General features: G+C 35.1%; 1 long non-coding RNA gene across 1 annotated transcript; it reads left to right on the top strand.

The window, feature by feature from the left end:
- The first annotated feature begins 38,761 nt into the window (after nucleotides 1-38,761).
- Nucleotides 38,762-44,360, top strand: LOC147841984 (uncharacterized). The gene is made up of 3 exons (XR_015500866.1): nucleotides 38,762-40,576; nucleotides 41,682-43,350; nucleotides 44,096-44,360. It is a non-coding gene; the product is annotated as an uncharacterized LOC147841984 (long non-coding RNA).
- The last annotated feature ends 27,729 nt before the right edge of the window (nucleotides 44,361-72,089 follow it).

The raw sequence follows: 72,089 nt of genomic DNA, 5'->3' as shown, positions 1-72,089 counted from the left end.
CTTATCTCAGCCAGCAGAGAGGTCAAATCACAGTAATGCAAACTCAGTCAGAGACATAGATTTTCACTTGCAACTTGCTTTAACATGTTTAACAGTGCATGAAATGTTGTCTAAAACAAAAAAGAATGATGCATTTTATAGCTGGATCAGGTTTTATTACATTCTGAATTGGACGTTGAAAATGAGCTTATCTCAGCCAGCAGAGAGGTCAAATCACAGTAATGCAAACTCAGTCAGAGACATAGATTTTCACTTGCAACTTGCTTTAACATGTTTAACAGTGCATGAATTGTTGTCTAAAACAAAAAAAGAATGATGCATTTTATGGCTGGATCACTTTCTGAATTGGACGTTGAAAATGAGCTTATCTCAGCCAGCAGAGAGGTCAAATCACAGTAATGCAAACTCAGTCAGAGACATAGATTTTCACTTGCAACTTGCTTTAACATGTTTAACAGTGCATGAAATGTTGTCTAAAACAAAAAAGAATGATGCATTTTATGGCTGGATCTGTTTTTATCACTTTCTGAATTGGACGTTGAAAATGAGCTTATCTCAGCCAGCAGAGAGGTCAAATCACAGTAATGCAAACTCAGTCAGAGACATAGATTTTCACTTGCAACTTGCTTTAACATGTTTAACAGTGCATGAAATGTTGTCTAAAACAAAAAAGAATGATGCATTTTATAGCTGGATCAGGTTTTATTACATTCTGAATTGGACGTTGAAAATGAGCTTATCTCAGCCAGCAGAGAGGTCAAATCACAGTAATGCAAACTCAGTCAGAGACATAGATTTTCACTTGCAACTTGCTTTAACATGTTTAACAGTGCATGAAATGTTGTCTAAAACAAAAAAGAATGATGCATTTTATAGCTGGATCAGGTTTTATTATATTCTGAATTGGACGTTGAAAATGAGCTTATCTCAGCCAGCAGAGAGGTCAAATCACAGTAATGCAAACTCAGTCAGAGACATAGATTTTCACTTGCATCTTGCTTTAACATGTTTAACAGTGCATGAAATGTTGTCTAAAACAAAAAAGAATGATGCATTTTATGGCTGGATCTGGTTTTATTACATTCTGAATTGGACGTTGAAAATGAGCTTATCTCAGCCAGCAGAGAGGTCAAATCACAGTAATGCAAACTCAGTCAGAGACATAGATTTTCACTTGCAACTTGCTTTAACATGTTTAACAGTGCATGAAATGTTGTCTAAAACAAAAAAGAATGATGCATTTTATAGCTGGATCAAGTTTTATTACATTCTGAATTGGACGTTGAAAATGAGCTTATCTCAGCCAGCAGAGAGGTCAAATCACAGTAATGCAAACTCAGTCAGAGACATAGATTTTCACTTGCAACTTGCTTTAACATGTTTAACAGTGCATGAAATGTTGTCTAAAACAAAAAAGAATGATGCATTTTATAGCTGGATCAGGTTTTATTACATTCTGAATTGGACGTTGAAAATGAGCTTATCTCAGCCAGCAGAGAGGTCAAATCACAGTAATGCAAACTCAGTCAGAGACATAGATTTTCACTTGCAACTTGCTTTAACATGTTTAACAGTGCATGAATTGTGTCTAAAACAAAAAAGAATGATGCATTTTATGGCTGGATCTGGTTTTATTACATTCTGAATTGGACGTTGAAAATGAGCTTATCTCAGCCAGCAGAGAGGTCAAATCACAGTAATGCAAACTCAGTCAGAGACATAGATTTTCACTTGCAACTTGCTTTAACATGTTTAACAGTGCATGAAATGTTGTCTAAAACAAAAAAGAATGATGCATTTTATGGCTGGATCTGGTTTTATTACATTCTGAATTGGACGTTGAAAATGAGCTTATCTCAGCCAGCAGAGAGGTCAAATCACAGTAATGCAAACTCAGTCAGAGACATAGATTTTCACTTGCAACTTGCTTTAACATGTTTAACAGTGCATGAAATGTTGTCTAAAACAAAAAAGAATGATGCATTTTATGGCTGGATCTGGTTTTATTACATTCTGAATTGGACGTTGAAAATGAGCTTATCTCAGCCAGCAGAGAGGTCAAATCACAGTAATGCAAACTCAGTCAGAGACATAGATTTTCACTTGCAACTTGCTTTAACATGTTTAACAGTGCATGAAATGTTGTCTAAAACAAAAAAGAATGATGCATTTTATGGCTGGATCTGTTTTTATCACTTTCTGAATTGGACGTTGAAAATGAGCTTATCTCAGCCAGCAGAGAGGTCAAATCACAGTAATGCAAACTCAGTCAGAGACATAGATTTTCACTTGCAACTTGCTTTAACATGTTTAACAGTGCATGAAATGTTGTCTAAAACAAAAAAGAATGATGCATTTTATGGCTGGATCTGGTTTTATTACATTCTGAATTGGACGTTGAAAATGAGCTTATCTCAGCCAGCAAAGAGGTCAAATCACAGTAATGCAAACTCAGTCAGAGACATAGATTTTCACTTGCAACTTGCTTTAACATGTTTAACAGTGCATGAAATGTTGTCTAAAACAAAAAAGAATGATGCATTTTATGGCTGGATCTGGTTTTATTACATTCTGAATTGGACGTTGAAAATGAGCTTATCTCAGCCAGCAAAGAGGTCAAATCACAGTAATGCAAACTCAGTCAGAGACATAGATTTTCACTTGCAACTTGCTTTAACATGTTTAACAGTGCATGAAATGTTGTCTAAAACAAAAAAGAATGATGCATTTTATGGCTGGATCTGGTTTTATTACATTCTGAATTGGACGTTGAAAATGAGCTTATCTCAGCCAGCAGAGAGGTCAAATCACAGTAATGCAAACTCAGTCAGAGACATAGATTTTCACTTGCAACTTGCTTTAACATGTTTAACAGTGCATGAATTGTGTCTAAAACAAAAAAGAATGATGCATTTTATGGCTGGATCTGGTTTTATTACATTCTGAATTGGACGTTGAAAATGAGCTTATCTCAGCCAGCAGAGAGGTCAAATCACAGTAATGCAAACTCAGTCAGAGACATAGATTTTCACTTGCAACTTGCTTTAACATGTTTAACAGTGCATGAAATGTTGTCTAAAACAAAAAAGAATGATGCATTTTATGGCTGGATCTGGTTTTATTACATTCTGAATTGGACGTTGAAAATGAGCTTATCTCAGCCAGCAGAGAGGTCAAATCACAGTAATGCAAACTCAGTCAGAGACATAGATTTTCACTTGCAACTTGCTTTAACATGTTTAACAGTGCATGAAATGTTGTCTAAAACAAAAAAAAATGATGCATTTTATAGCTGGATCAGGTTTTATTATATTCTGAATTGGACGTTGAAAATGAGCTTATCTCAGCCAGCAGAGAGGTCAAATCACAGTAATGCAAACTCAGTCAGAGACATAGATTTTCACTTGCAACTTGCTTTAACATGTTTAACAGTGCATGAAATGTTGTCTAAAACAAAAAAGAATGATGCATTTTATGGCTGGATCTGGTTTTATTACATTCTGAATTGGACGTTGAAAATGAGCTTATCTCAGCCAGCAGAGAGGTCAAATCACAGTAATGCAAACTCAGTCAGAGACATAGATTTTCACTTGCAACTTGCTTTAACATGTTTAACAGTGCATGAAATGTTGTCTAAAACAAAAAAGAATGATGCATTTTATGGCTGGATCTGTTTTTATCACTTTCTGAATTGGACGTTGAAAATGAGCTTATCTCAGCCAGCAGAGAGGTCAAATCACAGTAATGCAAACTCAGTCAGAGACATAGATTTTCACTTGCAACTTGCTTTAACATGTTTAACAGTGCATGAAATGTTGTCTAAAACAAAAAAGAATGATGCATTTTATGGCTGGATCTGGTTTTATTACATTCTGAATTGGACGTTGAAAATGAGCTTATCTCAGCCAGCAAAGAGGTCAAATCACAGTAATGCAAACTCAGTCAGAGACATAGATTTTCACTTGCAACTTGCTTTAACATGTTTAACAGTGCATGAAATGTTGTCTAAAACAAAAAAGAATGATGCATTTTATGGCTGGATCTGGTTTTATTACATTCTGAATTGGACGTTGAAAATGAGCTTATCTCAGCCAGCAAAGAGGTCAAATCACAGTAATGCAAACTCAGTCAGAGACATAGATTTTCACTTGCAACTTGCTTTAACATGTTTAACAGTGCATGAAATGTTGTCTAAAACAAAAAAGAATGATGCATTTTATGGCTGGATCTGGTTTTATTACATTCTGAATTGGACGTTGAAAATGAGCTTATCTCAGCCAGCAGAGAGGTCAAATCACAGTAATGCAAACTCAGTCAGAGACATAGATTTTCACTTGCAACTTGCTTTAACATGTTTAACAGTGCAAGAAATGTTGTCTAAAAAAAAAAGAATGATGCATTTGATGGCTGGATCTGGTTTTATTACATTCTGAATTGGACGTTGAAAATAAGCTTATCTCAGCCAGCAGAGAGGTCAAATCACAGTAATGCAACCTCAGTCAGAGACATAGATTTTCACTTGCAACTTGCTTTAACATGTTTAACAGTGCATGAAATGTTGTCTAAAACAAAAAAGAATAATGCATTTTATGGCTGGATCTGTTTTTATCACTTTCTGAATTGGACGTTGAAAATGAGCTTATCTCAGCCAGCAGATAGGTCAAATCACAGTAATGCAAACTCAGTCAGAGACATAGATTTTCACTTGCAACTTGCTTTAACATGTTTAACAGTGCATGAAATGTTGTCTAAAACAAAAAAGAATGATGCATTTTATGGCTGGATCTGGTTTTATTACATTCTGAATTGGACGTTGAAAATGAGCTTATCTCAGCCAGCAGAGAGGTCAAATCACAGTAATGCAAACTCAGTCAGAGACATAGATTTTCACTTGCAACTTGCTTTAACATGTTTAACAGTGCATGAAATGTTGTCTAAAACAAAAAAGAATGATGCATTTTATGGCTGGATCTGGTTTTATTACATTCTGAATTGGACGTTAAAAATGAGCTTATCTCAGCCAGCAGAGAGGTCAAATCACAGTAATGCAAACTCAGTCAGAGACATAGATTTTCACTTGCAACTTGCTTTAACATGTTTAACAGTGCATGAAATGTTGTCTAAAACAAAAAAGAATGATGCATTTTATAGCTGGATCAGGTTTTATTACATTCTGAATTGGACGTTGAAAATGAGCTTATCTCAGCCAGCAGAGAGGTCAAATCACAGTAATGCAAACTCAGTCAGAGACATAGATTTTCACTTGCAACTTGCTTTAACATGTTTAACAGTGCATGAAATGTTGTCTAAAACAAAAAAGAATGATGCATTTTATAGCTGGATCAGGTTTTATTACATTCTGAATTGGACGTTGAAAATGAGCTTATCTCAGCCAGCAGAGAGGTCAAATCACAGTAATGCAAACTCAGTCAGAGACATAGATTTTCACTTGCAACTTGCTTTAACATGTTTAACAGTGCATAAAATGTTGTCTGAAACAAAAAAGAATGATGCATTTTATAGCTGGATCTGGTTTTATTACATTCTGAATTGGACGTTGAAAATGAGCTTATCTCAGCCAGCAGAAATGTCAAATCACAGTAATGCAAACTCAGTCAGAGACATAGATTTTCACTTGCAACTTGCTTTAACATGTTTAACAGTGCATGAATTGTTGTCTAAAACAAAAAAGAATGATGCATTTTATGGCTGGATCACTTTCTGAATTGGACGTTGAAAAAGAGCTTATCTCAGCCAGCAGAGAGGTCAAATCACAGTAATGCAAACTCAGTCAGAGACATAGATTTTCACTTGCAACTTGCTTTAACATGTTTAACAGTGCATGAAATGTTGTCTAAAACAAAAAAAATGATGCATTTTATAGCTGGATCAGGTTTTATTATATTCTGAATTGGACGTTGAAAATGAGCTTATCTCAGCCAGCAGAGAGGTCAAATCACAGTAATGCAAACTCAGTCAGAGACATAGATTTTCACTTGCAACTTGCTTTAACATGTTTAACAGTGCATGAAATGTTGTCTAAAACAAAAAAGAATGATGCATTTTATGGCTGGATCTGGTTTTATTACATTCTGAATTGGACGTTGAAAATGAGCTTATCTCAGCCAGCAGAGAGGTCAAATCACAGTAATGCAAACTCAGTCAGAGACATAGATTTTCACTTGCAACTTGCTTTAACATGTTTAACAGTGCATGAAATGTTGTCTAAAACAAAAAAGAATGATGCATTTTATGGCTGGATCTGGTTTTATTACATTCTGAATTGGACGTTAAAAATGAGCTTATCTCAGCCAGCAGAGAGGTCAAATCACAGTAATGCAAACTCAGTCAGAGACATAGATTTTCACTTGCAACTTGCTTTAACATGTTTAACAGTGCATGAAATGTTGTCTAAAACAAAAAAGAATGATGCATTTTATAGCTGGATCAGGTTTTATTACATTCTGAATTGGACGTTGAAAATGAGCTTATCTCAGCCAGCAGAGAGGTCAAATCACAGTAATGCAAACTCAGTCAGAGACATAGATTTTCACTTGCAACTTGCTTTAACATGTTTAACAGTGCATGAAATGTTGTCTAAAACAAAAAAAAATGATGCATTTTATAGCTGGATCAGGTTTTATTATATTCTGAATTGGACGTTGAAAATGAGCTTATCTCAGCCAGCAGAGAGGTCAAATCACAGTAATGCAAACTCAGTCAGAGACATAGATTTTCACTTGCAACTTGCTTTAACATGTTTAACAGTGCATGAAATGTTGTCTAAAACAAAAAAGAATGATGCATTTTATAGCTGGATCTGGTTTTATTACATTCTGAATTGGACATTGAAAATGAGCTTATCTCAGCCAGCAGAGAGGTCAAATCACAGTAATGCAAACTCAGTCAGAGACATAGATTTTCACTTGCAACTTGCTTTAACATGTTTAACAGTGCATGAAATGTTGTCTAAAACAAAAAAGAATGATGCATTTTATGGCTGGATCTGGTTTTATTACATTCTGAATTGGACGTTGAAAATGAGCTTATCTCAGCCAGCAGAGAGGTCAAATCACAGTAATGCAAACTCAGTCAGAGACATAGATTTTCACTTGCAACTTGCTTTAACATGTTTAACAGTGCATGAAATGTTGTCTAAAACAAAAAAGAATGATGCATTTTATGGCTGGATCTGGTTTTATTACATTCTGAATTGGACGTTAAAAATGAGCTTATCTCAGCCAGCAGAGAGGTCAAATCACAGTAATGCAAACTCAGTCAGAGACATAGATTTTCACTTGCAACTTGCTTTAACATGTTTAACAGTGCATGAAATGTTGTCTAAAACAAAAAAGAATGATGCATTTTATAGCTGGATCAGGTTTTATTACATTCTGAATTGGACGTTGAAAATGAGCTTATCTCAGCCAGCAGAGAGGTCAAATCACAGTAATGCAAACTCAGTCAGAGACATAGATTTTCACTTGCAACTTGCTTTAACATGATTAACAGTGCATGAAATGTTGTCTAAAACAAAAAAAAATGATGCATTTTATAGCTGGATCAGGTTTTATTATATTCTGAATTGGACGTTGAAAATGAGCTTATCTCAGCCAGCAGAGAGGTCAAATCACAGTAATGCAAACTCAGTCAGAGACATAGATTTTCACTTGCAACTTGCTTTAACATGTTTAACAGTGCATGAAATGTTGTCTAAAACAAAAAAGAATGATGCATTTTATGGCTGGATCTGGTTTTATTACATTCTGAATTGGACGTTGAAAATGAGCTTATCTCAGCCAGCAGAGAGGTCAAATCACAGTAATGCAAACTCAGTCAGAGACATAGATTTTCACTTGCAACTTGCTTTAACATGTTTAACAGTGCATGAAATGTTGTCTAAAACAAAAAAGAATGATGCATTTTATGGCTGGATCTGTTTTTATCACTTTCTGAATTGGATGTTGAAAATGAGCTTATCTCAGCCAGCAGAGAGGTCAAATCACAGTAATGCAAACTCAGTCAGAGAAATAGATTTTCACTTGCAACTTGCTTTAACATGTTTAACAGTGCATGAAATGTTGTCTAAAACAAAAAAGAATGATGCATTTTATGGCTGGATCTGGTTTTATTACATTCTGAATTGGACGTTGAAAATGAGCTTATCTCAGCCAGCAGAGAGGTCAAATCACAGTAATGCAAACTCAGTCAGAGACATAGATTTTCACTTGCAACTTGCTTTAACATGTTTAACAGTGCATGAAATGTTGTCTAAAACAAAAAAGAATGATGCATTTTATGGCTGGATCTGGTTTTATTACATTCTGAATTGGACGTTAAAAATGAGCTTATCTCAGCCAGCAGAGAGGTCAAATCACAGTAATGCAAACTCAGTCAGAGACATAGATTTTCACTTGCAACTTGCTTTAACATGTTTAACAGTGCATGAAATGTTGTCTAAAACAAAAAAGAATGATGCATTTTATAGCTGGATCAGGTTTTATTACATTCTGAATTGGACGTTGAAAATGAGCTTATCTCAGCCAGCAGAGAGGTCAAATCACAGTAATGCAAACTCAGTCAGAGACATAGATTTTCACTTGCAACTTGCTTTAACATGTTTAACAGTGCATGAAATGTTGTCTAAAACAAAAAAAATGATGCATTTTATAGCTGGATCAGGTTTTATTATATTCTGAATTGGACGTTGAAAATGAGCTTATCTCAGCCAGCAGAGAGGTCAAATCACAGTAATGCAAACTCAGTCAGAGACATAGATTTTCACTTGCAACTTGCTTTAACATGTTTAACAGTGCATGAAATGTTGTCTAAAACAAAAAAGAATGATGCATTTTATGGCTGGATCTGGTTTTATTACATTCTGAATTGGACGTTGAAAATGAGCTTATCTCAGCCAGCAGAGAGGTCAAATCACAGTAATGCAAACTCAGTCAGAGACATAGATTTTCACTTGCAACTTGCTTTAACATGTTTAACAGTGCATGAAATGTTGTCTAAAACAAAAAAGAATGATGCATTTTATGGCTGGATCTGTTTTTATCACTTTCTGAATTGGACGTTGAAAATGAGCTTATCTCAGCCAGCAGAGAGGTCAAATCACAGTAATGCAAACTCAGTCAGAGACATAGATTTTCACTTGCAACTTGCTTTAACATGTTTAACAGTGCATGAAATGTTGTCTAAAACAAAAAAGAATGATGCATTTTATGGCTGGATCTGGTTTTATTACATTCTGAATTGGACGTTGAAAATGAGCTTATCTCAGCCAGCAAAGAGGTCAAATCACAGTAATGCAAACTCAGTCAGAGACATAGATTTTCACTTGCAACTTGCTTTAACATGTTTAACAGTGCATGAAATGTTGTCTAAAACAAAAAAGAATGATGCATTTTATGGCTGGATCTGGTTTTATTACATTCTGAATTGGACGTTGAAAATGAGCTTATCTCAGCCAGCAAAGAGGTCAAATCACAGTAATGCAAACTCAGTCAGAGACATAGATTTTCACTTGCAACTTGCTTTAACATGTTTAACAGTGCATGAAATGTTGTCTAAAACAAAAAAGAATGATGCATTTTATGGCTGGATCTGGTTTTATTACATTCTGAAATGGACGTTGAAAATGAGCTTATCTCAGCCAGCAGAGAGGTCAAATCACAGTAATGCAAACTCAGTCAGAGACATAGATTTTCACTTGCAACTTGCTTTAACATGTTTAACAGTGCAAGAAATGTTGTCTAAAAAAAAAAGAATGATGCATTTTATAGCTGGATCTGGTTTTATTACATTCTGAATTGGACGTTGAAAATAAGCTTATCTCAGCCAGCAGAGAGGTCAAATCACAGTAATGCAACCTCAGTCAGAGACATAGATTTTCACTTGCAACTTGCTTTAACATGTTTAACAGTGCATGAAATGTTGTCTAAAACAAAAAAGAATAATGCAATTTATGGCTGGATCTGTTTTTATCACTTTCTGAATTGGACGTTGAAAATGAGCTTATCTCAGCCAGCAGATAGGTCAAATCACAGTAATGCAAACTCAGTCAGAGACATAGATTTTCACTTGCAACTTGCTTTAACATGTTTAACAGTGCATGAAATGTTGTCTAAAACAAAAAAGAATGATGCATTTTATGGCTGGATCTGGTTTTATTACATTCTGAATTGGACGTTGAAAATGAGCTTATCTCAGCCAGCAGAGAGGTCAAATCACAGTAATGCAAACTCAGTCAGAGACATAGATTTTCACTTGCAACTTGCTTTAACATGTTTAACAGTGCATGAAATGTTGTCTAAAACAAAATAGAATGATGCATTTTATGGCTGGATCTGGTTTTATTACATTCTGAATTGGACGTTGAAAATGAGCTTATCTCAGCCAGCAGAGAGGTCAAATCACAGTAATGCAAACTCAGTCAGAGACATAGATTTTCACTTGCAACTTGCTTTAACATGTTTAACAGTGCATAAAATGTTGTCTGAAACAAAAAAGAATGATGCATTTTATAGCTGGATCTGGTTTTATTACATTCTGAATTGGACGTTGAAAATGAGCTTATCTCAGCCAGCAGAGAGGTCAAATCACAGTAATGCAAACTCAGTCAGAGACATAGATTTTCACTTGCAACTTGCTTTAACATGTTTAACAGTGCATGAAATGTTGTCTAAAACAAAAAAGAATGATGCATTTTATAGCTGGATCAGGTTTTATTACATTCTGAATTGGACGTTGAAAATGAGCTTATCTCAGCCAGCAGAGAGGTCAAATCACAGTAATGCAAACTCAGTCAGAGACATAGATTTTCACTTGCAACTTGCTTTAACATGTTTAACAGTGCATAAAATGTTGTCTGAAACAAAAAAGAATGATGCATTTTATAGCTGGATCTGGTTTTATTACATTCTGAATTGGACGTTGAAAATGAGCTTATCTCAGCCAGCAGAAATGTCAAATCACAGTAATGCAAACTCAGTCAGAGACATAGATTTTCACTTGCAACTTGCTTTAACATGTTTAACAGTGCATGAATTGTTGTCTAAAACAAAAAAGAATGACGCATTTTATGGCTGGATCACTTTCTGAATTGGACGTTGAAAATGAGCTTATCTCAGCCAGCAGAGAGGTCAAATCACAGTAATGCAAACTCAGTCAGAGACATAAATTTTCACTTGCAACTTGCTTTAACATGTTTAACAGTGCATGAAATGTTGTCTAAAACAAAAAAGAATGATGCATTTTATGGCTGGATCTGGTTATATTACATTCTGAATTGGACGTTGAAAATGAGCTTATCTCAGCCAGCAGAGAGGTCAAATCACAGTAATGCAACCTCAGTCAGAGACATAGATTTTCACTTGCAACTTGCTTTAACATGTTTAACAGTGCATGAAATGTTGTCTAAAACAAAAAAGAATAATGCATTTTATGGCTGGATCTGTTTTTATCACTTTCTGAATTGGACGTTGAAAATGAGCTTATCTCAGCCAGCAGATAGGTCAAATCACAGTAATGCAAACTCAGTCAGAGACATAGATTTTCACTTGCAACTTGCTTTAACATGTTTAACAGTGCATGAAATGTTGTCTAAAACAAAAAAGAATGATGCATTTTATGGCTGGATCTGGTTTTATTACATTCTGAATTGGACGTTGAAAATGAGCTTATCTCAGCCAGCAGAGAGGTCAAATCACAGTAATGCAAACTCAGTCAGAGACATAGATTTTCACTTGCAACTTGCTTTAACATGTTTAACAGTGCATGAAATGTTGTCTAAAACAAAAAAGAATGATGCATTTTATGGCTGGATCTGGTTTTATTACATTCTGAATTGGACGTTAAAAATGAGCTTATCTCAGCCAGCAGAGAGGTCAAATCACAGTAATGCAAACTCAGTCAGAGACATAGATTTTCACTTGCAACTTGCTTTAACATGTTTAACAGTGCATGAAATGTTGTCTAAAACAAAAAAGAATGATGCATTTTATAGCTGGATCAGGTTTTATTACATTCTGAATTGGACGTTGAAAATGAGCTTATCTCAGCCAGCAGAGAGGTCAAATCACAGTAATGCAAACTCAGTCAGAGACATAGATTTTCACTTGCAACTTGCTTTAACATGTTTAACAGTGCATGAAATGTTGTCTAAAACAAAAAAGAATGATGCATTTTATAGCTGGATCAGGTTTTATTACATTCTGAATTAGACGTTGAAAATGAGCTTATCTCAGCCAGCAGAGAGGTCAAATCACAGTAATGCAAACTCAGTCAGAGACATAGATTTTCACTTGCAACTTGCTTTAACATGTTTAACAGTGCATAAAATGTTGTCTGAAACAAAAAAGAATGATGCATTTTATAGCTGGATCTGGTTTTATTACATTCTGAATTGGACGTTGAAAATGAGCTTATCTCAGCCAGCAGAAATGTCAAATCACAGTAATGCAAACTCAGTCAGAGACATAGATTTTCACTTGCAACTTGCTTTAACATGTTTAACAGTGCATGAATTGTTGTCTAAAACAAAAAAGAATGATGCATTTTATGGCTGGATCACTTTCTGAATTGGACGTTGAAAATGAGCTTATCTCAGCCAGCAGAGAGGTCAAATCACAGTAATGCAAACTCAGTCAGAGACATAGATTTTCACTTGCAACTTGCTTTAACATGTTTAACAGTGCATGAAATGTTGTCTAAAACAAAAAAAATGATGCATTTTATAGCTGGATCAGGTTTTATTATATTCTGAATTGGACGTTGAAAATGAGCTTATCTCAGCCAGCAGAGAGGTCAAATCACAGTAATGCAAACTCAGTCAGAGACATAGATTTTCACTTGCAACTTGCTTTAACATGTTTAACAGTGCATGAAATGTTGTCTAAAACAAAAAAGAATGATGCATTTTATGGCTGGATCTGTTTTTATCACTTTCTGAATTAGATGTTGAAAATGAGCTTATCTCAGCCAGCAGAGAGGTCAAATCACAGTAATGCAAACTCAGTCAGAGACATAGATTTTCACTTGCAACTTGCTTTAACATGTTTAACAGTGCATGAAATGTTGTCTAAAACAAAAAAGAATGATGCATTTTATGGCTGGATCTGGTTTTATTACATTCTGAATTGGACGTTGAAAATGAGCTTATCTCAGCCAGCAAAGAGGTCAAATCACAGTAATGCAAACTCAGTCAGAGACATAGATTTTCACTTGCAACTTGCTTTAACATGTTTAACAGTGCATGAAATGTTGTCTAAAACAAAAAAGAATGATGCATTTTATGGCTGGATCTGGTTTTATTACATTCTGAATTGGACGTTGAAAATGAGCTTATCTCAGCCAGCAGAGAGGTCAAATCACAGTAATGCAAACTCAGTCAGAGACATAGATTTTCACTTGCAACTTGCTTTAACATGTTTAACAGTGCATGAAATGTTGTCTAAAACAAAAAAGAATGATGCATTTTATGGCTGGATCTGGTTTTATTACATTCTGAATTGGACGTTAAAAATGAGCTTATCTCAGCCAGCAGAGAGGTCAAATCACAGTAATGCAAACTCAGTCAGAGACATAGATTTTCACTTGCAACTTGCTTTAACATGTTTAACAGTGCATGAAATGTTGTCTAAAACAAAAAAGAATGATGCATTTTATAGCTGGATCAGGTTTTATTACATTCTGAATTGGACGTTGAAAATGAGCTTATCTCAGCCAGCAGAGAGGTCAAATCACAGTAATGCAAACTCAGTCAGAGACATAGATTTTCACTTGCAACTTGCTTTAACATGTTTAACAGTGCATGAAATGTTGTCTAAAACAAAAAAGAATGATGCATTTTATGGCTGGATCTGTTTTTATCACTTTCTGAATTGGACGTTGAAAATGAGCTTATCTCAGCCAGCAGAGAGGTCAAATCACAGTAATGCAAACTCAGTCAGAGAAATAGATTTTCACTTGCAACTTGCTTTAACATGTTTAACAGTGCATGAAATGTTGTCTAAAACAAAAAAGAATGATGCATTTTATGGCTGGATCTGGTTTTATTACATTCTGAATTGGACGTTGAAAATGAGCTTATCTCAGCCAGCAGAGAGGTCAAATCACAGTAATGCAAACTCAGTCAGAGACATAGATTTTCACTTGCAACTTGCTTTAACATGTTTAACAGTGCATGAAATGTTGTCTAAAACAAAATAGAATGATGCATTTTATGGCTGGATCTGGTTTTATTACATTCTGAATTGGACGTTGAAAATGAGCTTATCTCAGCCAGCAGAGAGGTCAAATCACAGTAATGCAAACTCAGTCAGAGACATAGATTTTCACTTGCAACTTGCTTTAACATGTTTAACAGTGCATAAAATGTTGTCTGAAACAAAAAAGAATGATGCATTTTATAGCTGGATCTGGTTTTATTACATTCTGAATTGGACGTTGAAAATGAGCTTATCTCAGCCAGCAGAGAGGTCAAATCACAGTAATGCAAACTCAGTCAGAGACATAGATTTTCACTTGCAACTTGCTTTAACATGTTTAACAGTGCATGAAATGTTGTCTAAAACAAAAAAGAATGATGCATTTTATAGCTGGATCAGGTTTTATTACATTCTGAATTGGACGTTGAAAATGAGCTTATCTCAGCCAGCAGAGAGGTCAAATCACAGTAATGCAAACTCAGTCAGAGACATAGATTTTCACTTGCAACTTGCTTTAACATGTTTAACAGTGCATAAAATGTTGTCTGAAACAAAAAAGAATGATGCATTTTATAGCTGGATCTGGTTTTATTACATTCTGAATTGGACGTTGAAAATGAGCTTATCTCAGCCAGCAGAAATGTCAAATCACAGTAATGCAAACTCAGTCAGAGACATAGATTTTCACTTGCAACTTGCTTTAACATGTTTAACAGTGCATGAATTGTTGTCTAAAACAAAAAAGAATGACGCATTTTATGGCTGGATCACTTTCTGAATTGGACGTTGAAAATGAGCTTATCTCAGCCAGCAGAGAGGTCAAATCACAGTAATGCAAACTCAGTCAGAGACATAGATTTTCACTTGCAACTTGCTTTAACATGTTTAACAGTGCATGAAATGTTGTCTAAAACAAAAAAGAATGATGCATTTTATAGCTGGATCTGTTTTTATCACTTTCTGAATTGGACGTTGAAAATGAGCTTATCTCAGCCAGCAGAGAGGTCAAATCACAGTAATGCAAACTCAGTCAGAGACATAGAGTTTCACTTGCAACTTGCTTTAACATGTTTAACAGTGCATGAAATGTTGTCTAAAACAAAAAAGAATGATGCATTTTATAGCTGGATCAGGTTTTATTACATTCTGAATTGGACGTTGAAAATGAGCTTATCTCAGCCAGCAGAGAGGTCAAATCACAGTAATGCAAACTCAGTCAGAGACATAGATTTTCACTTGCAACTTGCTTTAACATGTTTAACAGTGCATGAAATGTTGTCTAAAACAAAAAAGAATGATGCATTTTATAGCTGGATCAGGTTTTATTACATTCTGAATTGGACGTTGAAAATGAGCTTATCTCAGCCAGCAGAGAGGTCAAATCACAGTAATGCAAACTCAGTCAGAGACATAGATTTTCAGTTGCAACTTGCTTTAACATGTTTAACAGTGCATAAAATGTTGTCTGAAACAAAAAAGAATGATGCATTTTATAGCTGGATCTGGTTTTATTACATTCTGAATTGGACGTTGAAAATGAGCTTATCTCAGCCAGCAGAGAGGTCAAATCACAGTAATGCAAACTCAGTCAGAGACATAAATTTTCACTTGCAACTTGCTTTAACATGTTTAACAGTGCATGAAATGTTGTCTAAAACAAAAAAGAATGATGCATTTTATGGCTGGATCTGGTTATATTACATTCTGAATTGGACGTTGAAAATGAGCTTATCTCAGCCAGCAGAGAGGTCAAATCACAGTAATGCAACCTCAGTCAGAGACATAGATTTTCACTTGCAACTTGCTTTAACATGTTTAACAGTGCATGAAATGTTGTCTAAAACAAAAAAGAATAATGCATTTTATGGCTGGATCTGTTTTTATCACTTTCTGAATTGGACGTTGAAAATGAGCTTATCTCAGCCAGCAGATAGGTCAAATCACAGTAATGCAAACTCAGTCAGAGACATAGATTTTCACTTGCAACTTGCTTTAACATGTTTAACAGTGCATGAAATGTTGTCTAAAACAAAAAAGAATGATGCATTTTATGGCTGGATCTGGTTTTATTACATTCTGAATTGGACGTTGAAAATGAGCTTATCTCAGCCAGCAGAGAGGTCAAATCACAGTAATGCAAACTCAGTCAGAGACATAGATTTTCACTTGCAACTTGCTTTAACATGTTTAACAGTGCATGAAATGTTGTCTAAAACAAAAAAGAATGATGCATTTTATGGCTGGATCTGGTTTTATTACATTCTGAATTGGACGTTAAAAATGAGCTTATCTCAGCCAGCAGAGAGGTCAAATCACAGTAATGCAAACTCAGTCAGAGACATAGATTTTCACTTGCAACTTGCTTTAACATGTTTAACAGTGCATGAAATGTTGTCTAAAACAAAAAAGAATGATGCATTTTATAGCTGGATCAGGTTTTATTACATTCTGAATTGGACGTTGAAAATGAGCTTATCTCAGCCAGCAGAGAGGTCAAATCACAGTAATGCAAACTCAGTCAGAGACATAGATTTTCACTTGCAACTTGCTTTAACATGTTTAACAGTGCATGAAATGTTGTCTAAAACAAAAAAGAATGATGCATTTTATAGCTGGATCAGGTTTTATTACATTCTGAATTAGACGTTGAAAATGAGCTTATCTCAGCCAGCAGAGAGGTCAAATCACAGTAATGCAAACTCAGTCAGAGACATAGATTTTCACTTGCAACTTGCTTTAACATGTTTAACAGTGCATAAAATGTTGTCTGAAACAAAAAAGAATGATGCATTTTATAGCTGGATCTGGTTTTATTACATTCTGAATTGGACGTTGAAAATGAGCTTATCTCAGCCAGCAGAAATGTCAAATCACAGTAATGCAAACTCAGTCAGAGACATAGATTTTCACTTGCAACTTGCTTTAACATGTTTAACAGTGCATGAATTGTTGTCTAAAACAAAAAAGAATGATGCATTTTATGGCTGGATCACTTTCTGAATTGGACGTTGAAAATGAGCTTATCTCAGCCAGCAGAGAGGTCAAATCACAGTAATGCAAACTCAGTCAGAGACATAGATTTTCACTTGCAACTTGCTTTAACATGTTTAACAGTGCATGAAATGTTGTCTAAAACAAAAAAAATGATGCATTTTATAGCTGGATCAGGTTTTATTATATTCTGAATTGGACGTTGAAAATGAGCTTATCTCAGCCAGCAGAGAGGTCAAATCACAGTAATGCAAACTCAGTCAGAGACATAGATTTTCACTTGCAACTTGCTTTAACATGTTTAACAGTGCATGAAATGTTGTCTAAAACAAAAAAGAATGATGCATTTTATGGCTGGATCTGTTTTTATCACTTTCTGAATTAGATGTTGAAAATGAGCTTATCTCAGCCAGCAGAGAGGTCAAATCACAGTAATGCAAACTCAGTCAGAGACATAGATTTTCACTTGCAACTTGCTTTAACATGTTTAACAGTGCATGAAATGTTGTCTAAAACAAAAAAGAATGATGCATTTTATGGCTGGATCTGGTTTTATTACATTCTGAATTGGACGTTGAAAATGAGCTTATCTCAGCCAGCAAAGAGGTCAAATCACAGTAATGCAAACTCAGTCAGAGACATAGATTTTCACTTGCAACTTGCTTTAACATGTTTAACAGTGCATGAAATGTTGTCTAAAACAAAAAAGAATGATGCATTTTATGGCTGGATCTGGTTTTATTACATTCTGAATTGGACGTTGAAAATGAGCTTATCTCAGCCAGCAGAGAGGTCAAATCACAGTAATGCAAACTCAGTCAGAGACATAGATTTTCACTTGCAACTTGCTTTAACATGTTTAACAGTGCATGAAATGTTGTCTAAAACAAAAAAGAATGATGCATTTTATGGCTGGATCTGGTTTTATTACATTCTGAATTGGACGTTAAAAATGAGCTTATCTCAGCCAGCAGAGAGGTCAAATCACAGTAATGCAAACTCAGTCAGAGACATAGATTTTCACTTGCAACTTGCTTTAACATGTTTAACAGTGCATGAAATGTTGTCTAAAACAAAAAAGAATGATGCATTTTATAGCTGGATCAGGTTTTATTACATTCTGAATTGGACGTTGAAAATGAGCTTATCTCAGCCAGCAGAGAGGTCAAATCACAGTAATGCAAACTCAGTCAGAGACATAGATTTTCACTTGCAACTTGCTTTAACATGTTTAACAGTGCATGAAATGTTGTCTAAAACAAAAAAGAATGATGCATTTTATGGCTGGATCTGTTTTTATCACTTTCTGAATTGGACGTTGAAAATGAGCTTATCTCAGCCAGCAGAGAGGTCAAATCACAGTAATGCAAACTCAGTCAGAGAAATAGATTTTCACTTGCAACTTGCTTTAACATGTTTAACAGTGCATGAAATGTTGTCTAAAACAAAAAAGAATGATGCATTTTATGGCTGGATCTGGTTTTATTACATTCTGAATTGGACGTTGAAAATGAGCTTATCTCAGCCAGCAGAGAGGTCAAATCACAGTAATGCAAACTCAGTCAGAGACATAGATTTTCACTTGCAACTTGCTTTAACATGTTTAACAGTGCATGAAATGTTGTCTAAAACAAAAAAGAATGATGCATTTTATGGCTGGATCTGGTTTTATTACATTCTGAATTGGACGTTAAAAATGAGCTTATCTCAGCCAGCAGAGAGGTCAAATCACAGTAATGCAAACTCAGTCAGAGACATAGATTTTCACTTGCAACTTGCTTTAACATGTTTAACAGTGCATGAAATGTTGTCTAAAACAAAAAAGAATGATGCATTTTATAGCTGGATCAGGTTTTATTACATTCTGAATTGGACGTTGAAAATGAGCTTATCTCAGCCAGCAGAGAGGTCAAATCACAGTAATGCAAACTCAGTCAGAGACATAGATTTTCACTTGCAACTTGCTTTAACATGTTTAACAGTGCATGAAATGTTGTCTAAAACAAAAAAAATGATGCATTTTATAGCTGGATCAGGTTTTATTATATTCTGAATTGGACGTTGAAAATGAGCTTATCTCAGCCAGCAGAGAGGTCAAATCACAGTAATGCAAACTCAGTCAGAGACATAGATTTTCACTTGCAACTTGCTTTAACATGTTTAACAGTGCATGAAATGTTGTCTAAAACAAAAAAGAATGATGCATTTTATGGCTGGATCTGGTTTTATTACATTCTGAATTGGACGTTGAAAATGAGCTTATCTCAGCCAGCAGAGAGGTCAAATCACAGTAATGCAAACTCAGTCAGAGACATAGATTTTCACTTGCAACTTGCTTTAACATGTTTAACAGTGCATGAAATGTTGTCTAAAACAAAAAAGAATGATGCATTTTATGGCTGGATCTGTTTTTATCACTTTCTGAATTGGACGTTGAAAATGAGCTTATCTCAGCCAGCAGAGAGGTCAAATCACAGTAATGCAAACTCAGTCAGAGACATAGATTTTCACTTGCAACTTGCTTTAACATGTTTAACAGTGCATGAAATGTTGTCTAAAACAAAAAAGAATGATGCATTTTATGGCTGGATCTGGTTTTATTACATTCTGAATTGGACGTTGAAAATGAGCTTATCTCAGCCAGCAAAGAGGTCAAATCACAGTAATGCAAACTCAGTCAGAGACATAGATTTTCACTTGCAACTTGCTTTAACATGTTTAACAGTGCATGAAATGTTGTCTAAAACAAAAAAGAATGATGCATTTTATGGCTGGATCTGGTTTTATTACATTCTGAATTGGACGTTGAAAATGAGCTTATCTCAGCCAGCAAAGAGGTCAAATCACAGCAATGCAAACTCAGTCAGAGACATAGATTTTCACTTGCAACTTGCTTTAACATGTTTAACAGTGCATGAAATGTTGTCTAAAACAAAAAAGAATGATGCATTTTATGGCTGGATCTGGTTTTATTACATTCTGAAATGGACGTTGAAAATGAGCTTATCTCAGCCAGCAGAGAGGTCAAATCACAGTAATGCAAACTCAGTCAGAGACATAGATTTTCACTTGCAACTTGCTTTAACATGTTTAACAGTGCAAGAAATGTTGTCTAAAAAAAAAAGAATGATGCATTTTATAGCTGGATCTGGTTTTATTACATTCTGAATTGGACGTTGAAAATAAGCTTATCTCAGCCAGCAGAGAGGTCAAATCACAGTAATGCAACCTCAGTCAGAGACATAGATTTTCACTTGCAACTTGCTTTAACATGTTTAACAGTGCATGAAATGTTGTCTAAAACAAAAAAGAATAATGCATTTTATGGCTGGATCTGTTTTTATCACTTTCTGAATTGGACGTTGAAAATGAGCTTATCTCAGCCAGCAGATAGGTCAAATCACAGTAATGCAAACTCAGTCAGAGACATAGATTTTCACTTGCAACTTGCTTTAACATGTTTAACAGTGCATGAAATGTTGTCTAAAACAAAAAAGAATGATGCATTTTATGGCTGGATCTGGTTTTATTACATTCTGAATTGGACGTTGAAAATGAGCTTATCTCAGCCAGCAGAGAGGTCAAATCACAGTAATGCAAACTCAGTCAGAGACATAGATTTTCACTTGCAACTTGCTTTAACATGTTTAACAGTGCATGAAATGTTGTCTAAAACAAAATAGAATGATGCATTTTATGGCTGGATCTGGTTTTATTACATTCTGAATTGGACGTTAAAAATGAGCTTATCTCAGCCAGCAGAGAGGTCAAATCACAGTAATGCAAACTCAGTCAGAGACATAGATTTTCACTTGCAACTTGCTTTAACATGTTTAACAGTGCATGAAATGTTGTCTAAAACAAAAAAGAATGATGCATTTTATAGCTGGATCAGGTTTTATTACATTCTGAATTGGACGTTTAAAATGAGCTTATCTCAGCCAGCAGAGAGGTCAAATCACAGTAATGCAAACTCAGTCAGAGACATAGATTTTCACTTGCAACTTGCTTTAACATGTTTAACAGTGCATGAAATGTTGTCTAAAACAAAAAAGAATGATGCATTTTATAGCTGGATCAGGTTTTATTACATTCTGAATTGGACGTTGAAAATGAGCTTATCTCAGCCAGCAGAGAGGTCAAATCACAGTAATGCAAACTCAGTCAGAGACATAGATTTTCACTTGCAACTTGCTTTAACATGTTTAACAGTGCATAAAATGTTGTCTGAAACAAAAAAGAATGATGCATTTTATAGCTGGATCTGGTTTTATTACATTCTGAATTGGACGTTGAAAATGAGCTTATCTCAGCCAGCAGAAATGTCAAATCACAGTAATGCAAACTCAGTCAGAGACATAGATTTTCACTTGCAACTTGCTTTAACATGTTTAACAGTGCATGAATTGTTGTCTAAAACAAAAAAGAATGATGCATTTTATGGCTGGATCACTTTCTGAATTGGACGTTGAAAATGAGCTTATCTCAGCCAGCAGAGAGGTCAAATCACAGTAATGCAAACTCAGTCAGAGACATAGATTTTCACTTGCAACTTGCTTTAACATGTTTAACAGTGCATGAAATGTTGTCTAAAACAAAAAAGAATGATGCATTTTATGGCTGGATCTGTTTTTATCACTTTCTGAATTGGACGTTGAAAATGAGCTTATCTCAGCCAGCAGAGAGGTCAAATCACAGTAATGCAAACTCAGTCAGAGACATAGATTTTCACTTGCAACTTGCTTTAACATGTTTAACAGTGCATGAAATGTTGTCTAAAACAAAAAAGAATGATGCATTTTATGGCTGGATCTGTTTTTATCACTTTCTGAATTGGACGTTGAAAATGAGCTTATCTCAGCCAGCAGAGAGGTCAAATCACAGTAATGCAAACTCAGTCAGAGACATAAATTTTCACTTGCAACTTGCTTTAACATGTTTAACAGTGCATGAAATGTTGTCTAAAACAAAAAAGAATGATGCATTTTATGGCTGGATCTGGTTTTATTACATTCTGAATTGGACGTTGAAAATGAGCTTATCTCAGCCAGCAGAGAGGTCAAATCACAGTAATGCAAACTCAGTCAGAGACATAGATTTTCACTTGCAACTTGCTTTAACATGTTTAACAGTGCATGAAATGTTGTCTAAAACAAAAAAGAATGATGCATTTTATAGCTGGATCAGATTTTATTACATTCTGAATTGGACGTTGAAAATGAGCTTATCTCAGCCAGCAGAAATGTCAAATCACAGTAATGCAAACTCAGTCAGAGACATAGATTTTCACTTGCAACTTGCTTTAACATGTTTAACAGTGCATGAATTGTTGTCTAAAACAAAAAAGAATGATGCATTTTATGGCTGGATCACTTTCTGAATTGGACGTTGAAAATGAGCTTATCTCAGCCAGCAGAGAGGTCAAATCACAGTAATGCAAACTCAGTCAGAGACATAGATTTTCACTTGCAACTTGCTTTAACATGTTTAACAGTGCATGAAATGTTGTCTAAAACAAAAAAAATGATGCATTTTATAGCTGGATCAGGTTTTATTATATTCTGAATTGGACGTTGAAAATGAGCTTATCTCAGCCAGCAGAGAGGTCAAATCACAGTAATGCAAACTCAGTCAGAGACATAGATTTTCACTTGCAACTTGCTTTAACATGTTTAACAGTGCATGAAATGTTGTCTAAAACAAAAAAGAATGATGCATTTTATGGCTGGATCTGTTTTTATCACTTTCTGAATTAGATGTTGAAAATGAGCTTATCTCAGCCAGCAGAGAGGTCAAATCACAGTAATGCAAACTCAGTCAGAGACATAGATTTTCACTTGCAACTTGCTTTAACATGTTTAACAGTGCATGAAATGTTGTCTAAAACAAAAAAGAATGATGCATTTTATGGCTGGATCTGGTTTTATTACATTCTGAATTGGACGTTGAAAATGAGCTTATCTCAGCCAGCAAAGAGGTCAAATCACAGTAATGCAAACTCAGTCAGAGACATAGATTTTCACTTGCAACTTGCTTTAACATGTTTAACAGTGCATGAAATGTTGTCTAAAACAAAAAAGAATGATGCATTTTATGGCTGGATCTGGTTTTATTACATTCTGAATTGGACGTTGAAAATGAGCTTATCTCAGCCAGCAGAGAGGTCAAATCACAGTAATGCAAACTCAGTCAGAGACATAGATTTTCACTTGCAACTTGCTTTAACATGTTTAACAGTGCATGAAATGTTGTCTAAAACAAAAAAGAATGATGCATTTTATGGCTGGATCTGGTTTTATTACATTCTGAATTGGACGTTAAAAATGAGCTTATCTCAGCCAGCAGAGAGGTCAAATCACAGTAATGCAAACTCAGTCAGAGACATAGATTTTCACTTGCAACTTGCTTTAACATGTTTAACAGTGCATGAAATGTTGTCTAAAACAAAAAAGAATGATGCATTTTATAGCTGGATCAGGTTTTATTACATTCTGAATTGGACGTTGAAAATGAGCTTATCTCAGCCAGCAGAGAGGTCAAATCACAGTAATGCAAACTCAGTCAGAGACATAGATTTTCACTTGCAACTTGCTTTAACATGTTTAACAGTGCATGAAATGTTGTCTAAAACAAAAAAGAATGATGCATTTTATGGCTGGATCTGTTTTTATCACTTTCTGAATTGGACGTTGAAAATGAGCTTATCTCAGCCAGCAGAGAGGTCAAATCACAGTAATGCAAACTCAGTCAGAGAAATAGATTTTCACTTGCAACTTGCTTTAACATGTTTAACAGTGCATGAAATGTTGTCTAAAACAAAAAAGAATGATGCATTTTATGGCTGGATCTGGTTTTATTACATTCTGAATTGGACGTTGAAAATGAGCTTATCTCAGCCAGCAGAGAGGTCAAATCACAGTAATGCAAACTCAGTCAGAGACATAGATTTTCACTTGCAACTTGCTTTAACATGTTTAACAGTGCATGAAATGTTGTCTAAAACAAAAAAGAATGATGCATTTTATGGCTGGATCTGGTTTTATTACATTCTGAATTGGACGTTAAAAATGAGCTTATCTCAGCCAGCAGAGAGGTCAAATCACAGTAATGCAAACTCAGTCAGAGACATAGATTTTCACTTGCAACTTGCTTTAACATGTTTAACAGTGCATGAAATGTTGTCTAAAACAAAAAAGAATGATGCATTTTATAGCTGGATCAGGTTTTATTACATTCTGAATTGGACGTTGAAAATGAGCTTATCTCAGCCAGCAGAGAGGTCAAATCACAGTAATGCAAACTCAGTCAGAGACATAGATTTTCACTTGCAACTTGCTTTAACATGTTTAACAGTGCATGAAATGTTGTCTAAAACAAAAAAAATGATGCATTTTATAGCTGGATCAGGTTTTATTATATTCTGAATTGGACGTTGAAAATGAGCTTATCTCAGCCAGCAGAGAGGTCAAATCACAGTAATGCAAACTCAGTCAGAGACATAGATTTTCACTTGCAACTTGCTTTAACATGTTTAACAGTGCATGAAATGTTGTCTAAAACAAAAAAGAATGATGCATTTTATGGCTGGATCTGGTTTTATTACATTCTGAATTGGACGTTGAAAATGAGCTTATCTCAGCCAGCAGAGAGGTCAAATCACAGTAATGCAAACTCAGTCAGAGACATAGATTTTCACTTGCAACTTGCTTTAACATGTTTAACAGTGCATGAAATGTTGTCTAAAACAAAAAAGAATGATGCATTTTATGGCTGGATCTGTTTTTATCACTTTCTGAATTGGACGTTGAAAATGAGCTTATCTCAGCCAGCAGAGAGGTCAAATCACAGTAATGCAAACTCAGTCAGAGACATAGATTTTCACTTGCAACTTGCTTTAACATGTTTAACAGTGCATGAAATGTTGTCTAAAACAAAAAAGAATGATGCATTTTATGGCTGGATCTGGTTTTATTACATTCTGAATTGGACGTTGAAAATGAGCTTATCTCAGCCAGCAAAGAGGTCAAATCACAGTAATGCAAACTCAGTCAGAGACATAGATTTTCACTTGCAACTTGCTTTAACATGTTTAACAGTGCATGAAATGTTGTCTAAAACAAAAAAGAATGATGCATTTTATGGCTGGATCTGGTTTTATTACATTCTGAATTGGACGTTGAAAATGAGCTTATCTCAGCCAGCAAAGAGGTCAAATCACAGCAATGCAAACTCAGTCAGAGACATAGATTTTCACTTGCAACTTGCTTTAACATGTTTAACAGTGCATGAAATGTTGTCTAAAACAAAAAAGAATGATGCATTTTATGGCTGGATCTGGTTTTATTACATTCTGAAATGGACGTTGAAAATGAGCTTATCTCAGCCAGCAGAGAGGTCAAATCACAGTAATGCAAACTCAGTCAGAGACATAGATTTTCACTTGCAACTTGCTTTAACATGTTTAACAGTGCAAGAAATGTTGTCTAAAAAAAAAAGAATGATGCATTTTATAGCTGGATCTGGTTTTATTACATTCTGAATTGGACGTTGAAAATAAGCTTATCTCAGCCAGCAGAGAGGTCAAATCACAGTAATGCAACCTCAGTCAGAGACATAGATTTTCACTTGCAACTTGCTTTAACATGTTTAACAGTGCATGAAATGTTGTCTAAAACAAAAAAGAATAATGCATTTTATGGCTGGATCTGTTTTTATCACTTTCTGAATTGGACGTTGAAAATGAGCTTATCTCAGCCAGCAGATAGGTCAAATCACAGTAATGCAAACTCAGTCAGAGACATAGATTTTCACTTGCAACTTGCTTTAACATGTTTAACAGTGCATGAAATGTTGTCTAAAACAAAAAAGAATGATGCATTTTATGGCTGGATCTGGTTTTATTACATTCTGAATTGGACGTTGAAAATGAGCTTATCTCAGCCAGCAGAGAGGTCAAATCACAGTAATGCAAACTCAGTCAGAGACATAGATTTTCACTTGCAACTTGCTTTAACATGTTTAACAGTGCATGAAATGTTGTCTAAAACAAAATAGAATGATGCATTTTATGGCTGGATCTGGTTTTATTACATTCTGAATTGGACGTTAAAAATGAGCTTATCTCAGCCAGCAGAGAGGTCAAATCACAGTAATGCAAACTCAGTCAGAGACATAGATTTTCACTTGCAACTTGCTTTAACATGTTTAACAGTGCATGAAATGTTGTCTAAAACAAAAAAGAATGATGCATTTTATAGCTGGATCAGGTTTTATTACATTCTGAATTGGACGTTTAAAATGAGCTTATCTCAGCCAGCAGAGAGGTCAAATCACAGTAATGCAAACTCAGTCAGAGACATAGATTTTCACTTGCAACTTGCTTTAACATGTTTAACAGTGCATGAAATGTTGTCTAAAACAAAAAAGAATGATGCATTTTATAGCTGGATCAGGTTTTATTACATTCTGAATTGGACGTTGAAAATGAGCTTATCTCAGCCAGCAGAGAGGTCAAATCACAGTAATGCAAACTCAGTCAGAGACATAGATTTTCACTTGCAACTTGCTTTAACATGTTTAACAGTGCATAAAATGTTGTCTGAAACAAAAAAGAATGATGCATTTTATAGCTGGATCTGGTTTTATTACATTCTGAATTGGACGTTGAAAATGAGCTTATCTCAGCCAGCAGAAATGTCAAATCACAGTAATGCAAACTCAGTCAGAGACATAGATTTTCACTTGCAACTTGCTTTAACATGTTTAACAGTGCATGAATTGTTGTCTAAAACAAAAAAGAATGATGCATTTTATGGCTGGATCACTTTCTGAATTGGACGTTGAAAATGAGCTTATCTCAGCCAGCAGAGAGGTCAAATCACAGTAATGCAAACTCAGTCAGAGACATAGATTTTCACTTGCAACTTGCTTTAACATGTTTAACAGTGCATGAAATGTTGTCTAAAACAAAAAAGAATGATGCATTTTATGGCTGGATCTGTTTTTATCACTTTCTGAATTGGACGTTGAAAATGAGCTTATCTCAGCCAGCAGAGAGGTCAAATCACAGTAATGCAAACTCAGTCAGAGACATAGATTTTCACTTGCAACTTGCTTTAACATGTTTAACAGTGCATGAAATGTTGTCTAAAACAAAAAAGAATGATGCATTTTATGGCTGGATCTGTTTTTATCACTTTCTGAATTGGACGTTGAAAATGAGCTTATCTCAGCCAGCAGAGAGGTCAAATCACAGTAATGCAAACTCAGTCAGAGACATAAATTTTCACTTGCAACTTGCTTTAACATGTTTAACAGTGCATGAAATGTTGTCTAAAACAAAAAAGAATGATGCATTTTATGGCTGGATCTGGTTTTATTACATTCTGAATTGGACGTTGAAAATGAGCTTATCTCAGCCAGCAGAGAGGTCAAATCACAGTAATGCAAACTCAGTCAGAGACATAGATTTTCACTTGCAACTTGCTTTAACATGTTTAACAGTGCATGAAATGTTGTCTAAAACAAAAAAGAATGATGCATTTTATAGCTGGATCAGATTTTATTACATTCTGAATTGGACGTTGAAAATGAGCTTATCTCAGCCAGCAGAGAGGTCAAATCACAGTAATGCAAACTCAGTCAGAGACATAGATTTTCACTTGCAACTTGCTTTAACATGTTTAACAGTGCATGAAATGTTGTCTAAAACAAAAAAGAATGATGCATTTTATGGCTGGATCTGGTTTTATTACATTCTGAATTGGACGTTGAAAATGAGCTTATCTCAGCCAGCAGAGAGGTCAAATCACAGTAATGCAAACTCAGTCAGAGACTTAGATTTTCACTTGCAACTTGCTTTAACATGTTTAACAGTGCATGAAATGTTGTCTAAAACAAAAAAGAATGATGCATTTTATGGCTGGATCTGGTTTTATTACATTCTGAATTGGACGTTGAAAATGAGCTTATCTCAGCCAGCAGAGAGGTCAAATCACAGTAATGCAAACTCAGTCAGAGACATAGATTTTCACTTGCAACTTGCTTTAACATGTTTAACAGTGCAAGAATTGTTGTCTAAAACAAAAAAGAATGATGCATTTTATAGCTGGATCTGGTTTTATTACATTCTGAATTGGACGTTGAAAATGAGCTTATCTCAGCCAGCAGAGAGGTCAAATCACAGTAATGCAAACTCAGTCAAAGACATAGATTTTCACTTGCAACTTGCTTTAACATGTTTACAGTGCATGAAATGTTGTCTAAAACAAAAAAGAATGATGCATTTTATGGCTGGATCTGTTTTTATCACTTTCTGAATTGGACGTTGAAAATGAGCTTATCTCAGCCAGCAGATAGGTCAAATCACAGTAATGCAAACTCAGTCAGAGACATAGATTTTCACTTGCAACTTGCTTTACATGTTTAACAGTGCATGAAATGTTGTCTAAAACAAAAAAGAATGATGCATTTTATGGCTGGATCTGGTTTTATTACATTCTGAATTGGACGTTGAAAATGAGCTTATCTCAGCCAGCAGAGAGGTCAAATCACAGTAATGCAAACTCAGTCAGAGACATAGATTTTCTCTTGCAACTTGCTTTAACATGTTTAACAGTGCATGAAATGTTGTCTAAAACAAAAAAGAATGATGCATTTTATGGCTGGATCTGGTTTTATTACATTCTGAATTGGACGTTAAAAATGAGCTTATCTCAGCCAGCAGAGAGGTCAAATCACAGTAATGCAAACTCAGTCAGATACATAGATTTTCACTTGCAACTTGCTTTAACATGTTTAACAGTGCATGAAATGTTGTCTAAAACAAAAAAGAATGATGCATTTTATAGCTGGATCAGGTTTTATTACATTCTGAATTGGACGTTGAAAATGAGCTTATCTCAGCCAGCAGAGAGGTCAAATCACAGTAATGCAAACTCAGTCAGAGACATAGATTTTTTACTTGCAACTTGCTTTAACATGTTTAACAGTGCATGAAATGTTGTCTAAAACAAAAAAGAATGATGCATTTTATAGCTGGATCAGGTTTTATTACATTCTGAATTGGACGTTGAAAATGAGCTTATCTCAGCCAGCAGAGAGGTCAAATCACAGTAATGCAACCTCAGTCAGAGACATAGATTTTCACTTGCAACTTGCTTTAACATGTTTAACAGTGCATGAAATGTTGTCTAAAACAAAAAAGAATAATGCATTTTATGGCTGGATCTGTTTTTATCACTTTCTGAATTGGACGTTGAAAATGAGCTTATCTCAGCCAGCAGATAGGTCAAATCACAGTAATGCAAACTCAGTCAGAGACATAGATTTTCACTTGCAACTTGCTTTAACATGTTTAACAGTGCATGAAATGTTGTCTAAAACAAAAAAGAATGATGCATTTTATGGCTGGATCTGGTTTTATTACATTCTGAATTGGACGTTGAAAATGAGCTTATCTCAGCCAGCAGAGAGGTCAAATCACAGTAATGCAAACTCAGTCAGAGACATAGATTTTCACTTGCAACTTGCTTTAACATGTTTAACAGTGCATGAAATGTTGTCTAAAACAAAAAAGAATGATGCATTTTATGGCTGGATCTGGTTTTATTACATTCTGAATTGGACGTTAAAAATGAGCTTATCTCAGCCAGCAGAGAGGTCAAATCACAGTAATGCAAACTCAGTCAGAGACATAGATTTTCACTTGCAACTTGCTTTAACATGTTTAACAGTGCATGAAATGTTGTCTAAAACAAAAAAGAATGATGCATTTTATAGCTGGATCAGGTTTTATTACATTCTGAATTGGACGTTGAAAATGAGCTTATCTCAGCCAGCAGAGAGGTCAAATCACAGTAATGCAAACTCAGTCAGAGACATAGATTTTCACTTGCAACTTGCTTTAACATGTTTAACAGTGCATAAAATGTTGTCTGAAACAAAAAAGAATGATGCATTTTATAGCTGGATCTGGTTTTATTACATTCTGAATTGGACGTTGAAAATGAGCTTATCTCAGCCAGCAGAAATGTCAAATCACAGTAATGCAAACTCAGTCAGAGACATAGATTTTCACTTGCAACTTGCTTTAACATGTTTAACAGTGCATGAATTGTTGTCTAAAACAAAAAAGAATGATGCATTTTATGGCTGGATCACTTTCTGAATTGGACGTTGAAAATGAGCTTATCTCAGCCAGCAGAGAGGTCAAATCACAGTAATGCAAACTCAGTCAGAGACATAGATTTTCACTTGCAACTTGCTTTAACATGTTTAACAGTGCATGAATTGTTGTCTAAAACAAAAAAGAATGATGCATTTTATGGCTGGATCACTTTCTGAATTGGACGTTGAAAATGAGCTTATCTCAGCCAGCAGAGAGGTCAAATCACAGTAATGCAAACTCAGTCAGAGACATAGATTTTCACCTGCAACTTGCTTTAACATGTTTACAAGTGCATGAAATGTTGTCTAAAACAAAAAAGAATGATGCATTGTATGGCTGGATCTGTTTTATCACTTTCTGAATTGGACGTTGAAAATGAGCTTATCTCAGCCAGCATAGAGGTCAAATCACAGTAATGCAAACTCAGTCAGAGACATATATTTTCACTTGCAACTTGCTTTAACATGTTTAACAGTGCATGAATTGTTGTCTATAACAAAAAAGAATGATGCATTTTATGGCTGGATCCTTTTTTTCACTTTCTGAATTGGACGTTGAAAATGAGCTCATCTCAGCCAGCAGAGAGGTCAAATCACAGTAATGCAAACTCAGTCAGAGACATAGATATTCACTTGCAACTTGCTTTAACATGTTTACCAGTGCATGAATTGTTGTCTAAAACAAAAAAGAATGATGCATTTTATGGCTGGATCACTTTCTGAATTGGACGTTGAAAATGAGCTTATCTCAGCCAGCAGAGAGGTCAAATCACAGTAATGCAAACTCAGTCAGAGACATAGATTTTCACTTGCAACTTGCTTTAACATGTTTAACAGTGCATGAAATGTTGTCTAAAACAAAAAAGAATGATGCATTTTATGGCTGGATCTGGTTTTATTACATTCTGAATTGGACGTTGAAAATGAGCTTATCTCAGCCAGCAGAGAGGTCAAATCACAGTAATGCAAACTCAGTCAGAGACATAGATTTTCACTTGCAACTTGCTTTAACATGTTTAACAGTGCATGAAATGTTGTCTAAAACAAAAAAGAATGATGCATTTTATGGCTGGATCTGTTTTTATCACTTTCTGAATTGGACGTTGAAAATGAGCTTATCTCAGCCAGCAGAGAGGTCAAATCACAGTAATGCAAACTCAGTCAGAGACATAAATTTTCACTTGCAACTTGCTTTAACATGTTTAACAGTGCATGAAATGTTGTCTAAAACAAAAAAGAATGATGCATTTTATGGCTGGATATGGTTTTATTACATTCTGAATTGGACGTTGAAAATGAGCTTATCTCAGCCAGCAGAGAGGTCAAATCACAGTAATGCAAACTCAGTCAGAGACATAGATTTTCACTTGCAACTTGCTTTAACATGTTTAACAGTGCATGAAATGTTGTCTAAAACAAAAAAGAATGATGCATTTTATAGCTGGATCAGATTTTATTACATTCTGAATTGGACGTTGAAAATGAGCTTATCTCAGCCAGCAGAGAGGTCAAATCACAGTAATGCAAACTCAGTCAGAGACATAGATTTTCACTTGCAACTTGCTTTAACATGTTTAACAGTGCATGAAATGTTGTCTAAAACAAAAAAGAATGATGCATTTTATGGCTGGATCTGGTTTTATTACATTCTGAATTGGACGTTGAAAATGAGCTTATCTCAGCCAGCAGAGAGGTCAAATCACAGTAATGCAAACTCAGTCAGAGACTTAGATTTTCACTTGCAACTTGCTTTAACATGTTTAACAGTGCATGAAATGTTGTCAAAAAAAAAAAAATGATGCATTTTATAGCTGGATCAGGTTTTATTACATTCTGAATTGGACGTTGAAAATGAGCTTATCTCAGCCAGCAGAGAGGTCAAATCACAGTAATGCAAACTCAGTCAGAGACATAGATTTTCACTTGCAACTTGCTTTAACATGTTTAACAGTGCATGAAATGTTGTCTAAAACAAAAAAGAATGATGCATTTTATGGCTGGATCTGGTTTTATTACATTCTGAATTGGACGTTGAAGATGAGCTTATCTCAGCCAGCAGAGAGGTCAAATCACAGTAATGCAAACTCAGTCAGAGACATAGATTTTCACTTGCAACTTGCTTTAACATGTTTAACAGTGCATGAAATGTTGTCTAAAACAAAAAAGAATGATGCATTTTATAGCTGGATCAAGTTTTATTACATTCTGAATTGGACGTTGAAAATGAGCTTATCTCAGCCAGCAGAGAGGTCAAATCACCGTAATGCAAACTCAGTCAGAGACATAGATTTTCACTTGCAACTTGCTTTAACATGTTTAACAGTGCATGAAATGTTGTCTAAAACAAAAAAAAATGATGCATTTTATAGCTGGATCAGGTTTTATTATATTCTGAATTGGACGTTGAAAATGAGCTTATCTCAGCCAGCAGAGAGGTCAAATCACAGTAATGCAAACTCAGTCAGAGACATAGATTTTCACTTGCAACTTGCTTTAACATGTTTAACAGTGCATGAAATGTTGTCTAAAACAAAAAAGAATGATGCATTTTATGGCTGGATCTGGTTTTATTACATTCTGAATTGGACGTTGAAAATGAGCTTATCTCAGCCAGCAGAGAGGTCAAATCACAGTAATGCAAACTCAGTCAGAGACATAGATTTTCACTTGCAACTTGCTTTAACATGTTTAACAGTGCATGAAATGTTGTCTAAAACAAAAAAGAATGATGCATTTTATGGCTGGATCTGTTTTTATCACTTTTTGAATTGGACGTTGAAAATGAGCTTATCTCAGCCAGCAGAGAGGTCAAATCACAGTAATGCAAACTCAGTCAGAGACATAGATTTTCACTTGCAACTTGCTTTAACATGTTTAACAGTGCATGAAATGTTGTCTAAAACAAAAAAGAATGATGCATTTTATGGCTGGATCTGGTTTTATTACATTCTGAATTGGACGTTGAAAAAGAGCTTATCTCAGCCAGCAGAGAGGTCAAATCACAGTAATGCAAACTCAGTCAGAGACATAGATTTTCACTTGCAACTTGCTTTAACATGTTTAACAGTGCATGAAATGTTGTCTAAAACAAAAAGGAATGATGCATTTTATGGCTGGTTCTGGTTTTATTACATTCTGTATTGGACGTTGAAAATGAGCTTATCTCAGCCAGCAGAGAGGTCAAATCACAGTAATGCAAACTCAGTCAGAGACATAGATTTTCACTTGCAACTTGCTTTAACATGTTTAACAGTGCATGAAATGTTGTCTAAAACAAAAAAGAATTATGCATTTTATAGCTGGATCAAGTTTTATTACATTCTGAATTGGACGTTGAAAATGAGCTTATCTCAGCCAGCAGAGAGGTCAAATCACAGTAATGCAAACTCAGTCAGAGACATAGATTTTCACTTGCAACTTGCTTTAACATGTTTAACAGTGCATGAAATGTTGTCTAAAACAAAAAAGAATGATGCATTTTATGGCTGGATCTGTTTTTATCACTTTCTGAATTGGACGTTGAAAATGAGCTTATCTCAGCCAGCAGAGAGGTCAAATCACAGTAATGCAAACTCAGTCAGAGACATAGATTTTCACTTGCATCTTGCTTTAACATGTTTAACATTGCATGAAATGTTGTCTAAAACAAAAAAGAATGATGCATTTTATGGCTGGATCTGGTTTTATTACATTCTGAATTGGACGTTGAAAATGAGCTTATCTCAGCCAGCAGAGAGGTCAAATCACAGTAATGCAAACTCAGTCAGAGACATAGATTTTCACTTGCAACTTGCTTTAACATGTTTAACAGTGCATGAAATGTTGTCTAAAACAAAAAAGAATGATGCATTTTATAGCTGGATCAAGTTTTATTACATTCTGAATTGGACGTTGAAAATGAGCTTATCTCAGCCAGCAGAGAGGTCAAATCACAGTAATGCAAACTCAGTCAGAGACATAGATTTTCACTTGCAACTTGCTTTAACATGTTTAACAGTGCATGAAATGTTGTCTAAAACAAAAAAGAATGATGCATTTTATAGCTGGATCAGGTTTTATTACATTCTGAATTGGACGTTGAAAATGAGCTTATCTCAGCCAGCAGAGAGGTCAAATCACAGTAATGCAAACTCAGTCAGAGACATAGATTTTCACTTGCAACTTGCTTTAACATGTTTAACAGTGCATGAAATGTTGTCTAAAACAAAAAAGAATGATGCATTTTATGGCTGGATCTGGTTTTATTACATTCTGAATTGGACGTTGAAAATGAGCTTATCTCAGCCAGCAGAGAGGTCAAATCACAGTAATGCAAACTCAGTCAGAGACATAGATTTTCACTTGCAACTTGCTTTAACATGTTTAACAGTGCATGAAATGTTGTCTAAAACAAAAAAAAATGATGCATTTTATAGCTGGATCAGGTTTTATTATATTCTGAATTGGACGTTGAAAATGAGCTTATCTCAGCCAGCAGAGAGGTCAAATCACAGTAATGCAAACTCAGTCAGAGACATAGATTTTCACTTGCCTCTTGCTTTAACATGTTTAACAGTGCATGAAATGTTGTCTAAAACAAAAAAGAATGATGCATTTTATGGCTGGATCTGGTTTTATTACATTCTGAATTGGACGTTGAAAATGAGCTTATCTCAGCCAGCAGAGAGGTCAAATCACAGTAATGCAAACTCAGTCAGAGACATAGATTTTCACTTGCAACTTGCTTTAACATGTTTAACAGTGCATGAAATGTTGTCTAAAACAAAAAAGAATGATGCATTTTATAGCTGGATCAAGTTTTATTACATTCTGAATTGGACGTTGAAAATGAGCTTATCTCAGCCAGCAGAGAGGTCAAATCACAGTAATGCAAACTCAGTCAGAGACATAGATTTTCACTTGCAACTTGCTTTAACATGTTTAACAGTGCATGAAATGTTGTCTAAAACAAAAAAGAATGATGCATTTTATAGCTGGATCAGGTTTTATTACATTCTGAATTGGACGTTGAAAATGAGCTTATCTCAGCCAGCAGAGAGGTCAAATCACAGTAATGCAAACTCAGTCAGAGACATAGATTTTCACTTGCAACTTGCTTTAACATGTTTAACAGTGCATGAAATGTTGTCTAAAACAAAAAAGAATGATGCATTTTATAGCTGGATCAGGTTTTATTACATTCTGAATTGGACGTTGAAAATGAGCTTATCTCAGCCAGCAGAGAGGTCAAATCACAGTAATGCAAACTCAGTCAGAGACATAGATTTTCACTTGCAACTTGCTTTAACATGTTTAACAGTGCATAAAATGTTGTCTGAAACAAAAAAGAATGATGCATTTTATAGCTGGATCTGGTTTTATTACATTCTGAATTGGACGTTGAAAATGAGCTTATCTCAGCCAGCAGAAATGTCAAATCACAGTAATGCAAACTCAGTCAGAGACATAGATTTTCACTTGCAACTTGCTTTAATATGTTTAACAGTGCATGAATTGTTGTCTAAAACAAAAAAGAATGATGCATTTTATGGCTGGATCACTTTCTGAATTGGACGTTGAAAATGAGCTTATCTCAGCCAGCAGAGAGGTCAAATCACAGTAATGCAAACTCAGTCAGAGACATAGATTTTCACTTGCAACTTGCTTTAACATGTTTAACAGTGCATGAAATGTTGTCTAAAACAAAAAAGAATGATGCATTTTATGGCTGGATCTGTTTTTATCACTTTCTGAATTGGACGTTGAAAATGAGCTTATCTCAGCCAGCAGAGAGGTCAAATCACAGTAATGCAAACTCAGTCAGAGACATAGATTTTCACTTGCAACTTGCTTTAACATGTTTAACAGTGCATGAAATGTTGTCTAAAACAAAAAAGAATGATGCATTTTATAGCTGGATCAGGTTTTATTACATTCTGAATTGGACGTTGAAAATGAGCTTATCTCAGCCAGCAGAGAGGTCAAATCACAGTAATGCAAACTCAGTCAGAGACATAGATTTTCACTTGCAACTTGCTTTAACATGTTTAACAGTGCATGAAATGTTGTCTAAAACAAAAAAGAATGATGCATTTTATAGCTGGATCAGGTTTTATTACATTCTGAATTGGACGTTGAAAATGAGCTTATCTCAGCCAGCAGAGAGGTCAAATCACAGTAATGCAAACTCAGTCAGAGACATAGATTTTCACTTGCAACTTGCTTTAACATGTTTAACAGTGCATGAAATGTTGTCTAAAACAAAAAAGAATGATGCATTTTATAGCTGGATCAGGTTTTATTACATTCTGAATTGGACGTTGAAAATGAGCTTATCTCAGCCAGCAGAGAGGTCAAATCACAGTAATGCAAACTCAGTCAGAGACATAGATTTTCACTTGCAACTTGCTTTAACATGTTTAACAGTGCATGAAATGTTGTCTAAAACAAAAAAGAATGATGCATTTTATAGCTGGATAAGGTTTTATTACATTCTGAATTGGACGTTGAAAATGAGCTTATCTCAGCCAGCAGAGAGGTCAAATCACAGTAATGCAAACTCAGTCAGAGACATAGATTTTCACTTGCAACTTGCTTTAACATGTTTAACAGTGCATAAAATGTTGTCTGAAACAAAAAAGAATGATGCATTTTATAGCTGGATCTGGTTTTATTACATTCTGAATTGGACGTTGAAAATGAGCTTATCTCAGCCAGCAGAAATGTCAAATCACAGTAATGCAAACTCAGTCAGAGACATAGATTTTCACTTGCAACTTGCTTTAACATGTTTAACAGTGCATGAATTGTTGTCTAAAACAAAAAAGAATGATGCATTTTATGGCTGGATCACTTTCTGAATTGGACGTTGAAAATGAGCTTATCTCAGCCAGCAGAGAGGTCAAATCACAGTAATGCAAACTCAGTCAGAGACATAGATTTTCACTTGCAACTTGCTTTAACATGTTTAACAGTGCATAAAATGTTGTCTAAAACAAAAAAAATGATGCATTTTATAGCTGGATCAGGTTTTATTATATTCTGAATTGGACGTTGAAAATGAGCTTATCTCAGCCAGCAGAGAGGTCAAATCACAGTAATGCAAACTCAGTCAGAGACATAGATTTTCACTTGCAACTTGCTTTAACATGTTTAACAGTGCATGAAATGTTGTCTAAAACAAAAAAGAATGATGCATTTTATGGCTGGATCTGTTTTTATCACTTTCTGAATTGGACGTTGAAAATGAGCTTATCTCAGCCAGCAGAGAGGTCAAATCACAGTAATGCAAACTCAGTCAGAGACATAGATTTTCACTTGCAACTTGCTTTAACATGTTTAACAGTGCATGAAATGTTGTCTAAAACAAAAAAGAATGATGCATTTTATGGCTGGATCTGGTTTTATTACATTCTGAATTGGACGTTGAAAATGAGCTTATCTCAGCCAGCAAAGAGGTCAAATCACAGTAATGCAAACTCAGTCAGAGACATAGATTTTCACTTGCAACTTGCTTTAACATGTTTAACAGTGCATGAAATGTTGTCTAAAACAAAAAAGAATGATGCATTTTATGGCTGGATCAGGTTTTATTACATTCTGAATTCGACGTTGAAAATGAGCTTATCTCAGCCAGCAGAGAGGTCAAATCACAGTAATGCAAACTCAGTCAGAGACATAGATTTTCACTTGCAACTTGCTTTAACATGTTTAACAGTGCAAGAAATGTTGTCTAAAAAAAAAAAGAATGATGCATTTTATAGCTGGATCTGGTTTTATTACATTCTGAATTGGACGTTGAAAATAAGCTTATCTCAGCCAGCAGAGAGGTCAAATCACAGTAATGCAACCTCAGTCAGAGACATAGATTTTCACTTGCAACTTGCTTTAACATGTTTAACAGTGCATGAAATGTTGTCTAAAACAAAAAAGAATAATGCATTTTATGGCTGGATCTGTTTTTATCACTTTCTGAATTGGACGTTGAAAATGAGCTTATCTCAGCCAGCAGATAGGTCAAATCACAGTTATGCAAACTCAGTCAGAGACATAGATTTTCACTTGCAACTTGCTTTAACATGTTTAACAGTGCATGAAATGTTGTCTAAAACAAAAAAGAATGATGCATTTTATGGCTGGATCTGGTTTTATTACATTCTGAATTGGACGTTGAAAATGAGCTTATCTCAGCCAGCAGAGAGGTCAAATCACAGTAATGCAAACTCAGTCAGAGACATAGATTTTCACTTGCAACTTGCTTTAACATGTTTAACAGTGCATGAAATGTTGTCTAAAACAAAAAAGAATGATGCATTTTATGGCTGGATCTGGTTTTATCACATTCTGAATTGGACGTTAAAAATGAGCTTATCTCAGCCAGCAGAGAGGTCAAATCACAGTAATGCAAACTCAGTCAGAGACATAGATTTTCACTTGCAACTTGCTTTAACATGTTTAACAGTGCATGAAATGTTGTCTAAAACAAAAAAGAATGATGCATTTTATAGCTGGATCAGGTTTTATTACATTCTGAATTGGACGTTGAAAATGAGCTTATCTCAGCCAGCAGAGAGGTCAAATCACAGTAATGCAAACTCAGTCAGAGACATAGATTTTCACTTGCAACTTGCTTTAACATGTTTAACAGTGCATAAAATGTTGTCTGAAACAAAAAAGAATGATGCATTTTATAGCTGGATCTGGTTTTATTACATTCTGAATTGGACGTTGAAAATGAGCTTATCTCAGCCAGCAGAAATGTCAAATCACAGTAATGCAAACTCAGTCAGAGACATAGATTTTCACTTGCAACTTGCTTTAACATGTTTAACAGTGCATGAATTGTTGTCTAAAACAAAAAAGAATGATGCATTTTATGGCTGGATCACTTTCTGAATTGGACGTTGAAAATGAGCTTATCTCAGCCAGCAGAGAGGTCAAATCACAGTAATGCAAACTCAGTCAGAGACATAGATTTTCACTTGCAACTTGCTTTAACATGTTTAACAGTGCATGAATTGTTGTCTAAAACAAAAAAGAATGATGCATTTTATGGCTGGATCACTTTCTGAATTGGACGTTGAAAATGAGCTTATCTCAGCCAGCAGAGAGGTCAAATCACAGTAATGCAAACTCAGTCAGAGACATAGATTTTCACCTGCAACTTGCTTTAACATGTTTACAAGTGCATGAAATGTTGTCTAAAACAAAAAAGAATGATGCATTGTATGGCTGGATCTGTTTTATCACTTTCTGAATTGGACGTTGAAAATGAGCTTATCTCAGCCAGCATAGAGGTCAAATCACAGTAATGCAAACTCAGTCAGAGACATATATTTTCACTTGCAACTTGCTTTAACATGTTTAACAGTGCATGAATTGTTGTCTATAACAAAAAAGAATGATGCATTTTATGGCTGGATCCTTTTTTTCACTTTCTGAATTGGACGTTGAAAATGAGCTCATCTCAGCCAGCAGAGAGGTCAAATCACAGTAATGCAAACTCAGTCAGAGACATAGATATTCACTTGCAACTTGCTTTAACATGTTTAACAGTGCATGAATTGTTGTCTAAAACAAAAAAGAATGATGCATTTTATGGCAGGATCACTTTCTGAATTGGACGTTGAAAATGAGCTTATCTCAGCCAGCAGAGAGGTCAAATCACAGTAATGCAAACTCAGTCAGAGACATAGATTTTCACTTGCAACTTGCTTTAACATGTTTAACAGTGCATGAAATGTTGTCTAAAACAAAAAAGAATGATGCATTTTATGGCTGGATCTGGTTTTATTACATTCTGAATTGGACGTTGAAAATGAGCTTATCTCAGCCAGCAGAGAGGTCAAATCACAGTAATGCAAACTCAGTCAGAGACATAGATTTTCACTTGCAACTTGCTTTAACATGTTTAACAGTGCATGAAATGTTGTCTAAAACAAAAAAGAATGATGCATTTTATGGCTGGATCTGTTTTTATCACTTTCTGAATTGGACGTTGAAAATGAGCTTATCTCAGCCAGCAGAGAGGTCAAATCACAGTAATGCAAACTCAGTCAGAGACATAAATTTTCACTTGCAACTTGCTTTAACATGTTTAACAGTGCATGAAATGTTGTCTAAAACAAAAAAGAATGATGCATTTTATGGCTGGATCTGGTTTTATTACATTCTGAATTGGACGTTGAAAATGAGCTTATCTCAGCCAGCAGAGAGGTCAAATCACAGTAATGCAAACTCAGTCAGAGACATAGATTTTCACTTGCAACTTGCTTTAACATGTTTACAAGTGCATGAAATGTTGTCTAAAACAAAAAAGAATGATGCATTGTATGGCTGGATCTGTTTTATCACTTTCTGAATTGGACGTTGAAAATGAGCTTATCTCAGCCAGCATAGAGGTCAAATCACAGTAATGCAAACTCAGTCAGAGACATATATTTTCACTTGCAACTTGCTTTAACATGTTTAACAGTGCATGAATTGTTGTCTATAACAAAAAAGAATGATGCATTTTATGGCTGGATCCTTTTTTTCACTTTCTGAATTGGACGTTGAAAATGAGCTCATCTCAGCCAGCAGAGAGGTCAAATCACAGTAATGCAAACTCAGTCAGAGACATAGATATTCACTTGCAACTTGCTTTAACATGTTTAACAGTGCATGAATTGTTGTCTAAAACAAAAAAGAATGATGCATTTTATGGCAGGATCACTTTCTGAATTGGACGTTGAAAATGAGCTTATCTCAGCCAGCAGAGAGGTCAAATCACAGTAATGCAAACTCAGTCAGAGACATAGATTTTCACTTGCAACTTGCTTTAACATGTTTAACAGTGCATGAAATGTTGTCTAAAACAAAAAAGAATGATGCATTTTATGGCTGGATCTGGTTTTATTACATTCTGAATTGGACGTTGAAAATGAGCTTATCTCAGCCAGCAGAGAGGTCAAATCACAGTAATGCAAACTCAGTCAGAGACATAGATTTTCACTTGCAACTTGCTTTAACATGTTTAACAGTGCATGAAATGTTGTCTAAAACAAAAAAGAATGATGCATTTTATGGCTGGATCTGTTTTTATCACTTTCTGAATTGGACGTTGAAAATGAGCTTATCTCAGCCAGCAGAGAGGTCAAATCACAGTAATGCAAACTCAGTCAGAGACATAAATTTTCACTTGCAACTTGCTTTAACATGTTTAACAGTGCATGAAATGTTGTCTAAAACAAAAAAGAATGATGCATTTTATGGCTGGATCTGGTTTTATTACATTCTGAATTGGACGTTGAAAATGAGCTTATCTCAGCCAGCAGAGAGGTCAAATCACAGTAATGCAAACTCAGTCAGAGACATAGATTTTCACTTGCAACTTGCTTTAACATGTTTAACAGTGCATGAAATGTTGTCTAAAACAAAAAAGAATGATGCATTTTATAGCTGGATCAGATTTTATTACATTCTGAATTGGACGTTGAAAATGAGCTTATCTCAGCCAGCAGAGAGGTCAAATCACAGTAATGCAAACTCAGTCAGAGACATAGATTTTCACTTGCAACTTGCTTTAACATGTTTAACAGTGCATGAAATGTTGTCTAAAACAAAAAAGAATGATGCATTTTATGGCTGGATCTGGTTTTATTACATTCTGAATTGGACGTTGAAAATGAGCTTATCTCAGCCAGCAGAGAGGTCAAATCACAGTAATGCAAACTCAGTCAGAGACTTAGATTTTCACTTGCAACTTGCTTTAACATGTTTAACAGTGCATGAAATGTTGTCTAAAACAAAAAAGAATGATGCATTTTATGGCTGGATCTGGTTTTATTACATTCTGAATTGGACGTTGAAAATGAGCTTATCTCAGCCAGCAGAGAGGTCAAATCACAGTAATGCAACCTCAGTCAGAGACATAGATTTTCACTTGCAACTTGCTTTAACATGTTTAACAGTGCAAGAAATGTCTAAAACAAAAAAGAATGATGCATTTTATAGCTGGATCTGGTTTTATTACATTCTGAATTGGACGTTGAAAATGAGCTTATCTCAGCCAGCAGAGAGGTCAAATCACAGTAAGGCAAACTCAGTCAAAGACATAGATTTTCACTTGCAACTTGCTTTAACATGTTTAACAGTGCATGAAATGTTGTCTAAAACAAAAAAGAATGATGCATTTTATGGCTGGATCTGTTTTTATCACTTTCTGAATTGGACGTTGAAAATGAGCTTATCTCAGCCAGCAGATAGGTCAAATCACAGTAATGCAAACTCAGTCAGAGACATAGACTTTCACTTGCAACTTGCTTTACATGTTTAACAGTGCATGAAATGTTGTCTAAAACAAAAAAGAATGATGCATTTTATGGCTGGATCTGGTTTTATTACATTCTGAATTGGACGTTGAAAATGAGCTTATCTCAGCCAGCAGAGAGGTCAAATCACAGTAATGCAAACTCAGTCAGAGACATAGATTTTCTCTTGCAACTTGCTTTAACATGTTTAACAGTGCATGAAATGTTGTCTAAAACAAAAAAGAATGATGCATTTTATGGCTGGATCTGGTTTTATTACATTCTGAATTGGACGTTAAAAATGAGCTTATCTCAGCCAGCAGAGAGGTCAAATCACAGTAATGCAAACTCAGTCAGATACATAGATTTTCACTTGCAACTTGCTTTAACATGTTTAACAGTGCATGAAATGTTGTCTAAAACAAAAAAGAATGATGCATTTTATGGCTGGATCAGGTTTTATTACATTCTGAATTGGACGTTGAAAATGAGCTTATCTCAGCCAGCAGAGAGGTCAAATCACAGTAATGCAAACTCAGTCAGAGACATAGATTTTCACTTGCAACTTGCTTTAACATGTTTAACAGTGCATGAAATGTTGTCTAAAACAAAAAAGAATGATGCATTTTATAGCTGGATCAGGTTTTATTACATTCTGAATTGGACGTTGAAAATGAGCTTATCTCAGCCAGCAGAGAGGTCAAATCACAGTAATGCAACCTCAGTCAGAGACATAGATTTTCACTTGCAACTTGCTTTAACATGTTTAACAGTGCATGAAATGTTGTCTAAAACAAAAAAGAATAATGCATGTTATGGCTGGATCTGTTTTTATCACTTTCTGAATTGGACGTTGAAAATGAGCTTATCTCAGCCAGCAGATAGGTCAAATCACAGTAATGCAAACTCAGTCAGAGACATAGATTTTCACTTGCAACTTGCTTTAACATGTTTAACAGTGCATGAAATGTTGTCTAAAACAAAAAAGAATGATGCATTTTATGGCTGGATCTGGTTTTATTACATTCTGAATTGGACGTTGAAAATGAGCTTATCTCAGCCAGCAGAGAGGTCAAATCACAGTAATGCAAACTCAGTCAGAGACATAGATTTTCACTTGCAACTTGCTTTAACATGTTTAACAGTGCATGAAATGTTGTCTAAAACAAAAAAGAATGATGCATTTTATGGCTGGATCTGGTTTTATTACATTCTGAATTGGACGTTAAAAATGAGCTTATCTCAGCCAGCAGAGAGGTCAAATCACAGTAATGCAAACTCAGTCAGAGACATAGATTTTCACTTGCAACTTGCTTTAACATGTTTAACAGTGCATGAAATGTTGTCTAAAACAAAAAAGAATGATGCATTTTATAGCTGGATCAGGTTTTATTACATTCTGAATTGGACATTGAAAATGAGCTTATCTCAGCCAGCAGAGAGGTCAAATCACAGTAATGCAAACTCAGTCAGAGACATAGATTTTCACTTGCAACTTGCTTTAACATGTTTAACAGTGCATAAAATGTTGTCTGAAACAAAAAAGAATGATGCATTTTATAGCTGGATCTGGTTTTATTACATTCTGAATTGGACGTTGAAAATGAGCTTATCTCAGCCAGCAGAAATGTCAAATCACAGTAATGCAAACTCAGTCAGAGACATAGATTTTCACTTGCAACTTGCTTTAACATGTTTAACAGTGCATGAATTGTTGTCTAAAACAAAAAAGAATGATGCATTTTATGGCTGGATCACTTTCTGAATTGGACGTTGAAAATGAGCTTATCTCAGCCAGCAGAGAGGTCAAATCACAGTAATGCAAACTCAGTCAGAGACATAGATTTTCACTTGCAACTTGCTTTAACATGTTTAACAGTGCATGAATTGTTGTCTAAAACAAAAAAGAATGATGCATTTTATGGCTGGATCACTTTCTGAATTGGACGTTGAAAATGAGCTTATCTCAGCCAGCAGAGAGGTCAAATCACAGTAATGCAAACTCAGTCAGAGACATAGATTTTCACCTGCAACTTGCTTTAACATGTTTACAAGTGCATGAAATGTTGTCTAAAACAAAAAAGAATGATGCATTGTATGGCTGGATCTGTTTTATCACTTTCTGAATTGGACGTTGAAAATGAGCTTATCTCAGCCAGCATAGAGGTCAAATCACAGTAATGCAAACTCAGTCAGAGACATATATTTTCACTTGCAACTTGCTTTAACATGTTTAACAGTGCATGAATTGTTGTCTATAACAAAAAAGAATGATGCATTTTATGGCTGGATCCTTTTTTTCACTTTCTGAATTGGACGTTGAAAATGAGCTCATCTCAGCCAGCAGAGAGGTCAAATCACAGTAATGCAAACTCAGTCAGAGACATAGATATTCACTTGCAACTTGCTTTAACATGTTTAACAGTGCATGAATTGTTGTCTAAAACAAAAAAGAATGATGCATTTTATGGCTGGATCACTTTCTGAATTGGACGTTGAAAATGAGCTTATCTCAGCCAGCAGAGAGGTCAAATCACAGTAATGCAAACTCAGTCAGAGACATAGATTTTCACTTGCAACTTGCTTTAACATGTTTAACAGTGCATGAAATGTTGTCTAAAACAAAAAAGAATGATGCATTTTATGGCTGGATCTGTTTTTATCACTTTCTGAATTGGACGTTGAAAATGAGCTTATCTCAGCCAGCAGAGAGGTCAAATCACAGTAATGCAAACTCAGTCAGAGACATAAATTTTCACTTGCAACTTGCTTTAACATGTTTAACAGTGCATGAAATGTTGTCTAAAACAAAAAAGAATGATGCATTTTATGGCTGGATCTGGTTTTATTACATTCTGAATTGGACGTTGAAAATGAGCTTATCTCAGCCAGCAGAGAGGTCAAATCACAGTAATGCAAACTCAGTCAGAGACATAGATTTTCACTTGCAACTTGCTTTAACATGTTTAACAGTGCATGAAATGTTGTCTAAAACAAAAAAGAATGATGCATTTTATAGCTGGATCAAATTTTATTACATTCTGAATTGGACGTTGAAAATGAGCTTATCTCAGCCAGCCGAGAGGTCAAATCACAGTAATGCAACCTCAGTCAGAGACATAGATTTTCACTTGCAACTTGCTTTAACATGTTTAACAGTGCATAAAATGTTGTCTAAAACAAAAAAGAATGATGCATTTTATGGCTGGATCTGGTTTTATTACATTCTGAATTGGACGTTGAAAATGAGCTTATCTCAGCCAGCAGAGAGGTCAAATCACAGTAATGCAAACTCAGTCAGAGACTTAGATTTTCACTTGCAACTTGCTTTAACATGTTTAACAGTGCATGAAATGTTGTCTAAAACAAAAAAGAATGATGCATTTTATGGCTGGATCTGGTTTTATTACATTCTGAATTGGACGTTGAAAATGAGCTTATCTCAGCCAGCAGAGAGGTCAAATCACAGTAATGCAAACTCAGTCAGAGACATAGATTTTCACTTGCAACTTGCTTTAACATGTTTAACAGTGCAAGAAATGTTGTCTAAAACAAAAAAGAATGATGCATTTTATAGCTGGATCTGGTTTTATTACATTCTGAATTGGACGTTGAAAATGAGCTTATCTCAGCCAGCAGAGAGGTCAAATCACAGTAATGCAAACTCAGTCAAAGACATAGATTTTCACTTGCAACTTGCTTTACCATGTTTAACAGTGCATGAAATGTTGTCTAAAACAAAAAAGAATGATGCATTTTATGGCTGGATCTGTTTTTATCACTTTCTGAATTGGACGTTGAAAATGAGCTTATCTCAGCCAGCAGATAGGTCAAATCACAGTAATGCAAACTCAGTCAGAGACATAGATTTTCACTTGCAACTTGCTTTAACATGTTTAACAGTGCATGAAATGTTGTCTAAAACAAAAAAGAATGATGCATTTTATGGCTGGATCTGGTTTTATTACATTCTGAATTGGACGTTAAAAATGAGCTTATCTCAGCCAGCAGAGAGGTCAAATCACAGTAATGCAAACTCAGTCAGATACATAGATTTTCACTTGCAACTTGCTTTAACATGTTTAACAGTGCATGAAATGTTGTCTAAAACAAAAAAGAATGATGCATTTTATAGCTGGATCAGGTTTTATTACATTCTGAATTGGACGTTGAAAATGAGCTTATCTCAGCCAGCAGAGAGGTCAAATCACAGTAATGCAAACTCAGTCAGAGACATAGATTTTCACTTGCAACTTGCTTTAACATGTTTAACAGTGCATGAAATGTTGTCTAAAACAAAAAAGAATGATGCATTTTATAGCTGGATCAGGTTTTATTACATTCTGAATTGGACGTTGAAAATGAGCTTATCTCAGCCAGCAGAGAGGTCAAATCACAGTAATGCAAACTCAGTCAGAGACATAGATTTTCACTTGCAACTTGCTTTAACATGTTTAACAGTGCATGAAATGTTGTCTAAAACAAAAAAGAATGATGCATTTTATGGCTGGATCTGGTTTTATTACATTCTGAATTGGACGTTGAAAATGAGCTTATCTCAGCCAGCAGAGAGGTCAAATCACAGTAATGCAAACTCAGTCAGAGACATAGATTTTCACTTGCAACTTGCTTTAACATGTTTAACAGTGCATGAAATGTTGTCTAAAACAAAAAAAAATGATGCATTTTATAGCTGGATCAGGTTTTATTACATTCTGAATTGGACGTTGAAAATGAGCTTATCTCAGCCAGCAGAGAGGTCAAATCACAGTAATGCAAACTCAGTCAGAGACATAGATTTTCACTTGCAACTTGCTTTAACATGTTTAACAGTGCATGAAATGTTGTCTAAAACAAAAAAAAAATGATGCATTTTATAGCTGGATCAGGTTTTATTATATTCTGAATTGGACGTTGAAAATGAGCTTATCTCAGCCAGCAGAGAGGTCAAATCACAGTAATGCAAACTCAGTCAGAGACATAGATTTTCACTTGCATCTTGCTTTAACATGTTTAACAGTGCATGAAATGTTGTCTAAAACAAAAAAGAATGATGCATTTTATGGCTGGATCTGGTTTTATTACATTCTGAATTGGACGTTGAAAATGAGCTTATCTCAGCCAGCAGAGAGGTCAAATCACAGTAATGCAAACTCAGTCAGAGACATAGATTTTCACTTGCAACTTGCTTTAACATGTTTAACAGTGCATGAAATGTTGTCTAAAACAAAAAAGAATGATGCATTTTATAGCTGGATCAAGTTTTATTACATTCTGAATTGGACGTTGAAAATGAGCTTATCTCAGCCAGCAGAGAGGTCAAATCACAGTAATGCAAACTCAGTCAGAGACATAGATTTTCACTTGCAACTTGCTTTAACATGTTTAACAGTGCATGAAATGTTGTCTAAAACAAAAAAGAATGATGCATTTTATAGCTGGATCAAGTTTTATTACATTCTGAATTGGACGTTGAAAATGAGCTTATCTCAGCCAGCAGAGAGGTCAAATCACAGTAATGCAAACTCAGTCAGAGACATAGATTTTCACTTGCAACTTGCTTTAACATGTTTAACAGTGCATGAAATGTTGTCTAAAACAAAAAAGAATGATGCATTTTATGGCTGGATCTGGTTTTATTACATTCTGAATTGGACGTTGAAAATGAGCTTATCTCGGCCAGCAGAGAGGTCAAATCACAGTAATGCAAACTCAGTCAGAGACATAGATTTTCACTTGCAACTTGCTTTAACATGTTTAACAGTGCAAGAAATGTTGTCTAAAAAAAAAAGAATGATGCATTTTATAGCTGGATCTGGTTTTATTACATTCTGAATTGGACGTTGAAAATAAGCTTATCTCAGCCAGCAGAGAGGTCAAATCACAGTAATGCAACCTCAGTCAGAGACATAGATTTTCACTTGCAACTTGCTTTAACATGTTTAACAGTGCATGAAATGTTGTCTAAAACAAAAAAGAATAATGCATTTTATGGCTGGATCTGTTTTTATCACTTTCTGAATTGGACGTTGAAAATGAGCTTATCTCAGCCAGCAGATAGGTCAAATCACAGTAATGCAAACTCAGTCAGAGACATAGATTTTCACTTGCAACTTGCTTTAACATGTTTAACAGTACATGAAATGTTGTCTAAAACAAAAAAGAATGATGCATTTTATGGCTGGATCTGGTTTTATTACATTCTGAATTGGACGTTGAAATTGAGCTTATCTCAGCCAGCAGAGAGGTCAAATCACAGTAATGCAAACTCAGTCAGAGACATAGATTTTCACTTGCAACTTGCTTTAACATGTTTAACAGTGCATGAAATGTTGTCTAAAACAAAAAAGAATGATGCATTTTATGGCTGGATCTGGTTTTATTACATTCTGAATTGGACGTTAAAAATGAGCTTATCTCAGCCAGCAGAGAGGTCAAATCACAGTAATGCAAACTCAGTCAGAGACATAGATTTTCACTTGCAACTTGCTTTAACATGTTTAACAGTGCATGAAATGTTGTCTAAAACAAAAAAGAATGATGCATTTTATAGCTGGATCAGGTTTTATTACATTCTGAATTGGACGTTGAAAATGAGCTTATCTCAGCCAGCAGAGAGGTCAAATCACAGTAATGCAAACTCAGTCAGAGACATAGATTTTCACTTGCAACTTGCTTTAACATGTTTAACAGTGCATGAAATGTTGTCTAAAACAAAAAAGAATGATGCATTTTATAGCTGGATCAGGTTTTATTACATTCTGAATTGGACGTTGAAAATGAGCTTATCTCAGCCAGCAGAGAGGTCAAATCACAGTAATGCAAACTCAGTCAGAGACATAGATTTTCACTTGCAACTTGCTTTAACATGTTTAACAGTGCATAAAATGTTGTCTGAAACAAAAAAGAATGATGCATTTTATAGCTGGATCTGGTTTTATTACATTCTGAATTGGACGTTGAAAATGAGCTTATCTCGGCCAGCAGAGAGGTCAAATCACAGTAATGCAAACTCAGTCAGAGACATAGATTTTCACTTGCAACTTGCTTTAACATGTTTAACAGTGCAAGAAATGTTGTCTAAAAAAAAAAGAATGATGCATTTTATAGCTGGATCTGGTTTTATTACATTCTGAATTGGACGTTGAAAATAAGCTTATCTCAGCCAGCAGAGAGGTCAAATCACAGTAATGCAACCTCAGTCAGAGACATAGATTTTCACTTGCAACTTGCTTTAACATGTTTAACAGTGCATGAAATGTTGTCTAAAACAAAAAAGAATAATGCATTTTATGGCTGGATCTGTTTTTATCACTTTCTGAATTGGACGTTGAAAATGAGCTTATCTCAGCCAGCAGATAGGTCAAATCACAGTAATGCAAACTCAGTCAGAGACATAGATTTTCACTTGCAACTTGCTTTAACATGTTTAACAGTGCATGAAATGTTGTCTAAAACAAAAAAGAATGATGCATTTTATGGCTGGATCTGGTTTTATTACATTCTGAATTGGACGTTGAAATTGAGCTTATCTCAGCCAGCAGAGAGGTCAAATCACAGTAATGCAAACTCAGTCAGAGACATAGATTTTCACTTGCAACTTGCTTTAACATGTTTAACAGTGCATGAAATGTTGTCTAAAACAAAAAAGAATGATGCATTTTATGGCTGGATCTGGTTTTATTACATTCTGAATTGGACGTTAAAAATGAGCTTATCTCAGCCAGCAGAGAGGTCAAATCACAGTAATGCAAACTCAGTCAGAGACATAGATTTTCACTTGCAACTTGCTTTAACATGTTTAACAGTGCATGAAATGTTGTCTAAAACAAAAAAGAATGATGCATTTTATAGCTGGATCAGGTTTTATTACATTCTGAATTGGACGTTGAAAATGAGCTTATCTCAGCCAGCAGAGAGGTCAAATCACAGTAATGCAAACTCAGTCAGAGACATAGATTTTCACTTGCAACTTGCTTTAACATGTTTAACAGTGCATGAAATGTTGTCCAAAACAAAAAAGAATGATGCATTTTATAGCTGGATCAGGTTTTATTACATTCTGAATTGGACGTTGAAAATGAGCTTATCTCAGCCAGCAGAGAGGTCAAATCACAGTAATGCAAACTCAGTCAGAGACATAGATTTTCACTTGCAACTTGCTTTAACATGTTTAACAGTGCATAAAATGTTGTCTGAAACAAAAAAGAATGATGCATTTTATAGCTGGATCTGGTTTTATTACATTCTGAATTGGACGTTGAAAATGAGCTTATCTCAGCCAGCAGAAATGTCAAATCACAGTAATGCAAACTCAGTCAGAGACATAGATTTTCACTTGCAACTTGCTTTAACATGTTTAACAGTGCATGAAATGTTGTCTAAAACAAAAAAGAATGATGCATTTTATAGCTGGATCAGGTTTTATTATATTCTGAATTGGACGTTGAAAATGAGCTTATCTCAGCCAGCAGAGAGGTCAAATCACAGTAATGCAAACTCAGTCAGAGACATAGATTTTCACTTGCATCTTGCTTTAACATGTTTAACAGTGCATGGAATGTTGTCTAAAACAAAAAAGAATGATGCATTTTATGGCTGGATCTGGTTTTATTACATTCTGAATTGGACGTTGAAAATGAGCTTATCTCAGCCAGCAGAGAGGTCAAATCACAGTAATGCAAACTCAGTCAGAGACATAGATTTTTACTTGCAACTTGCTTTAACATGTTTAACAGTGCATGAAATGTTGTCTAAAACAAAAAAGAATGATGCATTTTATAGCTGGATCAAGTTTTATTACATTCTGAATTGGACGTTGAAAATGAGCTTATCTCAGCCAGCAGAGAGGTCAAATCACAGTAATGCAAACTCAGTCAGAGACATAGATTTTCACTTGCAACTTGCTTTAACATGTTTAACAGTGCATGAAATGTTGTCTAAAACAAAAAAGAATGATGCATTTTATAGCTGGATCAGGTTTTATTACATTCTGATCTGGACGTTGAAAATGAGCTTATCTCAGCCAGCAGAGAGGTCAAATCACAGTAATGCAAACTCAGTCAGAGACATAGATTTTCACTTGCAACTTGCTTTAACATGTTTAACAGTGCATGAAATGTTGTCTAAAACAAAAAAGAATGATGCATTTTATGGCTGGATCTGGTTTTATTACATTCTGAATTGGACGTTGAAAATGAGCTTATCTCAGCCAGCAGAGAGGTCAAATCACAGTAATGCAAACTCAGTCAGAGACATAGATTTTCACTTGCAACTTGCTTTAACATGTTTAACAGTGCATGAAATGTTGTCTAAAACAAAAAAGAATGATGCATTTTATAGCTGGATCAGGTTTTATTACATTCTGAATTGGACGTTGAAAATGAGCTTATCTCAGCCAGCAGAGAGGTCAAATCACAGTAATGCAAACTCAGTCAGAGACATAGATTTTCACTTGCAACTTGCTTTAACATGTTTAACAGTGCATAAAATGTTGTCTGAAACAAAAAAGAATGATGCATTTTATAGCTGGATCTGGTTTTATTACATTCTGAATTGGACGTTGAAAATGAGCTTATCTCAGCCAGCAGAAATGTCAAATCACAGTAATGCAAACTCAGTCAGAGACATAGATTTTCACTTGCAACTTGCTTTAACATGTTTAACAGTGCATGAAATGTTGTCTAAAACAAAAAAGAATGATGCATTTTATAGCTGGATCAGGTTTTATTATATTCTGAATTGGACGTTGAAAATGAGCTTATCTCAGCCAGCAGAGAGGTCAAATCACAGTAATGCAAACTCAGTCAGAGACATAGATTTTCACTTGCATCTTGCTTTAACATGTTTAACAGTGCATGGAATGTTGTCTAAAACAAAAAAGAATGATGCATTTTATGGCTGGATCTGGTTTTATTACATTCTGAATTGGACGTTGAAAATGAGCTTATCTCAGCCAGCAGAGAGGTCAAATCACAGTAATGCAAACTCAGTCAGAGACATAGATTTTTACTTGCAACTTGCTTTAACATGTTTAACAGTGCATGAAATGTTGTCTAAAACAAAAAAGAATGATGCATTTTATAGCTGGATCAAGTTTTATTACATTCTGAATTGGACGTTGAAAATGAGCTTATCTCAGCCAGCAGAGAGGTCAAATCACAGTAATGCAAACTCAGTCAGAGACATAGATTTTCACTTGCAACTTGCTTTAACATGTTTAACAGTGCATGAAATGTTGTCTAAAACAAAAAAGAATGATGCATTTTATAGCTGGATCAGGTTTTATTACATTCTGATCTGGACGTTGAAAATGAGCTTATCTCAGCCAGCAGAGAGGTCAAATCACAGTAATGCAAACTCAGTCAGAGACATAGATTTTCACTTGCAACTTGCTTTAACATGTTTAACAGTGCATGAAATGTTGTCTAAAACAAAAAAGAATGATGCATTTTATGGCTGGATCTGGTTTTATTACATTCTGAATTGGACGTTGAAAATGAGCTTATCTCAGCCAGCAGAGAGGTCAAATCACAGTAATGCAAACTCAGTCAGAGACATAGATTTTCACTTGCAACTTGCTTTAACATGTTTAACAGTGCATGAAATGTTGTCTAAAACAAAAAAGAATGATGCATTTTATGGCTGGATCTGGTTTTATTACATTCTGAATTGGACGTTGAAAATGAGCTTATCTCAGCCAGCAGAGAGGTCAAATCACAGTAATGCAAACTCAGTCAGAGACATAGATTTTCACTTGCAACTTGCTTTAACATGTTTAACAGTGCATGAAATGTTGTCTAAAACAAAAAAAAATGATGCATTTTATAGCTGGATCAGGTTTTATTATATTCTGAATTGGACGTTAAAAATGAGCTTATCTCAGCCAGCAGAGAGGTCAAATCACAGTAATGCAAACTCAGTCAGAGACATAGATTTTCACTTGCAACTTGCTTTAACATGTTTAACAGTGCATGAAATGTTGTCTAAAACAAAAAAGAATGATGCATTTTATGGCTGGATCTGGTTTTATTACATTCTGAATTGGACGTTGAAAATGAGCTTATCTCAGCCAGCAGAGAGGTCAAATCACAGTAATGCAAACTCAGTCAGAGACATAGATTTTCACTTGCAACTTGCTTTAACATGTTTAACAGTGCATGAAATGTTGTCTAAAACAAAAAAGAATGATGCATTTTATGGCTGGATCTGTTTTTATCACTTTCTGAATTGGACGTTGAAAATGAGCTTATCTCAGCCAGCAGAGAGGTCAAATCACAGTAATGCAAACTCAGTCAGAGACATAGATTTTCACTTGCAACTTGCTTTAACATGTTTAACAGTGCATGAAATGTTGTCTAAAACAAAAAAGAATGATGCATTTTATGGCTGGATCTGGTTTTATTACATTCTGAATTGGACGTTGAAAATGAGCTTATCTCAGCCAGCAAAGAGGTCAAATCACAGTAATGCAAACTCAGTCAGAGACATAGATTTTCACTTGCAACTTGCTTTAACATGTTTAACAGTGCATGAAATGTTGTCTAAAACAAAAAAGAATGATGCATTTTATGGCTGGATCTGGTTTTATTACATTCTGAATTGGACGTTGAAAATGAGCTTATCTCAGCCAGCAAAGAGGTCAAATCACAGTAATGCAAACTCAGTCAGAGACATAGATTTTCACTTGCAACTTGCTTTAACATGTTTAACAGTGCATGAAATGTTGTCTAAAACAAAAAAGAATGATGCATTTTATGGCTGGATCTGGTTTTATTACATTCTGAATTGGACGTTGAAAATGAGCTTATCTCAGCCAGCAGAGAGGTCAAATCACAGTAATGCAAACTCAGTCAGAGACATAGATTTTCACTTGCAACTTGCTTTAACATGTTTAACAGTGCATGAAATGTTGTCTAAAACAAAAAAGAATGATGCATTTTATAGCTGGATCTGGTTTTATTACATTCTGAATTGGACGTTGAAAATAAGCTTATCTCAGCCAGCAGAGAGGTCAAATCACAGTAATGCAACCTCAGTCAGAGACATAGATTTTCACTTGCAACTTGCTTTAACATGTTTAACAGTGCATGAAATGTTGTCTAAAACAAAAAAGAATAATGCATTTTATGGCTGGATCTGTTTTTATCACTTTCTGAATTGGACGTTGAAAATGAGCTTATCTCAGCCAGCAGATAGGTCAAATCACAGTAATGCAAACTCAGTCAGAGACATAGATTTTCACTTGCAACTTGCTTTAACATGTTTAACAGTGCATAAAATGTTGTCTGAAACAAAAAAGAATGATGCATTTTATAGCTGGATCTGGTTTTATTACATTCTGAATTGGACGTTGAAAATGAGCTTATCTCAGCCAGCAGAAATGTCAAATCACAGTAATGCAAACTCAGTCAGAGACATAGATTTTCACTTGCAACTTGCTTTAACATGTTTAACAGTGCATGAATTGTTGTCTAAAACAAAAAAGAATGATGCATTTTATGGCTGGATCACTTTCTGAATTGGACGTTGAAAATGAGCTTATCTCAGCCAGCAGAGAGGTCAAATCACCGTAATGCAAACTCAGTCAGAGACATAGATTTTCACCTGCAACTTGCTTTAACATGTTTACAAGTGCATGAAATGTTGTCTAAAACAAAAAAGAATGATGCATTGTATGGCTGGATCTGTTTTATCACTTTCTGAATTGGACGTTGAAAATGAGCTTATCTCAGCCAGCATAGAGGTCAAATCACAGTAATGCAAACTCAGTCAGAGACATAGATTTTCACTTGCAACTTGCTTTAACATGTTTAACAGTGCATAAAATGTTGTCTGAAACAAAAAAGAATGATGCATTTTATAGCTGGATCTGGTTTTATTACATTCTGAATTGGACGTTGAAAATGAGCTTATCTCAGCCAGCAGAAATGTCAAATCACAGTAATGCAAACTCAGTCAGAGACATAGATTTTCACTTGCAACTTGCTTTAACATGTTTAACAGTGCATGAATTGTTGTCTAAAACAAAAAAGAATGATGCATTTTATGGCTGGATCACTTTCTGAATTGGACGTTGAAAATGAGCTTATCTCAGCCAGCAGAGAGGTCAAATCACAGTAATGCAAACTCAGTCAGAGACATAGATTTTCACTTGCAACTTGCTTTAACATGTTTAACAGTGCATGAAATGTTGTCTAAAACAAAAAAAATGATGCATTTTATAGCTGGATCAGGTTTTATTATATTCTGAATTGGACGTTGAAAATGAGCTTATCTCAGCCAGCAGAGAGGTCAAATCACAGTAATGCAAACTCAGTCAGAGACATAGATTTTCACTTGCAACTTGCTTTAACATGTTTAACAGTGCATGAAATGTTGTCTAAAACAAAAAAGAATGATGCATTTTATGGCTGGATCTGGTTTTATTACATTCTGAATTGGACGTTGAAAATGAGCTTATCTCAGCCAGCAAAGAGGTCAAATCACAGTAATGCAAACTCAGTCAGAGACATAGATTTTCACTTGCAACTTGCTTTAACATGTTTAACAGTGCATGAAATGTTGTCTAAAACAAAAAAGAATGATGCATTTTATGGCTGGATCTGGTTTTATTACATTCTGAATTGGACGTTGAAAATGAGCTTATCTCAGCCAGCAGAGAGGTCAAATCACAGTAATGCAAACTCAGTCAGAGACATAGATTTTCACTTGCAACTTGCTTTAACATGTTTAACAGTGCAAGAAATGTTGTCTAAAAAAAAAAAGAATGATGCATTTTATAGCTGGATCTGGTTTTATTACATTCTGAATTGGACGTTGAAAATAAGCTTATCTCAGCCAGCAGAGAGGTCAAATCACAGTAATGCAACCTCAGTCAGAGACATAGATTTTCACTTGCAACTTGCTTTAACATGTTTAACAGTGCATAAAATGTTGTCTGAAACAAAAAAGAATGATGCATTTTATAGCTGGATCTGGTTTTATTACATTCTGAATTGGACGTTGAAAATGAGCTTATCTCAGCCAGCAGAAATGTCAAATCACAGTAATGCAATCTCAGTCAGAGACATAGATTTTCACTTGCAACTTGCTTTAACATGTTTAACAGTGCATGAAATGTTGTCTAAAACAAAAAAGAATGATGCATTTTATAGCTGGATCAGGTTTTATTATATTCTGAATTGGACGTTGAAAATGAGCTTATCTCAGCCAGCAGAGAGGTCAAATCACAGTAATGCAAACTCAGTCAGAGACATAGATTTTCACTTGCATCTTGCTTTAACATGTTTAACAGTGCATGGAATGTTGTCTAAAACAAAAAAGAATGATGCATTTTATGGCTGGATCTGGTTTTATTACATTCTGAATTGGACGTTGAAAATGAGCTTATCTCAGCCAGCAGAGAGGTCAAATCACAGTAATGCAAACTCAGTCAGAGACATAGATTTTTACTTGCAACTTGCTTTAACATGTTTAACAGTGCATGAAATGTTGTCTAAAACAAAAAAGAATGATGCATTTTATAGCTGGATCAAGTTTTATTACATTCTGAATTGGACGTTGAAAATGAGCTTATCTCAGCCAGCAGAGAGGTCAAATCACAGTAATGCAAACTCAGTCAGAGACATAGATTTTCACTTGCAACTTGCTTTAACATGTTTAACAGTGCATGAAATGTTGTCTAAAACAAAAAAGAATGATGCATTTTATAGCTGGATCAGGTTTTATTACATTCTGATCTGGACGTTGAAAATGAGCTTATCTCAGCCAGCAGAGAGGTCAAATCACAGTAATGCAAACTCAGTCAGAGACATAGATTTTCACTTGCAACTTGCTTTAACATGTTTAACAGTGCATGAAATGTTGTCTAAAACAAAAAAGAATGATGCATTTTATGGCTGGATCTGGTTTTATTACATTCTGAATTGGACGTTGAAAATGAGCTTATCTCAGCCAGCAGAGAGGTCAAATCACAGTAATGCAAACTCAGTCAGAGACAAAGATTTTCACTTGCAACTTGCTTTAACATGTTTAACAGTGCATGAAATGTTGTCTAAAACAAAAAAGAATGATGCATTTTATAGCTGGATCAGGTTTTATTACATTCTGAATTGGACGTTGAAAATGAGCTTATCTCAGCCAGCAGAGAGGTCAAATCACAGTAATGCAAACTCAGTCAGAGACATAGATTTTCACTTGCAACTTGCTTTAACATGTTTAACAGTGCATAAAATGTTGTCTGAAACAAAAAAGAATGATGCATTTTATAGCTGGATCTGGTTTTATTACATTCTGAATTGGACGTTGAAAATGAGCTTATCTCAGCCAGCAGAAATGTCAAATCACAGTAATGCAAACTCAGTCAGAGACATAGATTTTCACTTGCAACTTGCTTTAACATGTTTAACAGTGCATGAAATGTTGTCTAAAACAAAAAAGAATGATGCATTTTATAGCTGGATCAGGTTTTATTATATTCTGAATTGGACGTTGAAAATGAGCTTATCTCAGCCAGCAGAGAGGTCAAATCACAGTAATGCAAACTCAGTCAGAGACATAGATTTTCACTTGCATCTTGCTTTAACATGTTTAACAGTGCATGGAATGTTGTCTAAAACAAAAAAGAATGATGCATTTTATGGCTGGATCTGGTTTTATTACATTCTGAATTGGACGTTGAAAATGAGCTTATCTCAGCCAGCAGAGAGGTCAAATCACAGTAATGCAAACTCAGTCAGAGACATAGATTTTTACTTGCAACTTGCTTTAACATGTTTAACAGTGCATGAAATGTTGTCTAAAACAAAAAAGAATGATGCATTTTATAGCTGGATCAAGTTTTATTACATTCTGAATTGGACGTTGAAAATGAGCTTATCTCAGCCAGCAAAGAGGTCAAATCACAGTAATGCAAACTCAGTCAGAGACATAGATTTTCACTTGCAACTTGCTTTAACATGTTTAACAGTGCATGAAATGTTGTCTAAAACAAAAAAGAATGATGCATTTTATAGCTGGATCAGGTTTTATTACATTCTGATCTGGACGTTGAAAATGAGCTTATCTCAGCCAGCAGAGAGGTCAAATCACAGTAATGCAAACTCAGTCAGAGACATAGATTTTCACTTGCAACTTGCTTTAACATGTTTAACAGTGCATGAAATGTTGTCTAAAACAAAAAAGAATGATGCATTTTATGGCTGGATCTGGTTTTATTACATTCTGAATTGGACGTTGAAAATGAGCTTATCTCAGCCAGCAGAGAGGTCAAATCACAGTAATGCAAACTCAGTCAGAGACATAGATTTTCACTTGCAACTTGCTTTAACATGTTTAACAGTGCATGAAATGTTGTCTAAAACAAAAAAGAATGATGCATTTTATGGCTGGATCTGGTTTTATTACATTCTGAATTGGACGTTGAAAATGAGCTTATCTCAGCCAGCAGAGAGGTCAAATCACAGTAATGCAAACTCAGTCAGAGACATAGATTTTCACTTGCAACTTGCTTTAACATGTTTAACAGTGCATGAAATGTTGTCTAAAACAAAAAAAAATGATGCATTTTATAGCTGGATCAGGTTTTATTATATTCTGAATTGGACGTTAAAAATGAGCTTATCTCAGCCAGCAGAGAGGTCAAATCACAGTAATGCAAACTCAGTCAGAGACATAGATTTTCACTTGCAACTTGCTTTAACATGTTTAACAGTGCATGAAATGTTGTCTAAAACAAAAAAGAATGATGCATTTTATGGCTGGATCTGGTTTTATTACATTCTGAATTGGACGTTGAAAATGAGCTTATCTCAGCCAGCAGAGAGGTCAAATCACAGTAATGCAAACTCAGTCAGAGACATAGATTTTCACTTGCAACTTGCTTTAACATGTTTAACAGTGCATGAAATGTTGTCTAAAACAAAAAAGAATGATGCATTTTATGGCTGGATCTGTTTTTATCACTTTCTGAATTGGACGTTGAAAATGAGCTTATCTCAGCCAGCAGAGAGGTCAAATCACAGTAATGCAAACTCAGTCAGAGACATAGATTTTCACTTGCAACTTGCTTTAACATGTTTAACAGTGCATGAAATGTTGTCTAAAACAAAAAAGAATGATGCATTTTATGGCTGGATCTGGTTTTATTACATTCTGAATTGGACGTTGAAAATGAGCTTATCTCAGCCAGCAAAGAGGTCAAATCACAGTAATGCAAACTCAGTCAGAGACATAGATTTTCACTTGCAACTTGCTTTAACATGTTTAACAGTGCATGAAATGTTGTCTAAAACAAAAAAGAATGATGCATTTTATGGCTGGATCTGGTTTTATTACATTCTGAATTGGACGTTGAAAATGAGCTTATCTCAGCCAGCAAAGAGGTCAAATCACAGTAATGCAAACTCAGTCAGAGACATAGATTTTCACTTGCAACTTGCTTTAACATGTTTAACAGTGCATGAAATGTTGTCTAAAACAAAAAAGAATGATGCATTTTATGGCTGGATCTGGTTTTATTACATTCTGAATTGGACGTTGAAAATGAGCTTATCTCAGCCAGCAGAGAGGTCAAATCACAGTAATGCAAACTCAGTCAGAGACATAGATTTTCACTTGCAACTTGCTTTAACATGTTTAACAGTGCATGAAATGTTGTCTAAAACAAAAAAGAATGATGCATTTTATAGCTGGATCTGGTTTTATTACATTCTGAATTGGACGTTGAAAATAAGCTTATCTCAGCCAGCAGAGAGGTCAAATCACAGTAATGCAACCTCAGTCAGAGACATAGATTTTCACTTGCAACTTGCTTTAACATGTTTAACAGTGCATGAAATGTTGTCTAAAACAAAAAAGAATAATGCATTTTATGGCTGGATCTGTTTTTATCACTTTCTGAATTGGACGTTGAAAATGAGCTTATCTCAGCCAGCAGATAGGTCAAATCACAGTAATGCAAACTCAGTCAGAGACATAGATTTTCACTTGCAACTTGCTTTAACATGTTTAACAGTGCATAAAATGTTGTCTGAAACAAAAAAGAATGATGCATTTTATAGCTGGATCTGGTTTTATTACATTCTGAATTGGACGTTGAAAATGAGCTTATCTCAGCCAGCAGAAATGTCAAATCACAGTAATGCAAACTCAGTCAGAGACATAGATTTTCACTTGCAACTTGCTTTAACATGTTTAACAGTGCATGAATTGTTGTCTAAAACAAAAAAGAATGATGCATTTTATGGCTGGATCACTTTCTGAATTGGACGTTGAAAATGAGCTTATCTCAGCCAGCAGAGAGGTCAAATCACCGTAATGCAAACTCAGTCAGAGACATAGATTTTCACCTGCAACTTGCTTTAACATGTTTACAAGTGCATGAAATGTTGTCTAAAACAAAAAAGAATGATGCATTGTATGGCTGGATCTGTTTTATCACTTTCTGAATTGGACGTTGAAAATGAGCTTATCTCAGCCAGCATAGAGGTCAAATCACAGTAATGCAAACTCAGTCCGAGACATAGATTTTCACTTGCAACTTGCTTTAACATGTTTAACAGTGCATAAAATGTTGTCTGAAACAAAAAAGAATGATGCATTTTATAGCTGGATCTGGTTTTATTACATTCTGAATTGGACGTTGAAAATGAGCTTATCTCAGCCAGCAGAAATGTCAAATCACAGTAATGCAAACTCAGTCAGAGACATAGATTTTCACTTGCAACTTGCTTTAACATGTTTAACAGTGCATGAATTGTTGTCTAAAACAAAAAAGAATGATGCATTTTATGGCTGGATCACTTTCTGAATTGGACGTTGAAAATGAGCTTATCTCAGCCAGCAGAGAGGTCAAATCACAGTAATGCAAACTCAGTCAGAGACATAGATTTTCACTTGCAACTTGCTTTAACATGTTTAACAGTGCATGAAATGTTGTCTAAAACAAAAAAGAATGATGCATTTTATGGCTGGATCTGTTTTTATCACTTTCTGAATTGGACGTTGAAAATGAGCTTATCTCAGCCAGCAGAGAGGTCAAATCACAGTAATGCAAACTCAGTCAGAGACATAGATTTTCACTTGCAACTTGCTTTAACATGTTTAACAGTGCATGAAATGTTGTCTAAAACAAAAAAGAATGATGCATTTTATGGCTGGATCTGGTTTTATTACATTCTGAATTGGACGTTGAAAATGAGCTTATCTCAGCCAGCAAAGAGGTCAAATCACAGTAATGCAAACTCAGTCAGAGACATAGATTTTCACTTGCAACTTGCTTTAACATGTTTAACAGTGCATGAAATGTTGTCTAAAACAAAAAAGAATGATGCATTTTATGGCTGGATCTGGTTTTATTACATTCTGAATTGGACGTTGAAAATGAGCTTATCTCAGCCAGCAGAGAGGTCAAATCACAGTAATGCAAACTCAGTCAGAGACATAGATTTTCACTTGCAACTTGCTTTAACATGTTTAACAGTGCAAGAAATGTTGTCTAAAAAAAAAAAGAATGATGCATTTTATAGCTGGATCTGGTTTTATTACATTCTGAATTGGACGTTGAAAATAAGCTTATCTCAGCCAGCAGAGAGGTCAAATCACAGTAATGCAACCTCAGTCAGAGACATAGATTTTCACTTGCAACTTGCTTTAACATGTTTAACAGTGCATGAAATGTTGTCTAAAACAAAAAAGAATAATGCATTTTATGGCTGGATCTGTTTTTATCACTTTCTGAATTGGACGTTGAAAATGAGCTTATCTCAGCCAGCAGATAGGTCAAATCACAGTAATGCAAACTCAGTCAGAGACATAGATTTTCACTTGCAACTTGCTTTAACATGTTTAACAGTGCATGAAATGTTGTCTAAAACAAAAAAGAATGATGCATTTTATGGCTGGATCTGGTTTTATTACATTCTGAATTGGACGTTGAAAATGAGCTTATCTCAGCCAGCAGAGAGGTCAAATCACAGTAATGCAAACTCAGTCAGAGACATAGATTTTCACTTGCAACTTGCTTTAACATGTTTAACAGTGCATGAAATGTTGTCTAAAACAAAAAAGAATGATGCATTTTATGGCTGGATCTGGTTTTATTACATTCTGAATTGGACGTTAAAAATGAGCTTATCTCAGCCAGCAGAGAGGTCAAATCACAGTAATGCAAACTCAGTCAGAGACATAGATTTTCACTTGCAACTTGCTTTAACATGTTTAACAGTGCATGAAATGTTGTCTAAAACAAAAAAGAATGATGCATTTTATAGCTGGATCAGGTTTTATTACATTCTGAATTGGACGTTGAAAATGAGCTTATCTCAGCCAGCAGAGAGGTCAAATCACATTAATGCAAACTCAGTCAGAGACATAGATTTTCACTTGCAACTTGCTTTAACATGTTTAACAGTGCATGAAATGTTGTCTAAAACAAAAAAAAATGATGCATTTTATAGCTGGATCAGGTTTTATTATATTCTGAATTGGACGTTGAAAATGAGCTTATCTCAGCCAGCAGAGAGGTCAAATCACAGTAATGCAAACTCAGTCAGAGACATAGATTTTCACTTGCAACTTGCTTTAACATGTTTAACAGTGCATGAAATGTTGTCTAAAACAAAAAAGAATGATGCATTTTATGGCTGGATCTGGTTTTATTACATTCTGAATTGGACGTTGAAAATGAGCTTATCTCAGCCAGCAGAGAGGTCAAATCACAGTAATGCAAACTCAGTCAGAGACATAGATTTTCACTTGCAACTTGCTTTAACATGTTTAACAGTGCATGAAATGTTGTCTAAAACAAAAAAGAATGATGCATTTTATGGCTGGATCTGTTTTTATCACTTTCTAAATTGGACGTTGAAAATGAGCTTATCTCAGCCAGCAGAGAGGTCAAATCACAGTAATGCAAACTCAGTCAGAGACATAGATTTTCACTTGCAACTTGCTTTAACATGTTTAACAGTGCATGAAATGTTGTCTAAAACAAAAAAGAATGATGCATTTTATGGCTGGATCGGGTTTTATTACATTCTGAATTGGACGTTGAAAATGAGCTTATCTCAGCCAGCAAAGAGGTCAAATCACAGTAATGCAAACTCAGTCAGAGACATAGATTTTCACTTGCAACTTGCTTTAACATGTTTAACAGTGCATGAAATGTTGTCTAAAACAAAAAAGAATGATGCATTTTATGGCTGGATCTGGTTTTATTACATTCTGAATTGGACGTTGAAAATGAGCTTATCTCAGCCAGCAAAGAGGTCAAATCACAGTAATGCAAACTCAGTCAGAGACATAGATTTTCACTTGCAACTTGCTTTAACATGTTTAACAGTGCATGAAATGTTGTCTAAAACAAAAAAGAATGATGCATTTTATGGCTGGATCTGGTTTTATTACATTCTGAATTGGACGTTGAAAATGAGCTTATCTCAGCCAGCAGAGAGGTCAAATCACAGTAATGCAAACTCAGTCAGAGACATAGATTTTCACTTGCAACTTGCTTTAACATGTTTAACAGTGCAAGAAATGTTGTCTAAAAAAAAAAGAATGATGCATTTTATAGTTGGATCTGGTTTTATTACATTCTGAATTGGACGTTGAAAATAAGCTTATCTCAGCCAGCAGAGAGGTCAAATCACAGTAATGCAACCTCAGTCAGAGACATAGATTTTCACTTGCAACTGGCTTTAACATGTTTAACAGTGCATGAAATGTTGTCTAAAACAAAAAAGAATAATGCATTTTATGGCTGGATCTGTTTTTATCACTTTCTGAATTGGACGTTGAAAATGAGCTTATCTCAGCCAGCAGATAGGTCAAATCACAGTAATGCAAACTCAGTCAGAGACATAGATTTTCACTTGCAACTTGCTTTAACATGTTTAACAGTGCATGAAATGTTGTCTAAAACAAAAAAGAATGATGCATTTTATGGCTGGATCTGGTTTTATTACATTCTGAATTGGACGTTGAAAATGAGCTTATCTCAGCCAGCAGAGAGGTCAAATCACAGTAATGCAAACTCAGTCAGAGACATAGATTTTCACTTGCAACTTGCTTTAACATGTTTAACAGTGCATGAAATGTTGTCTAAAACAAAAAAGAATGATGCATTTTATGGCTGGATCTGGTTTTATTACATTCTGAATTGGACGTTAAAAATGAGCTTATCTCAGCCAGCAGAGAGGTCAAATCACAGTAATGCAAACTCAGTCAGAGACATAGATTTTCACTTGCAACTTGCTTTAACATGTTTAACAGTGCATGAAATGTTGTCTAAAACAAAAAAGAATGATGCATTTTATAGCTGGATCAGGTTTTATTACATTCTGAATTGGACGTTGAAAATGAGCTTATCTCAGCCAGCAGAGAGGTCAAATCACAGTAATGCAAACTCAGTCAGAGACATAGATTTTCACTTGCAACTTGCTTTAACATGTTTAACAGTGCATAAAATGTTGTCTGAAACAAAAAAGAATGATGCATTTTATAGCTGGATCTGGTTTTATTACATTCTGAATTGGACATTGAAAATGAGCTTATCTCAGCCAGCAGAAATGTCAAATCACAGTAATGCAAACTCAGTCAGAGACATAGATTTTCACTTGCAACTTGCTTTAACATGTTTAACAGTGCATGAATTGTTGTCTAAAACAAAAAAGAATGATGCATTTTATGGCTGGATCACTTTCTGAATTGGACATTGAAAATGAGCTTATCTCAGCCAGCAGAGAGGTCAAATCACAGTAATGCAAACTCAGTCAGAGACATAGATTTTCACTTGCAACTTGCTTTAACATGTTTAACAGTGCATGAAATGTTGTCTAAAACAAAAAAAATGATGCATTTTATAGCTGGATCAGGTTTTATTATATTCTGAATTGGACGTTGAAAATGAGCTTATCTCAGCCAGCAGAGAGGTCAAATCACAGTAATGCAAACTCAGTCAGAGACATAGATTTTCACTTGCAACTTGCTTTAACATGTTTAACAGTGCATGAAATGTTGTCTAAAACAAAAAAGAATGATGCATTTTATGGCTGGATCTGTTTTTATCACTTTCTGAATTGGACGTTGAAAATGAGCTTATCTCAGCCAGCAGAGAGGTCAAATCACAGTAATGCAAACTCAGTCAGAGACATAGATTTTCACTTGCAACTTGCTTTAACATGTTTAACAGTGCATGAAATGTTGTCTAAAACAAAAAAGAATGATGCATTTTATGGCTGGATCTGGTTTTATTACATTCTGAATTGGACGTTGAAAATGAGCTTATCTCAGCCAGCAAAGAGGTCAAATCACAGTAATGCAAACTCAGTCAGAGACATAGATTTTCACTTGCAACTTGCTTTAACATGTTTAACAGTGCATGAAATGTTGTCTAAAACAAAAAAGAATGATGCATTTTATGGCTGGATCTGGTTTTATTACATTCTGAATTGGACGTTGAAAATGAGCTTATCTCAGCCAGCAGAGAGGTCAAATCACAGTAATGCAAACTCAGTCAGAGACATAGATTTTCACTTGCAACTTGCTTGTTTAACAGTGCAAGAAATGTTGTCTAAAAAAAAAAAGAATGATGCATTTTATAGCTGGATCTGGTTTTATTACATTCTGAATTGGACGTTGAAAATAAGCTTATCTCAGCCAGCAGAGAGGTCAAATCACAGTAATGCAACCTCAGTCAGAGACATAGATTTTCACTTGCAACTTGCTTTAACATGTTTAACAGTGCATGAAATGTTGTCTAAAACAAAAAAGAATAATGCATTTTATGGCTGGATCTGTTTTTATCACTTTCTGAATTGGACGTTGAAAATGAGCTTATCTCAGCCAGCAGATAGGTCAAATCACAGTAATGCAAACTCAGTCAGAGACATAGATTTTCACTTGCAACTTGCTTTAACATGTTTAACAGTGCATGAAATGTTGTCTAAAACAAAAAAGAATGATGCATTTTATGGCTGGATCTGGTTTTATTACATTCTGAATTGGACGTTGAAAATGAGCTTATCTCAGCCAGCAGAGAGGTCAAATCACAGTAATGCAAACTCAGTCAGAGACATAGATTTTCACTTGCAACTTGCTTTAACATGTTTAACAGTGCATGAAATGTTGTCTAAAACAAAAAAGAATGATGCATTTTATGGCTGGATCTGGTTTTATTACATTCTGAATTGGACGTAAAAAATGAGCTTATCTCAGCCAGCAGAGAGGTCAAATCACAGTAATGCAAACTCAGTCAGAGACATAGATTTTCACTTGCAACTTGCTTTAACATGTTTAACAGTGCATGAAATGTTGTCTAAAACAAAAAAGAATGATGCATTTTATAGCTGGATCAGGTTTTATTACATTCTGAATTGGACGTTGAAAATGAGCTTATCTCAGCCAGCAGAGAGGTCAAATCACAGTAATGCAAACTCAGTCAGAGACATAGATTTTCACTTGCAACTTGCTTTAACATGTTTAACAGTGCATAAAATGTTGTCTGAAACAAAAAAGAATGATGCATTTTATAGCTGGATCTGGTTTTATTACATTCTGAATTGGACGTTGAAAATGAGCTTATCTCAGCCAGCAGAAATGTCAAATCACAGTAATGCAAACTCAGTCAGAGACATAGATTTTCACTTGCAACTTGCTTTAACATGTTTAACAGTGCATGAATTGTTGTCTAAAACAAAAAAGAATGATGCATTTTATGGCTGGATCACTTTCTGAATTGGACGTTGAAAATGAGCTTATCTCAGCCAGCAGAGAGGTCAAATCACAGTAATGCAAACTCAGTCAGAGACATAGATTTTCACTTGCAACTTGCTTTAACATGTTTAACAGTGCATGAATTGTTGTCTAAAACAAAAAAGAATGATGCATTTTATGGCTGGATCACTTTCTGAATTGGACGTTGAAAATGAGCTTATCTCAGCCAGCAGAGAGGTCAAATCACCGTAATGCAAACTCAGTCAGAGACATAGATTTTCACCTGCAACTTGCTTTAACATGTTTACAAGTGCATGAAATGTTGTCTAAAACAAAAAAGAATGATGCATTGTATGGCTGGATCTGTTTTATCACTTTCTGAATTGGACGTTGAAAATGAGCTTATCTCAGCCAGCATAGAGGTCAAATCACAGTAATGCAAACTCAGTCAGAGACATATATTTTCACTTGCAACTTGCTTTAACATGTTTAACAGTGCATGAAATGTTGTCTAAAACAAAAAAGAATGATGCATTTTATAGCTGGATTAGGTTTTATTACATTCTGAATTGGACGTTGAAAATGAGCTTATCTCAGCCAGCAGAGAGGTCAAATCACAGTAATGCAAACTCAGTCAGAGACATAGATTTTCACTTGCAACTTGCTTTAACATGTTTAACAGTGCATAAAATGTTGTCTGAAACAAAAAAGAATGATGCATTTTATAGCTGGATCTGGTTTTATTACATTCTGAATTGGACGTTGAAAATGAGCTTATCTCAGCCAGCAGAAATGTCAAATCACAGTAATGCAAACTCAGTCAGAGACATAGATTTTCACTTGCAACTTGCTTTAACATGTTTAACAGTGCATGAATTGTTGTCTAAAACAAAAAAGAATGATGCATTTTATGGCTGGATCACTTTCTGAATTGGACGTTGAAAATGAGCTTATCTCAGCCAGCAGAGAGGTCAAATCACAGTAATGCAAACTCAGTCAGAGACATAGATTTTCACTTGCAACTTGCTTTAACATGTTTAACAGTGCATGAATTGTTGTCTAAAACAAAAAAGAATTATGCATTTTATGGCTGGATCACTTTCTGAATTGGACGTTGAAAATGAGCTTATCTCAGCCAGCAGAGAGGTCAAATCACCGTAATGCAAACTCAGTCAGAGACATAGATTTTCACCTGCAACTTGCTTTAACATGTTTACAAGTGCATGAAATGTTGTCTAAAACAAAAAAGAATGATGCATTGTATGGCTGGATCTGTTTTATCACTTTCTGAATTGGACGTTGAAAATGAGCTTATCTCAGCCAGCATAGAGGTCAAATCACAGTAATGCAAACTCAGTCAGAGACATATATTTTCACTTGCAACTTGCTTTAACATGTTTAACAGTGCATGAATTGTTGTCTATAACAAAAAAGAATGATGCATTTTATGGCTGGATCCTTTTTTTCACTTTCTGAATTGGACGTTGAAAATGAGCTCATCTCAGCCAGCAGAGAGGTCAAATCACAGTAATGCAAACTCAGTCAGAGACATAGATATTCACTTGCAACTTGCTTTAACATGTTTAACAGTGCATGAATTGTTGTCTAAAACAAAAAAGAATGATGCATTTTATGGCTGGATCACTTTCTGAATTGGACGTTGAAAATGAGCTTATCTCAGCCAGCAGAGAGGTCAAATCACATTAATGCAAACTCAGTCAGAGACATAGATTTTCACTTGCAACTTGCTTTAACATGTTTAACAGTGCATGAAATGTTGTCTAAAACAAAAAAGAATGATGCATTTTATGGCTGGATCTGGTTTTATTACATTCTGAATTGGACGTTGAAAATGAGCTTATCTCAGCCAGCAGAGAGGTCAAATCACAGTAATGCAAACTCAGTCAGAGACATAGATTTTCACTTGCAACTTGCTTTAACATGTTTAACAGTGCAAGAAATGTTGTCTAAAACAAAAAAGAATGATGCATTTTATGGCTGGATCTGTTTTTATCACTTTCTGAATTGGACGTTGAAAATGAGCTTATCTCAGCCAGCAGAGAGGTCAAATCACAGTAATGCAAACTCAGTCAGAGACATAGATTTTCACTTGCAACTTGCTTTAACATGTTTAACAGTGCATGAAATGTTGTCTAAAACAAAAAAGAATGATGCATTTTATGGCTGGATCTGGTTTTATTACATTCTGAATTGGACGTTGAAAATGAGCTTATCTCAGCCAGCAAAGAGGTCAAATCACAGTAATGCAAACTCAGTCAGAGACATAGATTTTCACTTGCAACTTGCTTTAACATGTTTAACAGTGCATGAAATGTTGTCTAAAACAAAAAAGAATGATGCATTTTATGGCTGGATCTGGTTTTATTACATTCTGAATTGGACGTTGAAAATGAGCTTATCTCAGCCAGCAGAGAGGTCAAATCACAGTAATGCAAACTCAGTCAGAGACATAGATTTTCACTTGCAACTTGCTTGTTTAACAGTGCAAGAAATGTTGTCTAAAAAAAAAAAGAATGATGCATTTTATAGCTGGATCTGGTTTTATTACATTCTGAATTGGACGTTGAAAATAAGCTTATCTCAGCCAGCAGAGAGGTCAAATCACAGTAATGCAACCTCAGTCAGAGACATAGATTTTCACTTGCAACTTGCTTTAACATGTTTAACAGTGCATGAAATGTTGTCTAAAACAAAAAAGAATAATGCATTTTATGGCTGGATCTGTTTTTATCACTTTCTGAATTGGACGTTGAAAATGAGCTTATCTCAGCCAGCAGATAGGTCAAATCACAGTAATGCAAACTCAGTCAGAGACATAGATTTTCACTTGCAACTTGCTTTAACATGTTTAACAGTGCATGAAATGTTGTCTAAAACAAAAAAGAATGATGCATTTTATGGCTGGATCTGGTTTTATTACATTCTGAATTGGACGTTGAAAATGAGCTTATCTCAGCCAGCAGAGAGGTCAAATCACAGTAATGCAAACTCAGTCAGAGACATAGATTTTCACTTGCAACTTGCTTTAACATGTTTAACAGTGCATGAAATGTTGTCTAAAACAAAAAAGAATGATGCATTTTATGGCTGGATCTGGTTTTATTACATTCTGAATTGGACGTAAAAAATGAGCTTATCTCAGCCAGCAGAGAGGTCAAATCACAGTAATGCAAACTCAGTCAGAGACATAGATTTTCACTTGCAACTTGCTTTAACATGTTTAACAGTGCATGAAATGTTGTCTAAAACAAAAAAGAATGATGCATTTTATAGCTGGATCAGGTTTTATTACATTCTGAATTGGACGTTGAAAATGAGCTTATCTCAGCCAGCAGAGAGGTCAAATCACAGTAATGCAAACTCAGTCAGAGACATAGATTTTCACTTGCAACTTGCTTTAACATGTTTAACAGTGCATAAAATGTTGTCTGAAACAAAAAAGAATGATGCATTTTATAGCTGGATCTGGTTTTATTACATTCTGAATTGGACGTTGAAAATGAGCTTATCTCAGCCAGCAGAAATGTCAAATCACAGTAATGCAAACTCAGTCAGAGACATAGATTTTCACTTGCAACTTGCTTTAACATGTTTAACAGTGCATGAATTGTTGTCTAAAACAAAAAAGAATGATGCATTTTATGGCTGGATCACTTTCTGAATTGGACGTTGAAAATGAGCTTATCTCAGCCAGCAGAGAGGTCAAATCACAGTAATGCAAACTCAGTCAGAGACATAGATTTTCACTTGCAACTTGCTTTAACATGTTTAACAGTGCATGAATTGTTGTCTAAAACAAAAAAGAATGATGCATTTTATGGCTGGATCACTTTCTGAATTGGACGTTGAAAATGAGCTTATCTCAGCCAGCAGAGAGGTCAAATCACCGTAATGCAAACTCAGTCAGAGACATAGATTTTCACCTGCAACTTGCTTTAACATGTTTACAAGTGCATGAAATGTTGTCTAAAACAAAAAAGAATGATGCATTGTATGGCTGGATCTGTTTTATCACTTTCTGAATTGGACGTTGAAAATGAGCTTATCTCAGCCAGCATAGAGGTCAAATCACAGTAATGCAAACTCAGTCAGAGACATATATTTTCACTTGCAACTTGCTTTAACATGTTTAACAGTGCATGAAATGTTGTCTAAAACAAAAAAGAATGATGCATTTTATAGCTGGATTAGGTTTTATTACATTCTGAATTGGACGTTGAAAATGAGCTTATCTCAGCCAGCAGAGAGGTCAAATCACAGTAATGCAAACTCAGTCAGAGACATAGATTTTCACTTGCAACTTGCTTTAACATGTTTAACAGTGCATAAAATGTTGTCTGAAACAAAAAAGAATGATGCATTTTATAGCTGGATCTGGTTTTATTACATTCTGAATTGGACGTTGAAAATGAGCTTATCTCAGCCAGCAGAAATGTCAAATCACAGTAATGCAAACTCAGTCAGAGACATAGATTTTCACTTGCAACTTGCTTTAACATGTTTAACAGTGCATGAATTGTTGTCTAAAACAAAAAAGAATGATGCATTTTATGGCTGGATCACTTTCTGAATTGGACGTTGAAAATGAGCTTATCTCAGCCAGCAGAGAGGTCAAATCACAGTAATGCAAACTCAGTCAGAGACATAGATTTTCACTTGCAACTTGCTTTAACATGTTTAACAGTGCATGAATTGTTGTCTAAAACAAAAAAGA

This window comes from Danio rerio, chromosome 10 (assembly GCF_052040795.2).
Source record: "Danio rerio strain M-AB ecotype USA chromosome 10, GRCz13ab, whole genome shotgun sequence".
Taxonomy (NCBI): Eukaryota; Metazoa; Chordata; class Actinopteri; order Cypriniformes; family Danionidae; genus Danio; species Danio rerio.
The sequence above is the reverse complement of the archived record's forward strand: the minus strand, read 5'-3'. Positions and strand labels throughout refer to the sequence as shown.